This window comes from Helianthus annuus, chromosome 12, assembly GCF_002127325.2.
Source record: "Helianthus annuus cultivar XRQ/B chromosome 12, HanXRQr2.0-SUNRISE, whole genome shotgun sequence".
In the NCBI taxonomy this organism is placed as follows: domain Eukaryota; kingdom Viridiplantae; phylum Streptophyta; class Magnoliopsida; order Asterales; family Asteraceae; genus Helianthus; species Helianthus annuus.
This window is the reverse complement of record NC_035444.2, coordinates 88,321,070-88,393,158: the sequence shown is the minus strand read 5'-3', so window position 1 is coordinate 88,393,158 and position 72,089 is coordinate 88,321,070.

The window sequence follows — 72,089 nt, the reverse complement described above, 5'->3', positions numbered from 1 at the left end:
AGAGCACTAAGTTTATGAGTCTACAGCTGGACTTCATACCAGAACATGGTTATTCCTCGTCATGGACCAGAGTGCTTAACATAAAGCTCTCCGACTGTTTACCTGGTCCATTAATGTCCATTCACCACATGCCTTAGATGGTCATCAAAGTCTTCAATCTCAATGTCTCCATAATTACCAACCCGCGTAATGAGATACGGGCCCATCCATATGCTTTTTAGTTTCCCAGGAAACAACTTCAATCTAGAATTGAACAACCACACTTTCTGACCCACCTCAAACTTCTGCAACCGCAACTTAGCATCGTGCACCTTTTTCGTCTTGTCCTTATAAGCAGACGCGCATTCGTATGCTTCATCCCTTAACTCTTCTAATTCCCCTAACACCAACTTCCTCGTTTTACCTGCATTTTCATAATCCATGTTAACTTGTTTAATAGCCAATAAAGCACGATGAGTAAGTTCAGCAGGTAAATGACATCCCTTTCCATAGACCAACCGATAAGGTGTGGTACAAATAGGCGTTTTATAAGCCGTACGATACGCCCACAAGGCATCATCCAGTTTAGTGGACCAATCCTTACGGTCGGCTCGTATGGTTTTCTGTAAAATTTCTTTAATTTGGCTATTCGATACCTCAACTTGCCCACTCGTTTGTGGGTGATACGGTGTTGCAATTCGGTGATCTACGCCATATTGTTTAAGAAGTTTGCCAAAATAAAAGTTTTTAAAATGTGATCCCCCATCGCTTATGATCACACGGGGGGATTCCAAATCGTGAAAATATGTTGCTTTGGACAAACTTGCATACAACTTTATGGTCATTCGTCTTGGTGGCGATTGCTTCAATCCATTTAGATACATAATCTACCGCCACCAAGATGTATAAATTGCCAAATGAATTCGGGAATGGGCCCATGAAGTCGATTCCCCATACATCAAAGATATCAACTACTAAAATCGGTTGCATGGGCATCTCACTCCGTTTCGAAATACTACCCATGCTTTGGCATTTTACACAATTCTTAGCAAATTCAAAAGCATCTTTAAATATGCTGGGCCAATAAAGTCCACATGATAAAACTTTGTGACTCGTCTTTTGACCACTAAAATGGCCACCACACGCGGAGGCATGTAACATCTCCAAAACACAAGGGATTTCTTCATCCGGGATGCATCTTCTGATGATCTAGTCTGCTCCAACTTTGAAAAGATCTGGCTCTTCCCAAATATAATGCCTCGCTTTAGCTAAAAATTGTTGTTTTTTCTTCCGTGTCCAATGTTCTGGAACATTACCTGTAGTTGCATAATTTGCAAAGTTAGCAAACCAAGGTTCAGTTTAAATAGCTAATAAATGCTCATCTGGAAACGTTTCTTTAATGTCGGCATCTGGTTCATCAATTTCATGAATCACTCGAGATAAGTGGTCCGCTACCACATTCTCGCTTCCCTTCTTATCATGGATTTCAAGGTCGAACTCCTGTAATAATAAAATCCATCTAATCAACCTTGGTTTAGCATCCTTCTTTTCCATGAGATACCTGACAACACTAAGATCAAAATAAATAATAACTTTGCTACCCCAAAGATAGGATCTAAACTTATCCAACGCATAAAAAACCACAAGCAACTCTTTCTCAGTAGTGGTGTAATTTAACTGAGCATCTAAAAGAGTCTTGCTTGCATAATAAATAGCTACGGACTTCTTGTCAACCCGTTGTCCCAAAACCGCCCCAACCACATAGTCACTCGCATCACACATGATTTCGAATGGGAGAGACCAGTCCGGTGATTGTAAAATTGGGGCTTCAATTAATTTTTGTTTTAAAGTATTAAACGCTTTTAAACATTTTTCATCAAAAACAAATGGAACATCTTTTAAAAGAAGGTTACATAGCGGTTTGGTGATAACTGAAAAGCCTTTAATGAACCGTCTATAAAACCCGGCGTGTCCTAGAAAGGAACGAACGCCTTTAACAGTAGTAGGTGGAGGTAAAGATGAAATCACTTTAATTTTAGCATGATCTACCTCAATCCCCTTACTTGAAATCACGTGTCCCAACACAATTTCCTCTTGAACCATAAAATGGCTCTTCTCCCAACTTAGTACCAAATTCGTTTCGACACATCTTTTTAACACTCTTGTTAATTGATCTAAACATGACTCAAATGATATACCGAATATGGAAAAATCATCCATAAAAATCTCCAAAGACTCCCCGACCATATCTGAGAAGATACTCATCATGCACCTTTGGAAGGTGGCGGGCCTTTACACAATCCAAATGGCATTCGCCTAAATGCGAAAGTGCTATATGGACATGTAAAAGTGGTCTTTTGTTGATCATCTGGATGTATAGCTATTTGATTGTAACCTGAGTACCCGTCTAGAAAACAATAAAACTTCTGAATTGCGAGTTTCTCTACAATCTGATCAACAAAAGGCAATGAAAAGTGATCTTTGTAAGTTGCAAGATTCAACTTCCTATAATCTATGCAAATACGCCACCCGGTTACCGGCCGAGTGGCAATTTCTTCACCTGATTCACCTTTGATAATCTGAATTCCTGCCTTCTTTGGTACCGTCTGAGTCGGGCTTACCCAAGTGCTGTCAGAGATGGGGTAAACGATTCTCGCATCCAGCCACTTCAGAACTTCCTTCTTCACCACTTCCCGCATGTTCGGGTTCAATCTTCTTTGAGAGTCCCTAGCTGGCTTGGCTCCTTCTTTGTAACAACCCTCGGTAAAACCAACACCCTCATAATAGTTCTGACACCCTAGTATATTTTAAAAATGTCCCAACATGTCTTATATTACACCCCGTATGTGAAAACCGAGCCCAAATTAGATTATAACATATAAAATAAGTTAAAAACAATAAATTTTAAGCTGAGGCGGGCCGCGTAGACCCACCCCAACCATTCACGCAGGCCGTATGAAGGTGTAACCGGATTCCTTTGATTTCTTTAGTTTAGGCGGGCCGCGTAAAAGTTCCCGTTAGTTGACGCGGGCTGCGAGTGACCTAAATTATGGCGCAGCCCTGAGCTGACACGTGTCGATATCGTGGCGGACCTACACGCTGACCCAGCCAAGCTATGCGTTGACTGGATGTTGACGCGGGCCACGTAAGGCCTTGCCTTATCTTACGCGGGCCGCGAGAAAGTCCAGTAGCAGCCCTATAAACAGAACGCATCGGATTTCATTTTCGTTCGCTCACATTTCAATTCTCAATCTCAAAATTCTGTGGGAAGTTATTATACTCGGGTATTATACACCCTTAAATAGCGAGGTTCTGCTACGATGTAAGTATTATAACCCCTGGAGACATATTAGATACGCTGCCCGATTGATCTAGGGTTCCGTAACGGCTATCGTGGTTCTGCCCGACGTAGTCGTTGGAATGCCGTCTCGGGGAGGGTATTACTAATGTTAAAATGGGTTACTATACTAACACATGTGCATTTATGTAATTTATAGATTATTCCCTGGAAATCACTACTGAAAACCCTAAGACATCAATGTGAGTTGATCCACTTTTTGTAAACCTTTTTGTTACTGTTTTTACAAAACCTCACTTAATTAATATATACAAAGCAGTTATTGAGTATTTGTAAAGAATACAATTATAGTGGGTATGTTGGGGTTTTGTATACAAAATTGGTTACTGGCGTGGTAACATCCCATAAGTTGAGTATGACCGTACCACTGATGTTAATTGTGATGTCTTGGAAACAAATGTAATTACGGATGTGCCCTTAATACTGCGAATCGGTTTTTACTTAAACTTGATCAAATTAGGATTCACTCACCTGTATTTCCCACTGACAAAATGTTTTTAAAACGCGTTTCAGGTAACAAAATGTGAAAGCCAAATAGAAGCCAGCTGGACAGCACTGAAGGCTTGGAAAAGTGGCAATAAAGTTACCTAAAAAGAAATAGATGTTTTTCTTAAATAAAATACGGTATATCCCTATGAAATTATATGTACTGAAAACTTGGGTTTTACCCATGTATTTAATGTTATAAAATGTGGTGGTTTACTCTGATTCAATATTTCCTAACTACGGTCCTGATGAAAATTTCCGCTGCCAAATTGGATAAATAAACGTGATACCACCAAAACTGGCTCGCGGCCGCCCGTTCCTGGAAACTAGGGATCGGGGGTTGTGATAGAAGGTGGTATCAGAGCTATGCCACTGATTCAGCCTCAGAAGTGTTCTGCTGACATCAAAACTCAAAGTGTTAGGAAATAAATTACGGGAATACGTGCATAATTGTATTTACTTGTTATGTGTTATCTGACTATTTGTTAGTTTACAGTATGAGCGACCAAGGACCATCTGACGCGTATCGTCAATTGTCTGGTTCGCCTAGAAGCGAAGGCACCTCCTCTTCTCAGCCTGCCCTCTCGGGGTATTCTGCTGATACGGAAGAAGGAATCTTTGTGTTTAAGGCTCAATCTGAAGAGCCATTTCCTCAGAAAAAGAGGGGATGGTTCAGTAGGGGAGCACACGAGCGTAGGAAACGTATGAAAAAGTTGTAGGAACAGCGAGTGTTAGCCGCAGCTAAAAGAGAAACTGATGCCTATGCCCAGGATATTGTCACACCCCCAAAAACCACCATGCAGAGTACCACCGCTTGGAGGCGTGACGTGACCAGGATCGAGCCACCAATCATATTGAACAACGTATTTTAAGTAAATAAAACCAACCACAATACAATTGGTGACCAAAAGCCTGTTAACCAAGTTTTAAATTAAACAGCGGAAGCATAATACGTGATATCAAAATATAAATTCATAGTTCATAAGTTTAAAGTCCAAAACGCAAGTTTAATAAGTTCATAAGGATTTAAATATTAAGCACGGAACATAACAGTCCGTACACCACAACGACTCCTTCCTCGTGCAAGCTCCAAGCATTTAGCGACCTGTAAGGCATGTAACAACGAGTCAACAACAAAGTTGAGTGAATTCACAGCTGGTTGTTTAGTTATAGCATTCGTTTCGTAAATCATTTGTTCGTTTTGTAAATCATGTATCGTATGAATTCATATCGCGGTCTTTCTTACATGTTTGCGAAGGTTGGTGGGGGCTTCCCATATGTTACTAGACCACGCGTATCGACTGCTACGAAAATGTAAGAGGTGCCCTAAGTCAATGTCTATCAGCATTGACCCTTTGCCCATAGTCCATTAGTACACGCCCGTCCGACTGGCACGGTGTGAGGTTTGTTAAACCTAATAGCGCTATTAACTAATGACCCGCTCGCCATAGGCCTCGGCGATTAAGTCGATAAATGAGGGACTTCAATTGATAGAGTTGATGGTCTTATGGTCGTGTACGTAGGCTTTACGTACGTGCCCTTCAATCCGAGGACAGTAGTAAGTAGTTTAATAGAAATGATAGTTCGAGTAGCCATTCAATCCCATTCCCAACCCACCGGGAATCCCATGCCTTGGAAAGAGTGTGAACTCACCTTGGTTGCTCGGTTTGATTCTCAAATATAGCTAATAGTCAAGGTCGGTCAATTACGCCTTAGTATAATTATCACTTAGTTTATTAGTGATTTCAAATAGAACACAAAGTCCATACACGTATCTATCACATAACATGCATCACTTTAACGGTTCATGCCCTTATAAGTTTCCCATCTATTCCCCACTCGTAGACAAACATATAACATTGCACATAACACTTTTATTGACATATAACATGTTATATCATTCTCGGATAACCTACTCGACATTTAGACACGCAAATCACTACTTATGTCGTTTCAGCTTTATTAATCAAAACTGGACTGTTTTCGAGCATTTTAATAAAATAGTTAACCTTTTCCAAAAATTCTCAAATTTTTACAGAAGGTTCTATATGTTCCAAAACTTATTATGTAAAATTTCAGAGTCCAGTTCGTTACCCATATTTTATAGAAAATCATTTTCTCGACTGCAATCTGATTTGTTACTTTCTGATTGCAGTTTACGGAAATATTCACTAAAAATTAACCGTAAGTCCGTTTGACGAAATTCCAGTTGGAGGGTCGTCCTGACAACGGTGACCAACTACTGTAAAAGTTCCATGAGTCGATTTTACCCAGGTTTCAAGTTATGACTCCAAATATGACACACTTTTTCTGCAGTAAAAATGCAGCTTGAGCTGTTGTCCAAAAATAGTCTTTTAAAAAAAGTAAACGGTTTCGAAAAATTACGATTCCAGTGCCATTTGTTTAGTTATTCCAAAATACACATTTTAGGCTTCAGAAAATCCGTTTTTTGATTTAAAATGATCCCGTTACAGCCTGTTGAAGTTGGCTGAAAATTCAACTCAGCAAGCTGTTTATATTGTGGAAGTGACTAAAAGTGCATAGACAAAGACCCTAACCATGGTTTATTGATGAACAAGTGTTAAAACTTCAATCATGCTTTAACCAACCCTAAACCATCCAGATTTAAACTTCACACACCCTTTTTATATATGGTTTTTACGCAGAACTTTAAGTTCAACATTTTAGTGTTTTAGCTCTTGTGTGTCATAAACATTCAAACAAAACATAACAAGAACAAGATGGAACAAGGGTGTGAAGAGACTTACTACTAGCACAAGGCTAGGGTAGGAATCTAGAACAAAAAAATGAAGAGAAGAAGATGGTGAGAAGGACTTGAACAAAGCTTCCTTGTAAGCTCTTCCACTTGCAACTTCTAGGAATCAATTTTGGAGCTTGGAATGGCACTTGAATGTGTTGAAGGAGAAGATATGAGGGAGATGGTGGTGGTTTCGGTTATGGGGGGCCGAAAATAAGGAAAGGGAGTGAGTGAGAGAGTGTGGTTTAGTAATGATGGGTGATCTCAAGGACCAATGCATGTAAAGATGCTCTTACACCATGAGCCACCCTATCCCTATGGTCATGATTACTTATCTCTTGGCCAACCATAATCAAGATTACAAGAATATTATCTCAACAAAATATTTGGTGAAGATTTGGCTGAAAAATCAGTTGGGGGGGGGGTAAAGTGAAAGTTTTTGTTAACTAATATGTATTAAGTTAGAAGGTTAATGGTATTTTCAAGAATAGTGGGTGTATGTCATGTTTACATGGTGTATGGGGATTTTTGTGACCAAAATTTATTTAAAATGATAAAATAATATTTCTGACAATATTTTTGTATCTCGGGTAATGTCCGGTTGTTCAGTCGGATACTGTTTCGTTAATTTGTTTAATTGTTCCGTAAGGCGTCTTATACCTATATTTTTGTAACGAAATTAATTCCTAACACATAGGAAAATATACCGGACTATTTAGTAACTTTTCTGTATACTACTAGTATGCTAACACGCACATGTAATTATAACACAGTAATCGGAGAGCAGTTAAATAATTCAGCACAGTCATCAAGTACTTTTATTATCATTAATAAACTGTACGGTTACATGTAAATTTGAGGGTTGTCACATTCTCCCCCTGTTAAGAAAATTTCGTTCCGAAATTTAGCACGTGGTTACTGAGAAGCTAGTTAAGTTGCGTTGGTTTCTTGGTTTTCCTGGGGTGTCACATCATCCCCCTGTTGATTTGGAATTTCGTCCTGAAATTCTGCAGTAGCTTCAGTCTCAGTAGTGGTTGCACTTTTCTTAAACAACTGGGGATACTTGAGTTTCATTTGGTCTTCTCGTTCCCAGGTATACTCTGGGCCACGACGGGAATTCCAACGAACTCGGACGAGAGGTATTCTGGTGTGCTTGAGAATCTTAACGTCTTGATCCTAATCTCTACTGGTTCCTCGACGAATCGCAGCTTGTCGTCGATTGTGAGCTCTTTGAGAGGAACTATGAGGGTCTCATCTGACAGACACTTCTTCAGATTCGACACATGGAATACGTTGTGAACTCCACTGAGTTCTTCAGGTAGGTTCAGCCTGTAAGCGACTTTGCCAATTTTCTCAATGATCTCGAATGGTCCGACGTAACGCAGATTGAGCTTGCCTCGTTTGCCAAAACGAACTACACCTTTCCAAGGTGAGACTTTGAGTAGCACTCGATCCCCAACCTGGAACTCGAGTGGTTTTCTTCGTTTATCGGCATAGTTTTTCTGACGGTCACGAGCTGCCGCCATTCGTTGTTGTACCTGAGCAATCTTTTCTGTTGTATCTACGACGAGTTCTGGGCCAGTGATTTGACTGTCACCAACTTCTGCCCAACAGAGAGGTGATCGGCATTTACGTCCGTACAATGCCTCAAACGGAGCGGCCTGGATGCTGGTGTGGTAGTTGTTGTTATACGAAAACTCCACTAACGGAAGAAGCTTTTCCCAGCCATTGCCGAAGTCGATTACGCATGATCTAAGCATGTCCTCAAGGGTTTGGATGGTGCGTTCAGATTGCCCATCTGTCTGTGGGTGATAAGCGGTGCTCATATCTAAACGTGAGCCAAAAGACTTATGCATAGCTTGCCACAGTTCAAAAGTAAAACGCGCATCACGATCTGAAATGATGGAGGTTGGCACTCCGTGCCTTGATACTACTTCCTTTAGGTAGATGTCTGCTAGAGTAGAAAACTTATCCGTTTCCTTGATAGCCAGAAAATGTGCAGACTTGGTCAGTCGATCCACGATCACCCAAATGGTATCGTTTCTGCGCTGAGATCTGGGCAGGCCAGTAACGAAATCCATGGAAATTTGCTCCCATTTCCATTTAGGTATCTCTGGTTGTTGAAGTGGGCCTGATGGTTTCTGATATTCGACCTTGACCCTAGCACAAGTCAAGCATTTACCGACGTAGGTTGCTATGCTGGCTTTCATACCAGGCCACCAGTATGTAGTCTTTAGGTCGTGGTACATCTTATCCGAACCAGGATGTACTGAATAACGACACTTATGTGCTTCATCCATCACCAGCTCGCGTAGGTCTCCATACAGTGGAACCCAGATGCGTCCGTTAACATGGTAGGCACCGTTTTCTTTTTGTTCTAGCCGTTGCCTCGATCCTCGCAAGGACTCAGCCCTGATGTTTTCTGCTTTCAATGCTTCAACCTGAGCATCACGAATTTGGGCAGGAAGACTAGATTGGATGGTAAGCTGTAACGCACGTACACGCTTAGGTATAGTATCCTTTCGGCTGAGGGCGTCGGCCACAACATTGGCTTTGCCTGGATGGTATTTGATAGCTCATTCATAATCGTTCAAGAGCTCTACCCATCGGCGTTGTCGCATATTCAATTCCTTTTGCTTGAAGATATGCTCGAGACTCCTGTGATCGGTGTAAATGGTGCACTTGGTACCGTACAGGTAATGTCTCCATATCTTAAGCGCGAAAACAACTGCTCTCAATTCCAAGTCGTGCGTAGTGTAGTTCCTTTCGTGAACCTTAAGTTGGCGTGATGCGTAGGCAATGACCTTGTCACGTTGCATCAGCACACAACCAAGTCCTTGGATGTAAGCGTCGCAATAAACCACGAAATCGTCTATGCCTTTAGGCAATGAGAGGATAGGTGCGCTACAGAGTCTATCCTTCAAGTGCTGAAATGCGGACTCCTGTGCATCACCCCAACGGTAGGTGACACCCTTCTGAGTCAGTGAAGTGAGAGGTTGCGCAATCTTGGAGAAATCTTTGATGAATCTTCTGTAGTATCCTGCCAAACCCAAGAATTGGCGGATTTCGGTTGGTGTACGGGGTGCAGGTCAGTTCTTGATCGAGTCAACCTTGGATGGATCAACATGAATCCCATCCTTGTTTACCACATGGCCTAGAAAGTGGACTTCGCGAAGCCAGAAGTCACATTTCGAAAATTTGGCGTACAACTGCTCTTTTCGAAGAAGTTCCAGAATAAGCCTCAGGTGTTGCTCATGTTCTTCCTGGCTTTTCGAATAGATCAGGATGTTATCAATGAACACTATGATAAACTTATCCAGGTAAGGCTTACACACTTGGTTCATGAGGTCCATGAAAACTGCAGGTGCATTCGTTAATCCGAAAGGCATAACTAGAAACTCATAATGGCCGTAACGAGTTCTGAATGCTGTTTTGGAGACGTCCTCCTCTCGGACTCTCAGCTGATGGTATCCCGATCTCAAATCAATCTTAGAGTAATATCTCGACCCTTGCAACTGGTCGAACAAATCGTCAATGCGTGGAAGAGGATACCGATTCTTCACAGTCACCTTGTTGAGCACACGGTAGTAAATACACATCCTGAAAGTACCGTCTTTCTTCTTCACAAACAAGACTGGAGCTCCCCAGGGTGAATAGCTAGGACGTATAAAGCCCTTTTCCAAGAGTTCTTTTAGTTGCGAGGACAGTTCTTCAAGTTCCGATGGAGCTAGACGATACGGTGCTCGAGCTATGGGCGCTGCTCCAGGAGCTAGCTCGATTTGAAATTCAACTTGGCGATGAGGCGGAAGAACAGGTAATTCCTCAGGAAATACCCCGGGAAAGTCGCGCACAATAGGAATGTCTTCTATCTTCTTTTCCTCTGAGGATGCATCAGAAACGAGGGCTAGAATAGCGGTGTGGCCCTTTCGCAAACACTTCTGGGCCTTAAGGAAAGAGATGATGCTCACAACAGCACCACTCTTGTCGCCACGAATTATGAGGGGTTCTTTACGAGAACGAGGAATGCGGACAATTTTCTCCTTGCAAATAATCTCCGCTTGATGATGAGATAGCCAATCCATCCCGATCACGACGTCGAAACTACCCAGAACGATAGGAATAAGATCGATGGAGAAGGTCTGACCAGCTAGGACGAGGTTACAGCCCTTAACTATGTGTGTGGCTTCAAGACTTTTACCGTTTGCTATTTCTACCGTGTGTTTGGTGTTCAAAAGTGTTGGAGTGCGCTTAAGCATTTGGCTTACTTTCAAGGACACATAACTAGTATCGGCACCCGAATCAAATAACACAGTAACAAAGAAATCATCCAGAAGAAACTTACCCGTCACAACGTTGGGATCGTTCCTTGTCTCCCCTTGGCCAATCACGAACACACGACCTTGGGCGCCATTGCCATTATTGTTACCTCCATTGTTGCCTCCGTTGTTATTTCCATTGTGGTTCCCGTTCCTTTGGTTGTTGTTCTAATTCTGGTTCAGCTGGGGACAGTTCTTCTTAAAGTGGCCTTCAGCGCCACACTGAAAGCATCCCCTGTTGCCCTGTTGCTGTTGCTGATTCTGTGGTGCTTGCTGTTGCTGCTGAAGATTCTGATTTGCAGGCCGTGAGCTCCTGCAATCCTTGGTTTCATGACCCATCTTGAGACACCTCTGACAGCGTCCCTTGTTGCACTGACCACTATGGTGTCTGTTGCATTTGTTGCACTTTGGGTGGTTTCCCCGATATCCACCCTGTCCTTGATTACCGGAGGATTGCTGACCAGGACTCTGGTAGTCTTCAGTCTTTCGCTGCTGAGACTGACCCGAAGCAGAACCCTTACTGGAATTTCCATCCCATTTTCGCTTGTTGTCAGTAAGAGTATCAGAAGTAGTGGCGCTAATACGTTTGGGCAGTTTGTTCTGCTCAACTGCCTGATCAGTGAGACGATGAGCCAACTTGACGATTTGCTGTATAGTGCCAAGGTTAGCTGAGGTTACATGGCTTTGAATTTCTGGCACCAAACCCTTAAGGTACAGCTCAATGCGTTTGTAGGGAGGGTCCACCATAGTAGGGCACAAGATGGCTAGCTCATTTGACCTCTTCGTGTATGCCTCAATTTCAGATCCCGTCATCTTCAGATTGAAAAATTCCACTTCCAGCTTGTGGATGTCGTCACGACTGCAGTACTCTTCTCTAATCAGTTCCTTGAAACCGTTCCATGGGGTGGCATTGGCAACCGGCAACCCAATCAATTGAACCTGTGCTTTCCACCAGGTTAATGCAGCTCCTTCGAGTGTTCCAGTAGCATATTTCACCCTTCGGTCTTCGGGGCATTCACACATCTCAAATACAGACTCAAGCTTCTCGAACCAGTGAAGTAGACCTACAGCTCCTTCTGTGCCGCTGAAGGTGCTAGGTCGGCAATCCATGAATGTTTTGAACGTACATGATGCGTGTCAGTGTATATATGTTTTTAGATATATATTTAAGCCCTTTTTACACTTTTAGCCAAGTTTTAAATTTATAAAACACGATATTCACTAACACTAAACACACATATGGGCAAGTGCACCCATCGTGGACGTAGTATAGTGTTGGTAAGATACCGAGGTCGTCCAAGGACACAAGAGCTTTTAATACCGGTTTATCCTCAACGTCTAATCAAATCAAAAAGGTTAGAAAAATGTTTTAAACTAAGAAAAATAAAAACTAACTAAATGCTGAAAAATAAAAATAAAATAAAATAAACAGATAGACAAGATGAATCACTTGGATCCGACACGTGTATTAGTATAACCTTTGATTATTTTCGCACTTTTGCACTTGTTTAAGAGATTATCTTAGTTATTGTAGTAGGCCCCTCTTTTGAAGGTGACGTTACCCTCAACCCAGTAGTTTGAGTCAGCAAGGATACAATCCTAAAGGGTCGGATTATTGAAAGATAATGAATTAAGTTATTAATGCAAATTGTGGTAGGCCCCGCTTTTGGCGGTGACGTTACCCTCGGCTAAGTAGTCTGAGTCAGCAGGGATACAGTTCTAAATAGCCGGGTTATAGTATTAATAGTAGTTAACTTATGAGGGGGTCAAAGAGTTTGGATCCCCGCCATCCAATACCTATGGGCATTGAAGGAGATCCTACTAAATTTGACCCAGGTCCCAAGCAGGACCTCTAAACGCTGAACAAGGGCAAGACCCTTACCAAACCGTTCCCTTAACCCCCGACTAGGTAGCCAACATACCTCCATATAGACCGTGGAGATATGAATGGTGAAAATCTTTTATTTTATATAGACAGTAAAATAATGCCAAGACACCACGGACAAACGATAAGGAAATATCACCTTCAACATAAGTAACTAGTTATTAAAGTCATTAATACAAAACCAAATAAAAAGTGCAAAAGATTAAAAATAAAAAGTATTATACTAAACACTTGTCTTCACCAAGTGATGTAAGAGACTTAGGCAAACATGGCTTTGATTGTCAAGAACTCTTACGATCAATCTTGGATCCCGAGACGACTCACACACTCTACGATGGACAATGGATGATGGTGGTGGATGATGGTGTTATGGTGGTGGTGGGTGGTGGATGAGGTGTGAGAGAGGTGGTGTGCCAAGGGATGAGAGAGAATGAAGCCAAGCTCCTCTATTTATAGGCTGAACAGAAGGCTGGACACGGCCCCGTGTCCGCTGGACACGGCCCCGTGCCCGCCTGACACTCTCTCTCCTCATTAATTGTAATTGCGAATTACAATTAATGCGCCTGCTGTACTTTCACCACGCCCCCGTGCTCGCTGGACACGGCCCCGTGGTGGGCAATGGAAGCTTCTACTGGTTTGTCTTTTCTGCTGCTTCCTGGGCACGCCCCCGTGTTCGCTGGACACGGGGCGTGTTCAGACTCTGTTTCTTCTCCTTTGCCTTGGGAGGTGCCGTTGAGGGTCCGGGCAATCCACTTTTGTTCCTTTTCTTGTATTTATGGTAGAATTAGTAGTCTTTTTGCTTCTTTTGTGATTTTGAGCTCATTTCATCCTGAAAATACAAAAGGAAGACAAAAAAACTATTTTTCCAACATTAGTACTTAAAAAGGGTTAGTTTTATGCCTTAATTGATGTGTTTTATATGTTGCATTTTACACACATCAAATACCCCCACACTTGAACTTTTGCTTGTCCTCAAGAAAAACTCTTTAAACGTGGCTTACACTCCCAAATGGAATAGGTAGAAGAGAAGTTTTTTAGCTTGTCCTAGAGTGTCGGGAATCCAAGGTTTTTATCGGTTTTATTTTTATTTATTTACAATCCTATTCGTTATGATTTATTTTGAACTTTTCATAAGATAAATTACTTATTTGGGCATAGCATGCCTTATTAAAATTCCATTTATATACAAGTTCACATACCTCACGGGAGATCACTCAACACTCGGCCGAAGGTGTATATTTTAGTGAATCACTCGAGAGCGGCACGGAACCTACGTCTTCCATAGGCTTGCCAAGCAATCAATCCTCCTCCTTTTTAACTTTTTACCTTTGTAAATATCAAGAGGACTTTTTGGGTGAAGGCTTGGGTTTAAAGGTGGGTGGTTGGTTAGTGGTTAGTAAAAAGGGCGAAAATCGTAACAAGCGTCGGTTTTCGTGAAGTACCTTGTTTTTAGTGACTTTTTATTTTGAAGTATTTCTCCAAACAAGCTTTTATAGCTTTTGTTTGTTTTTGACTTCATCATTTTTTTTTTTGATCGTCACATAAAAAGGTGAGTTTACGAGAAAGCGAACTTGTTACTAAAAAAAATAAATAAAAAGGTTTTTGGTGGGTAAAAAGGGTTTTGGGGTAATGAAATGAAAGGTTTAGGCTCAAAGGGGCTATCTAGGGGGATTTTGGGTAGGTAAAAAAATGAAAAATAATGGTTTTGAAAGAAAAAGTGGTTAGTCCTAATGCCTCCATCATTTACTTACTTGGGTTTAAGTTGGTAAGGACCGGGAATGTATCGTCGTGGCAAGTTCTAGATTTGTAAGGACCGAGCGGCTATTCACACAAGAAACGAAAAATGAGCATTTAATCTAAATATGTGTATTTTTATGCTCAATAAAGGCTCAAAACTCACTTTTGTGGGAATGGGTTTTTAATGTGACCAAGCATATATAATCGAATTTTAAACTAGACTTGTTATGCCGTTTCATAATTTTCTTATGTTGGTTCCTTTTTTTTTTTATCACGACGCTATCGGTTGTAAACTTGTAAAAATATAACCTTTTTAGAACTTGTTATTCCCAACTTAAACTAAGACAAGTAAATAAAAAAAATGAAAAAGTTTTTGAAAAAAAAAAATTTGGGGTGTTTAGCGGTTCCAATAGAGTTTTGTGTAAGGCTTGTGTTTAGGATTTTGCAAAATTTCAAGGTTTTAGCATCCCCCCCACACTTAAATTACACATTGTCCTCAATGTGTCCAAAAATAATGTTTTTGGTTGATTAGAATGTATAAAAGTGGGTTAAAAAGCAAAGATTTATGTTACTGGCATCCTGGACACGGCCCCGTGTTCACCGGGCACGGCCCCGTGGTCAAGTGCCAGTAACAAAAATTACAGAATTGAAACAGAAGCCTGGGCACGGGGGCGTGTCCGCTGAACACGGCCCGTGTCCAGTTACCTGAACTGGGTGATTTTCTGCAGGGGCTCAGCACGGGGCCGTGTTGGTTGGGCACGGCCCGTGTTGAGCCTTCTGTGATGGAGATTTTTGTCGGGTTTCTCTGTTCTTCATGCATGGTTCCATTTTCCTCGTTCCCTTTTTCATCCATTACCACCATGAGTGTGTTTTATACTCACGACAACCATCAATCATAAAAACCATCATAGCATTGTAAATCATAGAGAGACATTACATTAAGTTAGCTAAATAACTAGGGGATACATAAGGTCATCATAAGGTTCTACTTATTTAAGAAAATTTCGGGAATAGCTTCCCGATGTAGTAACTCTCTCTAGCCGATGGCTCCTCGGTTGTCATTCAAAGCCATTCTTCTATCTCCCTTGGGAGGTAAAAGGTAGCCTCATTCTCTTCGGTGTCTCGAGGAGGAACGCTCACCGGGACTCCTTGCACCACCCTTGGTTGAGGTACTTGGTGCATGGCGTGCCATTCTGCTGGAATGATGACCTCGGGTACTACATTCCACGCCCTTTGGGTTATCACCGGGACCAAAGGCGGGGAAGCGAGAAGGTTTAATCTCTGGTGCAAGAGATTTACTTCTCGTAGGCAGCCCTCCAAACCTACCGTCAGATGATTAATACGATCCACCAAAGCTTCTTCTACTCCCGTCATCTCGTCTATGGCTTCCCTCAAAGCGTAAACGTAGTTTACTAGGGAATCCTCTGCCGTAGACTTCTCGTAGGCAGCCCTCCAACCGGCAACCCAATCAATTGAACCTGTGCTTTCCACCAGGTTAATGCAGCTCCTTCGAGTGTTCCAGTAGCATATTTCACCCTTCGGTCTTCGGGGCATTCACACATCTCAAATACAGACTCAAGCTTCTCGAACCAGTGAAGTAGACCTACAGCTCCTTCTGTGCCGCTGAAGGTGCTAGGTCGGCAATCCATGAATGTTTTGAACGTACATGATGCGTGTCAGTGTATATATGTTTTTAGATATATATTTAAGCCCTTTTTACACTTTTAGCCAAGTTTTAAATTTATAAAACACGATATTCACTAACACTAAACACACATATGGGCAAGTGCACCCATCGTGGACGTAGTATAGTGTTGGTAAGATACCGAGGTCGTCCAAGGACACAAGAGCTTTTAATACCGGTTTATCCTCAACGTCTAATCAAATCAAAAAGGTTAGAAAAATGTTTTAAACTAAGAAAAATAAAAACTAACTAAATGCTGAAAAATAAAAATAAAATAAAATAAACAGATAGACAAGATGAATCACTTGGATCCGACACGTGTATTAGTATAACCTTTGATTATTTTCGCACTTTTGCACTTGTTTAAGAGATTATCTTAGTTATTGTAGTAGGCCCCTCTTTTGAAGGTGACGTTACCCTCAACCCAGTAGTTTGAGTCAGCAAGGATACAATCCTAAAGGGTCGGATTATTGAAAGATAATGAATTAAGTTATTAATGCAAATTGTGGTAGGCCCCGCTTTTGGCGGTGACGTTACCCTCGGCTAAGTAGTCTGAGTCAGCAGGGATACAGTTCTAAATAGCCGGGTTATAGTATTAATAGTAGTTAACTTATGAGGGGGTCAAAGAGTTTGGATCCCCGCCATCCAATACCTATGGGCATTGAAGGAGATCCTACTAAATTTGACCCAGGTCCCAAGCAGGACCTCTAAACGCTGAACAAGGGCAAGACCCTTACCAAACCGTTCCCTTAACCCCCGACTAGGTAGCCAACATACCTCCATATAGACCGTGGAGATATGAATGGTGAAAATCTTTTATTTTATATAGACAGTAAAATAATGCCAAGACACCACGGACAAACGATAAGGAAATATCACCTTCAACATAAGTAACTAGTTATTAAAGTCATTAATACAAAACCAAATAAAAAGTGCAAAAGATTAAAAATAAAAAGTATTATACTAAACACTTGTCTTCACCAAGTGATGTAAGAGACTTAGGCAAACATGGCTTTGATTGTCAAGAACTCTTACGATCAATCTTGGATCCCGAGACGACTCACACACTCTACGATGGACAATGGATGATGGTGGTGGATGATGGTGTTATGGTGGTGGTGGGTGGTGGATGAGGTGTGAGAGAGGTGGTGTGCCAAGGGATGAGAGAGAATGAAGCCAAGCTCCTCTATTTATAGGCTGAACAGAAGGCTGGACACGGCCCCGTGTCCGCTGGACACGGCCCCGTGCCCGCCTGACACTCTCTCTCCTCATTAATTGTAATTGCGAATTACAATTAATGCGCCTGCTGTACTTTCACCACGCCCCCGTGCTCGCTGGACACGGCCCCGTGGTGGGCAATGGAAGCTTCTACTGGTTTGTCTTTTCTGCTGCTTCCTGGGCACGCCCCCGTGTTCGCTGGACACGGGGCGTGTTCAGACTCTGTTTCTTCTCCTTTGCCTTGGGAGGTGCCGTTGAGGGTCCGGGCAATCCACTTTTGTTCCTTTTCTTGTATTTATGGTAGAATTAGTAGTCTTTTTGCTTCTTTTGTGATTTTGAGCTCATTTCATCCTGAAAATACAAAAGGAAGACAAAAAAACTATTTTTCCAACATTAGTACTTAAAAAGGGTTAGTTTTATGCCTTAATTGATGTGTTTTATATGTTGCATTTTACACACATCAAATACCCCCACACTTGAACTTTTGCTTGTCCTCAAGAAAAACTCTTTAAACGTGGCTTACACTCCCAAATGGAATAGGTAGAAGAGAAGTTTTTTAGCTTGTCCTAGAGTGTCGGGAATCCAAGGTTTTTATCGGTTTTATTTTTATTTATTTACAATCCTATTCGTTATGATTTATTTTGAACTTTTCATAAGATAAATTACTTATTTGGGCATAGCATGCCTTATTAAAATTCCATTTATATACAAGTTCACATACCTCACGGGAGATCACTCAACACTCGGCCGAAGGTGTATATTTTAGTGAATCACTCGAGAGCGGCACGGAACCTACGTCTTCCATAGGCTTGCCAAGCAATCAATCCTCCTCCTTTTTAACTTTTTACCTTTGTAAATATCAAGAGGACTTTTTGCGTGAAGGCTTGGGTTTAAAGGTGGGTGGTTGGTTAGTGGTTAGTAAAAAGGGCGAAAATCGTAACAAGCGTCGGTTTTCGTGAAGTACCTTGTTTTTAGTGACTTTTTATTTTGAAGTATTTCTCCAAACAAGCTTTTATAGCTTTTGTTTGTTTTTGACTTCATCATTTTTTTTTTTTTGATCGTCACATAAAAAGGTGAGTTTACGAGAAAGCGAACTTGTTACTAAAAAAAAAATAAATAAAAAGGTTTTTGGTGGGTAAAAAGGGTTTTGGGGTAATGAAATGAAAGGTTTAGGCTCAAAGGGGCTATCTAGGGGGATTTTGGGTAGGTAAAAAAATGAAAAATAATGGTTTTGAAAGAAAAAATGGTTAGTCCTAATGCCTCCATCATTTACTTACTTGGGTTTAAGTTGGTAAGGACCGGGAATGTATCGTCGTGGCAAGTTCTAGATTTGTAAGGACCGAGCGGCTATTCACACAAGAAACGAAAAATGAGCATTTAATCTAAATATGTGTATTTTTATGCTCAATAAAGGCTCAAAACTCACTTTTGTGGGAATGGGTTTTTAATGTGACCAAGCATATATAATCGAATTTTAAACTAGACTTGTTATGCCGTTTCATAATTTTCTTATGTTGGTTCCTTTTTTTTTTTATCACGACGCTATCGGTTGTAAACTTGTAAAAATATAACCTTTTTAGAACTTGTTATTCCCAACTTAAACTAAGACAAGTAAATAAAAAAAATGAAAAAGTTTTTGAAAAAAAAAAAATTTGGGGTGTTTAGCGGTTCCAATAGAGTTTTGTGTAAGGCTTGTGTTTAGGATTTTGCAAAATTTCAAGGTTTTAGCATCCCCCCCACACTTAAATTACACATTGTCCTCAATGTGTCCAAAAATAATGTTTTTGGTTGATTAGAATGTATAAAAGTGGGTTAAAAAGCAAAGATTTATGTTACTGGCATCCTGGACACGGCCCCGTGTTCACCGGGCACGGCCCCGTGGTCAAGTGCCAGTAACAAAAATTACAGAATTGAAACAGAAGCCTGGGCACGGGGGCGTGTCCGCTGAACACGGCCCGTGTCCAGTTACCTGAACTGGGTGATTTTCTGCAGGGGCTCAGCACGGGGCCGTGTTGGTTGGGCACGGCCCGTGTTGAGCCTTCTGTGATGGAGATTTTTGTCGGGTTTCTCTGTTCTTCATGCATGGTTCCATTTTCCTCGTTCCCTTTTTCATCCATTACCACCATGAGTGTGTTTTATACTCACGACAACCATCAATCATAAAAACCATCATAGCATTGTAAATCATAGAGAGACATTACATTAAGTTAGCTAAATAACTAGGGGATACATAAGGTCATCATAAGGTTCTACTTATTTAAGAAAATTTCGGGAATAGCTTCCCGATGTAGTAACTCTCTCTAGCCGATGGCTCCTCGGTTGTCATTCAAAGCCATTCTTCTATCTCCCTTGGGAGGTAAAAGGTAGCCTCATTCTCTTCGGTGTCTCGAGGAGGAACGCTCACCGGGACTCCTTGCACCACCCTTGGTTGAGGTACTTGGTGCATGGCGTGCCATTCTGCTGGAATGATGACCTCGGGTACTACATTCCACGCCCTTTGGGTTATCACCGGGACCAAAGGCGGGGAAGCGAGAAGGTTTAATCTCTGGTGCAAGAGATTTACTTCTCGTAGGCAGCCCTCCAAACCTACCGTCAGATGATTAATACGATCCACCAAAGCTTCTTCTACTCCCGTCATCTCGTCTATGGCTTCCCTCAAAGCGTAAACGTAGTTTACTAGGGAATCCTCTGCCGTAGACGACCTCCTTCCATTTCGGTTATTTCTCGAAGATGTTCCGCTGTTTCTGCTGGCCATTTTCTGCGAAATAATCCGAAGATAACTAAACTTTTGCAAAACAGTACCTCGAACACGGCCCCGTGCTCAGTGAGCACGGCCCCGTGTTCAGCTATCTGCAGGATTTTTGTCTAACGACTCCAGGTTTTTAAATTATTTTAATACACTTTTATTGTGTTTTAAGCTTAGATAATTTAAAACAAAGTTATAGAACTAACTTTAGACAAGAATCTGTAGCAAAAACTCCTACAAACCTTTCATAGAAGGTTGGAATCATGGGTTTCCAAGCTTCCATGGAGGTAAGGTTTGAAAAATTTTTGGAAGAAGGAGAAATGAACAAAAGTGGAAAAGACAAGATGGTCCTTAGGAACCTTCTTTTAGCACTTACCTAGGATGGTATATGTGAAGATCCCAGGAATCTCTGCTTGGTGAAGTGGTCAAAAATGAGCAGGATTCAGGCTGCATTTAAAGAAAACGACAGCACACTGGACACGGCCCCGTGTCCGCTGGACACGGCCCCGTGTGCAGAGAAAATCCTGACACATTTTGTCCGTATTCTGACAGAATCAGCAGAGAATCTTCTGAGTGAACACGGGGGCGTGTTGACCGGGCACGGCCCCGTGTCGGTAGGGTGTTTTATGGAGTTTTGTTTCTTACTAAGGAGCTAATCTATATCGGGTGGCTCTTGACTTGTTGGAACAACCCCAAAGTGCCTAAGATACCTTAATTGTCCTATACTAAGGCGAGAACGCAAGAGGTTGTCGGTGAGGGTAATTCCTATTTTCATTCTAGGTGGACAAGTCCAACCCTTTCCCGGGCTCTCGTTAAAGAAGGTGTATGCCGAATCGCTCAGGTCTATGTATGCATCGAACGAAGTCGATGGGGAGTCCTTCACGGCACAATCGACACAGGGACGACTATCGTCCGCGTCTTTTCTAGGTAAGAAGGTATTTTCGGGAGCAACGAGGTTGTCGGAATGCGGTTCCAACATTTCCTCGTGGTCATCATCTTGGGACGGATCTAAAAAATCCTTCCTAAGTTCTTTTGACCAATTGAGAAGTAGTTCTTCTAGTTGAAATAGCTCGTCAAGGAGCATTTCTCCTAGAATATCCGCCTGGGCGCATTCGAGGGAGAAATAGTGCTTATTTTTACTTTCGCCCCTCTTAAGGTTACAAGGAATCGGTGGGTCTATATAGTGGGGCCTATAAGTGAGGAAAAAACATTTTAATTCCTCATGTTCGCCTCCACATATTCGACACCACAAACCATAAGAGTGCCGAAAGTAAAAAGAATTACTATTACTCATGTTTGTGTCAGAAATTACCAACCGCCGGGATCTAACGGTTCTGTTTTCAGCAACTGAATCTTGGGCACGGGGGCGTGTTGAGTGGACACGGCCCCGTGTTCAGCCTACTGTCTGACTTAAAACAGGATTGCCAGTTCCAATGATTGAGCACGGGCCGTGTTCAGCGGGCACGGCCCCGTGTTGAGCTCTGCAGAAGCTAAAAATCTAAGAAAAATCCTAAAAAAAAAATTAAAGAAAATTAAAAATATGATTAGGCCGTTGATTCCTAACTTTCTTAAAATCCTTGTGTCCCCGGCAACGGCGCCAAAAACTTGATGCGTGTCAGTGTATATATGTTTTTAGATATATATTTAAGCCCTTTTTACACTTTTAGCCAAGTTTTAAATTTATAAAACACGATATTCACTAACACTAAACACACATATGGGCAAGTGCACCCATCGTGGACGTAGTATAGTGTTGGTAAGATACCGAGGTCGTCCAAGGACACAAGAGCTTTTAATACCGGTTTATCCTTAACGTCTAATCAAATCAAAAAGGTTAGAAAAATGTTTTAAACTAAGAAAAATAAAAACTAACTAAATGCTGAAAAATAAAAATAAAATAAAAAAACAGATAGACAAGATGAATCACTTGGATCTGACACGTGTATTAGTATAACCTTTGATTATTTTCGCACTTTTGCACTTGTTTAAGAGATTATCTTAGTTATTGTAGTAGGCCCCTCTTTTGAAGGTGACGTTACCCTCAACCCAGTAGTTTGAGTCAGCAAGGATACAATCCTAAAGGGTCGGATTATTGAAAGATAATGAATTAAGTTATTAATGCAAATTGTGGTAGGCCCCGCTTTTGGCGGTGACGTTACCGTCGGCTAAGTAGTCTGAGTCAGCAGGGATACAGTCCTAAATAGCCGGGTTATAGTATTAATAGTAGTTAACTTAAGAGGGGGTCAAAGAGTTTGGATCCCCGCCATCCAATACCTATGGGCATTGAAGGAGATCCTACTAAATTTGACCCAGGTCCCAAGCAGGACCTCTAAACGCTGAACAAGGGCAAGACCCTTACCAAACCGTTCCCTTAACCCCCGACCAGGTAGCCAACATACCTCCATATAGACCGTGGAGATATGAATGGTGAAAATCTTTTATTTTATATAGACAGTAAAATAATGCCAAGACACCACGGACAAACGATAAGGAAAGATCACCTTCAACATAAGTAACTAGTTATTAAAGTCATTAATACAAAACCAAATAAAAAGTGCAAAAGATTAAAAATAAAAAGTATTATACTAAACACTTGTCTTCACCAAGTGATGTAAGAGACTTAGGCAAACATGGCCTTGATTGTCAAGAACTCTTACGATCAATCTTGGATCCCGAGACGACTCACACACTCTACGATGGACAATGGATGATGGTGGTGGATGATGGTGTTATGGTGGTGGTGGGTGGTGGATGAGGTGTGAGAGAGGTGGTGTGCCAAGGGATGAGAGAGAATGAAGCCAAGCTCCTCTATTTATAGGCTGAACAGAAGGCTGGACACGGCCCCGTGTCCGCTGGACACGGCCCCGTGCCCGCCTGACACTCTCTCTCCTCATTAATTGTAATTGCGAATTACAATTAATGCGCCTGCTGTACTTTCACCACGCCCCCGTGCTCGCTGGACACGGCCCTGTGGTGGGCAATGGAAGCTTCTACTGGTTTGTCTTTTCTGCTGCTTCCTGGGCACGCCCCCGTGTTCGCTGGACACGGGGCGTGTTCAGACTCTGTTTCTTCTCCTTTGCCTTGGGAGGTGCCGTTGAGGGTCCGGGCAATCCACTTTTGTTCCTTTTCTTGTATTTGTGGTAGAATTAGTAGTCTTTTTGCTTCTTTTGTGATTTTGAGCTCATTTCATCCTGAAAATACAAAAGGAAGACAAAAACACTATTTTTCCAACATTAGTACTTAAAAAGGGTTAGTTTTATGCCTTAATTGATGTGTTTTATATGTTGCATTTTACACACATCAGTACACACAGGAGGCTGAGCATGTGGACCTCCTGCAGGAACAGCTGCGAGTGCCTCAGCAACTCGTTCGTTGATCAAAGCCGTCAACTGGGCTTGAGTGAGGTTGATACGTCCTCCGCGTCCGCTCATGATCTTCATAACAAGGCAGCGTAAGTGAGGAAAGTGTCGCGGGAGTGCGTAAGTGTGGGACGACAGTAGAGAGTAAGCACACAAGGTTCATATAGCAATTATCACGTTATCTAATGCACAGTGTAGACTATCTAACCGATAATATAACATAGATCATACCACCTATTGTGTCGAGTCTTGCACGTGGAGCGAAGCGTCGTTGTGGATCGTTGAGCACTCTACAGGTTATAGTCTGGTTTTATCAAAAAGCTTTTCCCTTTTTAAAACCAAGTTCACTATAACCAATGGCTCTGATACTAATCTGTCACACCCCCAAAATCCACCATGCGGAGTACCACCGCTTGGAGGCGTGACGTGACCAGGATCGAGCCACCAATCATATTGAACAACGTATTTTAAGTAAATAAAACCAACCACAATACAATTGGTGACCAAAAGCATGTTAACCAAGTTTTAAATTAAACAACGGAAGCATAATACGTGATATCAAAATATAAATTCATAGTCCATAAGTTTAATGTCCAAAATGCAAGTTTAATAAGTTCATAAGGATTTAAATATTAAGCACGGAACATAACAGTCCGTACACCACAAAGACTCCTTCCTCGTGCAAGCTCCAAGCATCTAGCGACCTGTAAGGCATGTAACAACGAGTCAACAACAAAGTTGAGTGAATTCACAGCTGGTTGTTTAGTTATAGCATTCGTTTCGTAAATCATTTGTTCGTTTTGTAAATCATGTATCGTATGAATTCGTATCGAGGTCTTTCTGACATGTTTGCGAAGGTTGGTGGGGGCTTCCCATGTGTTACTAAGTCAATGTCTATCAGCATTGACCCTTTGCCCATAGTCCATTAGTACACGCCCGTCCGACTGGCACGGTGTGAGGTTTGTTAAACCTAATAGCGCTATTAACTAATGACCCGCTCGCCATAGGCCTCGGCGATTAAGTCGATAAATGAGGGACTTCAATTGATAGAGTTGATGGTCTTATGGTCGTGTACATAGGCTTTACGTACGTGCCCTTCAATCCGAGGACAGTAGTAAGTAGTTTAATAGAAATGATAGTTCGAGTAGCCATTCAATCCCATTCCCAACCCACCGGGAATCCCATGCCTTGGAAAGAGTGTGAACTCACCTTGGTTGCTCGGTTTGATTCTCAAATATAGCTAATAGTCAAGGTCAGTCAACTACGCCCTAGTATAATTATCACTTAGTTTATTAGTGATTTCAAATAGAACACAAAGTCCCTACACGTATCTATCACATAACATGCATCACTTTAACGGTTCATGCCCTTATAAGTTTCCCATCTATTCCCCACTCGTAGACAAACATACAACATTGCACATAACACTTTTATTGACATATAACATGTTATATCATTCTCGGATAACCTACTCGACATTTAGACACGCAAATCACTACTTATGTCGTTTCAGCTTTATTAATCAAAACTGGACTGTTTTCGAGCATTTTAATAAAATAGTTAACCTTTTTCAAAAATTCTCAAATTTTTACAGAAGGTTCTATATGTTCCAAAATTTATTATGTAAAATTTCAGAGTCCAGTTCGTTAACCATATTTTATAGAAAATCATTTTCTCGACTGCAATCTGATTTGTTACTTTCTGATTGCAGTTTACGGAAATATTCACTAAAAATTAACCGTAAGTCCGTTTGACGAAATTCCAGTTGGAGGGTCGTCCTGACAACGGTGACCAACTACTGTAAAAATTCCATGAGTCGATTTTACTCAGGTTTCAAGTTATGACTCCAAATATGACACACTTTTTCTGCAGTAAAAATGCAGCTTGAGCTGCTGTCCAAAAATAGTCTTTTAAAAATAGTAAACGGTTTCGAAAAATTACGATTCCAGTGCCATTTGTTTAGTTATTCCAAAATACAGATTTTAGGCTTCAGAAAATCCGTTTTTCGATTTAAAATGATCCTGTTACAGCCTGTTGAAGTTGGCTGAAAATTCAACTCAGCAAGCTGTTTATATTGTGGAAGTGACTAAAAGTGCATAGACAAAGACCCTAACCATGGTTTATTGATGAACAAGTGTTAAAACTTCAATCATGCTTTAACCAACCCTAAACCATCCAGATTTAAACTTCACACACCCTTTTTATATATGGTTTTCATGCAGAACTTTAAGTTCAACATTTTAGTGTTTTAGCTCTTGTGTGTCATGAACATTCAAACAAAACATAACAAGAACAAGATGGAACAAGGGTGTGAAGAGACTTACTACTAGCACACGGCTAGGGTAGGAATCTAGAACAAAAAAAAATGAAGAGAAGAAGATGGTGAGAAGGACTTGAACAAAGCTTCCTTGTAAGCTCTTCCACTTGCAACTTCTAGGAATCAATTTTGGAGCTTGGAATGGCACTTGAATGTGTTGAAGGAGAAGATATGAGGGAGATGGTGGTGGTTTCGGTTATGGGGGGCCGAAAATAAGGAAAGGGAGTGAGTGAGAGAGTGTGGTTTAGTAATGATGGGTGATCTCAAGGACCAATGCATGTAAAGATGCTCTTACACCATGAGCGACCCTATCCCTATGGTCATGATTACTTATCTCTTGGCCAACCATAATCAAGATTACAAGAATATTATCTCAACAAAATATTTGGTGAAGATTTGGCTGAAAAATCGGTTGTGGGGGGGGGGGGGGTAAAGTGAAAGTTTTTGTTAACTAATAGGTATTAAGTTAGAAGGTTAATGGTATTTTCAAGAATAGTGGGTGTATGTCATGTTTACATGGTGTATGGGGATTTTTGTGACCAAAATTAATTTAAAATGATAAAATAATATTTCTGACAATATTTTCGTATCTCGGGTAATGTCCGGTTGTTCAGTCGGATACTGTTTCGTTAATTTGTTTAATAGTTCCGTAAGGCGTCTTATACCTATATTTTTGTAACGAAATTAATTCCTAACACATAAGAAAATATACCGGATTATTTAGTAACTTTTCTGTATACTACTAGTATGCTAACACGCACATGTAATTATAACACAGTAATCGGAGAGCAGTTAAATAATTCAGCACAGTCATCAAGTACTTTTATTATCATTAATAAATTGTACGGTTACATGTAAATTTGAGGGTTGTCACAGATATGCTCAATAGGGGTATAGCTAATATCCATATTTTAGCTACCACTGCAACTGACCCAAACCTGGAGCAAATGCTAGCACCTCAACCACAACCACAAATTCCTGACCAACCCATGGAGCTAGAAAACCCTGAAAACCAAATAGAAATGCCTGATTACAACCCGGAGGAGATACCTAGGGTACCTGCACCAAATCCCCTAGACCCAAACAATTACGACCCTTGGTGGGACGATGTTAGGGACTATGTGCAACAAAACCCGATACAGGAAAATGTGCCGATGCCCAACATAGGAGCCTACCCAGGGTTAGATCCTCAAGATCCCTATTACATTAACGATGCATACATTAGGGAAATCTTAGAGAATCCCTACCCATACCAGGCCCCTATGCCTCCATATCAGGAACCCGTACCTCAGATTCCAAACCCAGTCCTAGAACCTGCACCCCCAATGAGTGCAGAAAACGTACAAGAACTTAGGACTTTCGGTGAGGAAATTTTAGAAAGCAGTGAGAGAATGCGACAGGTGGGAGAGCATCTCGTATGGAAATACGACGAGCGCAATATGGATTTCTGGATGAATCCATATCAGTGAATGTGATGGGAAAAATGATAGTAATAATAATAATAATATAAGGTAATAATATATGTGTGTACGTGTTAAAAAAAAACTACGGATGCATACTATTAGTATTGTAGCTTTATATTTCAGTCGGTATTGTAACTTTAATTTCAGTACTAGTGTGTAATGATGCATACTATATGAATAGAGTAAAAGTCGCAATGCTCGATGCTTTTGACCAAAAGTGCTTGTCATGTGATTGACTATATTCCAATATTATTTGTAATATTAATATTTGGTAAATGTTTAAAATTCAGATGGCCGACGGAGGAAATCAAGATAATCTGAATAACGATAACCAGAGTAACAATAACGTGGTTAATGAGAATCCAAACAACAATGGAAACCAAATGGATAATAGTGCCGTCCAACACATAGTGGCTCAAGGAATTATAGATGCAATGCCATTTATTATTCAAACGGTTCAAGAAGCGAATAATAAAAGTATGCATAGCAGTAAGCGACCAAGTGAACCGGAACACAGCGTGAACAATGGACTCGTACTTCAAGCGCCCATTCCCAAAAGAAGAAGAACCATGCCATATGGTTGTTCTTACAAAGAATTCTGGTCCTGTAAAACAATAGAATTCTCAGGCAATGAAGGACCCATTGCAACTCTACGCTGGATAGAGAAAACTGAAGCTGTTCTGAAAATAAGCAAATGTGCTGAAGAGGATAAGATAATGTTTGCTTCTAATCTATTTAAGAATGCAGCTCTAGAATGGTGGAATACTATCCTCCAATCAAGAGGAAGTGATAGAGTTTATAACACGGAATGAGAAGAGTTCAAAAATATGGTAGAAAGGAAATTATGCCCTCCCAATGAAAAGGAACAGATAGCAAATAAGTTTCTGAATCTTAGAATGACCGGGGTAGACAGTAAGGGTTACACTACCACATTCTTTGAATATGCTAGGATAGTACCAACCCTTGCATCACCTGAGCCGGTATTAATCTCCCGTTACATTTGGGGATTAATTGGAGAAATTAGACATGTAGTCAAGGCAGCTAGACCCCAAACCATAGAAGAAGCTGTAGAACTAGCCAATACCTTGACTGATGAACTGGTACGAACTAGAGAAGAAGACCAGAGAAGAAACCTATCCCAAAGGCTTACTCAAGAATTCCGTTCGGGGAATTTTAACCGTAGGAATGTAGGTTCTACCTCTGCACCATACTGCAAAGCCTGCAGAAAGAAGCATTCCGGAAGATGCTCTACTTACTGTAATTTTTGCAAGGCCCCGGGACACAAGGAAGAGAATTACAAGAAGAAATCCAGTAATGGAATGTGTTTCAATTGTGGAGAAAAAGGTCACATCAGGACAAATTGTCTGAAATTGGCTCCAGCTGCAAACAACAAGAATCCTAAAAATGCTAGAGCATTCGTTCTAACTGCAGATGAAGCTAGGATGATTCCGGACGTCATTGCTGGTACGTTTTTAGTTAATGATATTCTTGCTAAAGTATTATTTGACTCTGGTGCAAACCAAAGTTTTATTAATACTTCGTTTTGCAAACTCCTAAATCAATCATTAACTAAACTACCACAAGAATGTCTAGTAGAGACAGCAAATGGAGAAACTGTTAGGATTTCTGAAATTCTGCAGGGAGCAAGAATAGAAAATTTTAATCAAAAATTTATTGCAAACCTTTACCCAATGAATCTGGCTGGATTCGATGTTGTGTTAGGAATGGATTGGTTAATAGCCAATAAAGCCAATATTTTTGTGATCAAAAGTCAATTGAAGTAAAGTCACCAAAGGGTGAAAAGATCACAATTAAAAGAGATAAACCATCTAGATCCACTAAATTCATCTCTGTGATGAAAACTGCAAGTTATATGAGAAAAGGATCTATAGTGTACTTGATTTCTATAATCACTAACACTAAAGGAAAAGAATTAAACGACATTCCAGTAGTGTCCCAGTTTTCAGATGTCTTTCCAGATGAATTGCCAGGACTACCTCCAGACAGGGAAGTTGAATTCAGAATTCACCTGCTACCAGGGACAGCACCAATTGCCAAAGCACCTTACCGTTTGGCACCCGCTGAAATGCAGGAACTGAAGAAACAATTAGACGAATTGTTGGAGAAAGGATTTATACAACCAAGTTCATCGCCATGGGGAGCACCGATATTATTTGTTAAAAAGAAGGACGGATCAATGCGTATGTGCATTGACTACCCTGAATTGAACAAAGTCACGATTAAGAATCGGTATCCATTACCGAGGATCGATGATTTGTTTGATCAACTTCAAGGAGCTCGATTTTTCTCTAAAATTTATTTAAATCAGGATATCATCAATTAAAGGTACAGGAAGAGGATATTCCTAAAACCGCATTCAGAACAAGGTATGGTCATTATCAATTTACTGTCATGCCATTTGGTTTAACCAATGCCCCAGCTGCATTTATGGACATGATGAACCGAATATGTAAGCCATATTTGGATAAATTCATAATTGTCTTCACAGATGATATTCTAATTTACTCTAAAAGTAAAGAGGAGCATGCAAAGCACTTGCACTTACTTCTAAGTTTATTAAGAAAGGAAAATCTTTATGCTAAGTTTTCAAAGTGCGAGTTTTGGTTAGAACAGGTACAATTTCTTGGACATTTAGTTAATCATGAAGGAATTCATGTGGATCCAACAAAGATAGAGGCAATTACCAAATGGAAAACTCCTGAGTCACCAACCGAGGTTAGAAGTGTCTTAGGATTGGCCGGTTATTATAGAAGATTTATCCGAGATTTTTCTAGAATAGCCATTCCTTTAACTAAGTTAACCTGTAAATCTATTAAGTTTGAATGGGGACCAAAACAAGAAGAAGCTTTTAGAATCCTTAAGCAAAGATTAACCCATGCACCCAAACTAGCGTTACCAGAAGGAAATGAAGACTTCGTAGTCTTTTGTGATGCTTCTAAATTAGGTTATGGATGTGTGTTAATGCAACGTCAGAAGGTTATAGCTTATGCCTCTAGACAGCTTAAGAGTCATGAAGAGAATTATTCAACCCATGATCTGGAATTAGGAGCTATAATTTTTGCCCTTAAGATTTGGAGACATTATCTTTATGGTAGTAAGTTTACCATATTCACAGATCATAAGAGCTTAAGGTATGTTTTTGGGCAAAAAGAGTTGAATATGAGACAGAGACGCTGGATGGAATTACTTAGTGATTATCATTGTGATATCTAGTATCATGCCGGAAAAGCAAATGTAGTGGCAGATGCTTTAAGTCGAAAATATCATGAAAAGCCAAAAAGGGTACGTTCTCTTAAATTAAATCTACAAGTAGATTTAAATGATCAGATTAGAAAAGCACAAGAATCAGTAATCAAGGAAGATACTGAAAAATTAAAAGGAATGATTAAGGAATTAGAACAAGGAACAGATGGAATTTGGAGATTCCATAAAAGGAGAATGTGGATACCTAAAATAGAAAGTTTACATCACCGTATATTAGAAGAAGCCCATAAATCTAAATATACGATGCATCCAGGAAGTGATAAAATGTACCAGGATTTAAAGAAAAATTTCTGGTGGATAGGAATGAAAAAGGATATAGCAACCTATGTTTCTAAATGTTTAACTTGCTCACAATTTAAAGCTGAACATCAGAAACCCTCAGGTTTGTTACAGCAATTAGAAATGCCAGTTTGGAAATGGGAATTGATAACAATGGATTTTGTTACCAAATTACCCAAAACAAGAAAAGGTAATGATACAATCTGGGTGATTGTAGATAGGCTAACCAAATCAGCTCATTTCTTACCAATGAAGGAAACCTCTAGTATGGAACAATTAGCCAAATTGTATGTAAATGAAATTGTTTCATTACATGGAATACCTTTATCAATTGTTTCTGATAGGGATAGTCGTTTTACTTCTCATTTTGGTCAAGTTTCCAAAAAGCAATGGGAACCAAGTTGAACCTAAGCACAGCTTATCATCCTCAAACAGACGGGCAAAGTGAAAGGACAATCCAGACGATGGAAGACATGCTTAGAGCTTGTGTAATTGATTTCGAAGGTAATTGGGATGATCACTTACCTTTGATAGAATTTTCTTATAATAACAGTTATCACACAAGTATCAATGCTGCACCATTCGAAGTACTTTATGGAAGAAAGTGTAGAACCCCAGTCTGTTGGGCAGAAATTGGGGAAAAACAACTATCTGGACCCGAGATAGTACGAGAAACAACTAACAAAATCATTCAAGTCAAGGAACGACTGAAGGTAGCACGTGATCGACAGAGGAGCTACGCTGATAACAGATGTAAACCGTTAGAATTCCAAGTAGGCGATAAAGTGTTACTAAAAGTCTCTCCTTGGAAAGGAGTGGTAAGATTCATCAAAAGAGGAAAGCTTAGTCCCAGGTATATTGGACCTTTTAAGATTATTAAAAGAATAGGACCTGTAGCCTACCAGCTACAACTGCCAGAGGAAATGGCAGGAATACATGATGTATTTCATGTATCTAATCTCAAAAAGTGTCTAGCCGATGAATCATTCATAGTACCTCTTAAAGATATAGAGGTAAATGAACAACTTAAATTTGTAGAGAGACCTCTACAGATTAAAGATAGGAAAATTAAGAATCTCAAACATAAGAGATTAGTTCTGGTCAAAGTAAAGTGGGACTCCAAAAGAGGATCTGAGTACACATGGGAGCTTGAATCAGAAATGCAAAAGAAATATCCACACTTGTTCTAGTAGATCTCGAGGACGAGCTCTAAAACAAGGTGGGGAGGATGTAACAACCCTCGGTAAAACCAACACCCTCATAATAGTTCTGACACCCTAGTATATTTTAAAAATGTCCCAACATGTCTTATATTACACCCCGTATGTGAAAACCGAGTCCAAATTAGATTATAACAAATAAGTTAAAAACAATAAATTTTAAGCTGAGGCGGGCCGCGTAGACCCACCCCAACCATTCACGCGGGCCGTATGAAGGTGTAACCGGATTCCTTTGATTACTTTAGTTTAGGCGGGCCGCGTAAAAGTTCCCGTTAGTTGACGCGGGCCGCGAGTGACCTAAATTGTGGCGCAGCCCTGAGCTGACACGTGTCGATATCGTGGCGGACCTACACGCTGACCCAGCCAAGCTATGCGTTGACTGGATGTTGACGCGGGCCGCGTAAGGCCTTGCCTTATCTTATGCGGGCCGCGAGAAAGTCCAGTAACAGCCCTATAAATAGAACGCATCGGATTTCATTTTCGTTCGCTCACATTTCAATTCTCAATCTCAAAATTCTGTGGGAAGTTATTATGCTCGGGTATTATACCCCCTTAAATAGCGAGGTTCTGCTACGATGTAAGTATTATAACCCCTGGAGACGTATTAGATACGCTGCCCGATTGATCTAGGGTTCTGTAACAGCTGTCGTGGTTCTGCCCGACGTAGTCATTGGAATGTCGTCTCGGGGAGGGTATTACTAATGTTAAAATGGGTTATTATACTAACACACGTGCATTTGTGTAATTTATAGATTATTCCCAGGAAATCACTACTGAAAACCCTAAGACAGCAATGTGAGTTGATCCACTTTTTGTAAACCTTTTTGTTACTGTTTTTACAAAACCTCACTTAATTAATATATACAAAGTAGTTATTGAGTATTTGTAAAGAATACAATTATAGTGGGTATGTTGGGGTTTTGTATACAAAATTGGTTACTGGCGTGGTAACATCCCATAAGTTGAGTATGACCGTACCACTGATGTTAATTGTGATGTCTTGGAAACAAATGCAATTGCGGATGTGCCCTCAATACTGCGAATCGGTTTTTACTTAAACTTGATTAAATTGGGATTCACTCACTAGTATTTCCCACTGACAAAATGTTTTTAAAACGCGTTTCAGGTAACAAAATGTGAAAGCCAAATAGAAGCCAGCTGGACAACACTGAAGGCTTGGAAAAGTGGCAATAAAGTTACCTAAAAAGAAATAGATGTTTTTCTTAAATAAAATAGGGTATATCCCTATGAAATTATATGTACTGAAAACTTGGGTTTTACCCATGTATTTAATGTTATAAAATGTGGTGGTTTACTCTGATTCAATATTTCCTAACTACGGTCCTGATGAAAATTTCCGCTGCCAAATTGGATAAATAAACGTGATACCACCAAAACTGGCTCGCGACCGCCTGTTCCCGGAAACTAGGGATCGGGGGTTGTGATATTCTTCAGTGATGATCTTGTGCGTTACAATGGATGGGCTAATTCCCTTCAAATCTGTGATTGTCCATCCAATAGCCGCCTTATGTTCCATGAGAACTTCCATCAACACCTTTTCTTGAGCTTCCGTCAAATTAGATGCAATGATCACCGGAAGGGTGTCATTGTCTCCCACAAATGCATACTTCAAATGCTTCGGTAACTCCTTCAGTTCTAATTGAGGAGGTGATTCCAATGATGGCTTAAGGTGAGTGTCAATATATTCGGGTAAACTTTCTACTTAGTGGGTCCAAATGGGTTTTCCTTCCTTTGTAGCCATTACCTCCAACTCGTTTTTCAGCTTTTCCAACTCTTCATGCATCTCAAAATCAACCCTGTCACAAATAGCACACGTCTTTGTGGTGCTTTCCTCATTAACATGAGGTTGGCACCCGTCAATAATGGCCGCCAAAAGGCATTCATCATTGACCAGAGAATGAGATGTATTGGAAAAGACATTTAAACGCACCTTCCTATGATCGAACGTCAGGTCAACTGTCCCGTTTCTACAGTCTATTAAAGCATTTGCAGTTGCTAAAAACGGTCTACCAAGTATGACATTAGGTTGTTTAGTTTTGTCAATTGACACATAGTCTGAAACCAAGAAATCAACTGGATAGTAAAAATCTTCAACCTTGACAATGACGTCATACACAATCCCCCGAGGTAGTTTTAAGGTCAAATCGGCCAACACCACGGTGGTGTCGACTTGTTGTAATGGTCTAAAATCATATTGGTCGTATAAACTACCCGGTAAGATACTAACACTTGCTCCCAAATCCAGTAATGCTCGACTCATCTTAAATTCACCCACTTGAATGGGAATCAAAGGAGCACCTGGATCTCGGAGTTTTGGAGGTAGGGCACCCGACAAAACGGCACTAACATTTTCTGTTAAATCAATTTTCTTTGCAAATTTGTTGTGTCGTTTTTGGGTGCAGAGATCCTTCAAATATTTAGCATAAGCTGGAACCTGTTTAATGGCTTCTAATAAGGGGATATTGATTTTTACTTGTCTAAAAATTTCCCAAACTTCTTCCTGTTGTAAACACCTTTTTCCTGTTTTGCCAGTTTTTGTTTCAGGATTTTCCAATGCCTTAGGAAACGGGATGGTATTACCCTCCACACCCTTTTCCTTTGGTTTGGACAAGTCATTCTCTATTACCCTATTGTTAGATTCTTGAAAAGTTATTTTTTTAGATTCCTTATGGCTTACAGGTTCAAACTCAAGCTCATTATCCTCATTTTCATCCCAATCCTCCACCACACCCTCAACAAATTGTGGTGGAGTACCAACCTTATTATCATACACTTTACCAGAACGAAGTACACTTACCTGGTTTACACGTGCATTCTTGGTAGCTGAACTGCTGCTCTGATGTTGTGGGTTGACCGTGGTGGTACTAGGCAGCTTTCCGGGGTCTCTTCTCAACTGGGCTATATCCTCTGCTAATTTCCCCAATTGCTTCTGCATTGCTACTGATGTCTTATCTTTAACCTTATTATCCTTCTGAATATCCTTCATAAATGACATGATTGCATCTAGCTTCGAATCACTCGAGTCGCCTCCACCACCTGAAGAATTACCTTGCTGGTTGCCTTGATTCCTCCAATTCCCTTGATAATTGCTTTGATTTTGCTGTTGGTTGTTGGTTGTTGGCTTGAGGCCTTTGATTGTATTGGCCTTGATTCTGGTAACCTCCTTGTTGGTAATTTCCTTGCCGATTCTGATATTGTTGACCTCCTTGGTTAGGTACCTGAAAATTGGGGTTCAACTGATTAGCAGAATTACCATAACTAAAATTGGGGTGGTTTCGCAAACCCGGATGATATGTATTCGATTTCATATCATATTGCTTTCGTTCACTGTAGATTTGATTCAATTCATTGGTCTGACCACCCAACACAGCACACTCTCCGACTTGATGCCCTAACTCTCCACATTCAGTGCACACCAAAAACATATTGGCGGTTTTAACTTCACCCACTTTTCCAAGGTTCATTTGAGCTACCTGACGCTCAAGCAACAAGTTTTGATGTCTCAGCTTCTCGACCCATTCCTCAGCTTCATAATCAACCGATTTCGCTGAACTCGATCTTGCCCTCCAGCTAGATTGTGCCTGTCTCTTCGAAGTGGCACTTTGTCTCTCCAAGTATGCCCAATCTGCAGCCTCGGTGTTTGTGAGAAACGTACCATTACTGATGGCGATAATCACTCTTACATAATTAGGAAGTAGCCCATCATAAAACGCCTTAATTAATTCCCATGTCTGAATTTCATGATGTGGGCATTTCCTAAGCAACTCTTTAAAACTTGTGAACGCCTCATGGAACGCTTCCCCTGAATGTTGCTGGAATGCTCTGATTGCATCCCGAGCTTCACTGGTTCTATTCATGGTGTAGTACTCCTCCAAAAACACTTGCTGCATCTCTTGCCAAGTGTAAATACTCCCAGGAGGTAATGTTGCGAACCATTGGCGTGCCTTGCATTCACGGTAAATTGAAACAACATCAACTTAACCTCATCCTTTGTAAAACCCGAACCTCCTATAGTTTGGCAAATTGAATCGAAGCTTGTAATATGGTTCTTCAGTTCTTTTTCCATAGAATTCCGGCAAATGGCCTAAGTATTGAGGCCTCACCTCGAAGGGTCGATTATTATTCCCCACCGGTGTAACTATAGTTGATGAGTTGGGTACTATAATGGGTCGACAGTGACCTTCAACGCCTTGAATTGGTGCCCCTTGAACGACTTGTGGGACACCATCCAAAAACTGTATCTGCTCACCCCTAAACCGATTATTAGCTCTTTGATTTCCCGCATTAAACTGTGGGACTCCATTATGAACTTGATTTTGTGGAATCAGTTACGGAATGTGATGTCTTTGATTGACCTGTTGTTGTATCGGATAGCCTTGATTAACATTATACCCCTCATCGTATCTATAATCCGCGTACCTTCCGTCATACTGATTTTGATAATCATCTTCCTCCCAACCAGATTCCCAAGTGTGAACACTGCCTTCTCTATGTCAGGAACCATCATCATACCCGTGTTGATGTTGTGGTTGATTAAGGCGAATAATTTCCCCATGTCGGAGATTAAGATTTCCAGGTTGGTTTTGTGGGCCTGGGTTGAACTATTGAAATGGTTGTGGTGGTGGTTGATTTTGGTTTTGATTATTGGGCTGGTTTTGATTTTGGTTTTGGTTTTGAGGGATTGGTGGATCCGGAATGGGTGGGATTGGTTCGTTTTGGGCTTGGTTTTGTGGCTCTTGATCAGCCATTTCGTGAGCTGCTTGTTCAAGATCTTGAGCAACTGTTGATGACTGAGCTTTAGTTTTCACTGCTGAACGGAGAAGAACGAGATTCTGTCGAGCAATCTTCTCAATTTATGGATCAAATAAGAGCGGTGATGATTTCTTTGAAAACTCGGTATGCATGCAACACGAGAATCACCTGCACACAGACAAACAAGAAACCAAGCGTAATACGGAACAAAATAAATAAAAGACAAACAAAAAGAAATATTTTTGGTTTTTTTGGTTTTTCTAATTTTTAGGTTTTTTGAATTTTCTAATAAAAACAACTAACTAACACTAAGCGCACCGATTCCCCGGCAACGGCGCCATTTTGATCGATGTCGAAAGGTAGGTCAAAAACATGTTTAAAATTTGGTCCTAAGTACCTTTACTAGCAAGGGTAAGTAGGGTCGTCTCCACAGGGAATATGTGGTTAGTGTTGATTGTAGAAACCTAGATTAACTAAAACTAAGAAAAACTATGCTTTGATTGCGTTTTGAGATTTTTGATCGAGAATAATTAAGAAAGTTATCAATTTTAAAGAAAAGCAACCCCCTCCGGATTTCCGGTTCAATGATTCACCCAACCCTGTTTAATTAGATAGATACCAAAAGGTCTTGTTAACGGTTTAGTTTGATTGATAATCAAAGACAAGTTTTTAATAATAACCTATGCAATTTAATTACCAAATCATAAGTGCCAAGAACCCACCTAATAACCAAACTACTCACAATGCAAGAAAACCGAATGCGAATGGTAAAAGATGAATAATTGCAACACTCACAATTCTTTTAAACAAAACTAAACCACAAGTATTCTTCAAGTTGTGAAAAACGATCCAAAAAAACTAAATAAACAAGGTTTGAGTTCCACATACATGAACCATCCACCCGGAGGTGGTCACAAAAGAATCTAGCCACTCCTAGTCATGATTTGATCTTCTTGGTTGTCTTGGATGTTTGATTGCATGAAAGATTGATGAAAATTGATGTTGGGAACTCCAAAATTCGTCCTTGGGAAGTGGAAAACGGCTAGGGTTAGTGAATCACTCGTTTGGGGTTGAATATATCTTAAAATAAATTGAAATCCTGAATTTTCGCGTGATATCTGATGTCAGCACAAGGTTGCGCCCCCCCTGGCACAAGGTTGCGCCCCTGACTTACTAGCATCTGCATTGCGTCAAAACTGACACAGGTTGCGCCAAACTGGTTTCTTCTTGCGCCAAGTACTGGTTTCTCACCATTTTTTGCATTTTTCAACTCCCAATTTGTGTGTAAGCTTCTAACCTTCATAAGTCTTCACGAAAACCTCCCGTTTGGCTTCAAAATCCATCCGTTAAGCTCTAGGTACCTACAAATAGAAACACACTCAAAGTAAACATGTTTTATGATAATAAACACTTAAAACCTTATATTTACACATGTTAAGACACGGTTATTTACCCTTTTATCAGATGGCGAAGCTTGAGATTTCTAACCGCGTAGGGGGGGGGAGGGTTGAAAACGTATATACCCAAGACTACACACACTCTAAGGATAGATGATGGATGAAAGTGGTGGATGATGATAGTATTGTGGTGGTGGAGTGGTGGCAGGTGTGAGAGAAGTGGTTTGCCAAGGGATGGTTTGCTAATGAGCTAAGCACCTCCTTTTATATTTGAAAACAGTAGCTTTACACGGTTGGCACGGCCCCGTGTCCTTCCCTTCTCTGTCTTCATTTAATGCTGGTGCCAGCTCTTCTGCACACACGGCCCCGTGTGTCAACGACACAGCCCTGTGTCTTCTGTAATTGTTGTATGAACCCAGATTTGCGAATATAAGAGTTAACCATGGCCCATGCTTAGGGGACACGGCCCCGTGTCCCTTGTTGTTTTCTGTTTGTCTTTATTCTCTGGGAATCTTGAGTAGGGGCACGGCCCATCCCTGGCTGGCACGACCCCGTGCTTGGGTTCTGGTCTTGTTATTTTATCTTTGGGGAGAAGCTTGGAAGGTCGGTATAGTGTGCCAACTTCTTTTTTTCGTATTTATGTTGGTTTTTGCCGTTAATTTGTTTCTTTTGTCTGTTTAAGCTCTTTTAATCCTAAAAATCAAAAGTAAAAATGGAAACACACTTTTTCCAACATTAGTACTAAAAAAAAGTTGTTTTTATACCTTATCTGATATGATTTATATATTGTATTTTGTGCTTATCAGTATACGTGAGGATATGCAAAGTTCAAATGTCAGGATATTTGATATGTTAATGAATATAGATATATAATATGTGTACAAAAACCTCATCTTAGGAATTTTATTAGCAAATTCATGTGAACTAATACTTAATTAGTTTATATTTGGATTTCGTAGGTGACCAATGCATTTTATATTTACGTAATTTCTTATTAATTAGTTAGTAAATGCATTGATATCGTTAAAAAACTTATTTTAGTTATTTTTATATTTTATAAGTTTTCATATGTAATGATATAATAAACAATACGAACTAAATGAGAATATAGTTAAACAATAACTAGCTTGAAGTTAATTAGATTCAAGTGACTGAAATTTTATATTGAGGCAAATAACTATCCAATCTCGTCGTAGATCACATTGGAGATTTAGCATTTAGTGCAATTGGATGGGTTGCCATACAAAGATCCAAATGCACACCTCTCTTTTCTTTTTCTAAACGTAAACATTTACAATGCTTTCAAAACTAATGGAGTTTCAAATAATGCAATTAAGTTGCGACTCTTTACTTTCTTTCCCCGCCGGTCGAGCTAGTTTTGGTTGGAGTCTCTTCCTGTGAGATCAATTACTACTTGGTAAGCAATGGTGGAAAAGTTTCTTTTCATGTACCTTCCGCCATGGACGAGTGCTCGATTAAGGAGCCTTATTAACATGTTCGAGCAATTAGAGGGATAGTCAATTTACATGGCGTGGGAGAGATTTACTAAGAAATTACTAGGAGATATGGATGAGTTTTATTCATAGTTTGCACCTTTAGTAGCAGATGGAGAATTTCTATAATGGATTGAAACATGAGACGGCTAATTAATGTCACACCTCGATCCGTGGCGGATTATCGGTAGAGATGGTTGTCCAAAGCTTATTGCACTATTAAATGTTCCAATATTTATTCACGTCGCAATTTAAAATGTCACATTAAGCATAACAAATTTCAAATAATTCAAATAAAATTCGTAACATAAAACAGATTAAAACGGGTTATCTCAATGATTTAACCACTAATCGATTAAATATTCAATACCCGACCAAGCGATAATAATTTACCGTATCTCAAGCCGTATAAGGGAAAATAAGTTAAAATTATTTACCTGAGCTAAAATGTAATTTTATTCTCAGCCGTATATTCTAATCAGCAAGTGCAAGTAGCTTTTACTGGGCTCCTAATCTGGAACGAAGGTTTTTAATAACTTATTAGATTCCTAACGGGTCTTATTTAAGTTATAACTTAGACCGGTTAGTTTTTAAGAAAGGTTTACGGTTCAAAACGCAAGATTAAGCGAAGACCGGATTAGAATGTGATTTAGACCCAACAAGTATGAAGACTTGTATAAAGTGGGTAAACTAAATACATTCTGGATTTTGAAGTAAAAGTGATAAGGTTTGACCCGTTTTGGCTAATTTATGTAACTAGTTACATAAACCATACCGATCGCGTATATGCATAACGGGTAACCAAATGAATCATATACAAGTTCCACAAGATAATATGCTTTAAATATGATATGATATCAGTAGGAGGTCTTCCATTATGCCCAAAACGAATTTAAAACCAATTTAAGCCCTGTAAGGGTATTTTGGTCATTTTAAAGTTTATAAAGGATGTTAAATAGCAAAATGAGATTCTGGTCTAAAATATACAGTAAAAATAAAAATTTTATCAAGTTACATCAGTAAGATACCATACATATGTGAGGTTTATCATTTATGGCCAAACTATGCACCGTAGGGACATTTTGGTCATTTCACATATGCTTTTAAGGTTAAATTTGGAAATCTGAGTTCAAGACTTATACTTACTGTTAAAGTATAAAAATTTATTTCTAAAATCAATAGGTAACAAGTCTTAGGCATTAAATATGGTTTTAAACCATACTATGCGCCTGATTAGCGTAAAAGTCGGTAATTGACGGTATTCAAGGTGTTTATCAAATTCTGAAGTTTTGACCATTCTCTAAAGCTTAAAATATTTTATTTAACATATGATATCAGTAGGAAAAGGTTTGGTATGCAAATTATATGTTAAACTCGTTTTATTAACAAAAAGGGCATTACCGTCATTTACCGAATTTATGCTAGAACTCTATGTTATGATCAGTATAAAATTTGACAAAAATTTCCAAAAATCCCTAAATAGTGTATCATAACAGTGGGTAGCAAGTTTGGTGCCAAAAATTGGGTTTAAATATGATTTATGCTGGAAATGCCATTTAATTAACAAAAAGCTTTTGTTTTACGATATCTTGCATAACTTTCATTAGAGACCAGAAACGGATGTCAAATTTTTATGACACACTTATAAAACAGTAATAAAGATTTTTGTCCTCTCACATTTTCAAAAATCTTGTTTTTATAACATAAGGGCAAAATGGTCAACTTTTAAGCATTTAACGGAAACATGTAAATGATTCAGATTTCTATGGGACCATGTTGTATAACCTTAGAAGGTTATACTTACATATAATATGGTCACAAAGGAACCCTAAGGCATAACTAAACTAAGCTAATTCGGGTCAGAACTGAAAGTCAAAGCAAAAGTCTACTTTTGCGACTTTCGGTTGCGAACCGAGCCTAATTCTCAGAATTGCCGGGTTGAACATGCCTAAACATGTTCTTATATTATTTACCAAGTTATTTAAGTGATAAAGCTTCTACATTATCAGTTGTGATTTATTTTGCAAAAACTGACTCGTTTGACTTTTCTGTTAAGTAGTTTGACCCGACAATTGAGTAAGATAACGTGATAATTAGAAGGTGCCCTTTTAAGGGTTTAACACCTACATAATTACCCACACATAGCAACTTTCAATTCGAATAATGGTTGGACCGTTAGTGATTAATCACAAAGTCAAAGCGTAATTACGATATCTTTGACTTTCGGTCATTAAGCTAATAAAACCTTAACTATAGAAGCTAAGAACGCTTACAAGAGTTGTGGCACCTGAGGAAAATCTGCAGCAATCTTGATTTATCACTTCACTTCTCTGTGTTTACTTATCAAATTTCGGGACAAAATTTCTTTCAAGTTGGGGATGATGTGACAACCCGAGCTTCCAAGGTTAGTAATGTTTTATCTTGTGATCTTAACTCCTCGTTATTCCTCTTCAATGTGTTACACGTTCCGTGCTAGTATATTTGGGCCGCACTCGTATTGGGCCACATCTTAGTGTTTCAAATAAACGGTTGATCAAGTAGGCCGCACTCCAAACCCTTGTAGCCCAATAAAAACCAAATGGATTAAAAAGCCCAAACCGCCACTCTGGCCCATTGTGTTGGCAGCTTTGCCTTGTGTTGCGGCAGCCTAATTGTATGGGCTTAAGCCCAGTTCGGCTAAGGCATTAACCGCCCCAAAACCTTTATCATTTAGTGTATGTATTATATTATGGCTTAACACAAAACTCAAAGCAAAGAAACCCTACCTCTCTTTTTGAACTGTGATGGCAGTAGACCCCCCCTCTCTCGAAGTCCTCTGCGGATCAGAAAGATTCTCATTCTCTGGTTAGTATATTGATTTCTAGTTTAGAGATGGTTAACCTTGTTAATGTTGGTTGTGTAATGATTGCTAGTATTGTCACAAGATTCTGATTGTATGTTAATAAGCACACTAGTAAACTGATTTGTTATAAGGATTAGTGGTCTGTGATGCATCAAGGGTGCTACTGATTGATGTATGATGATGAATATTTGAGGTATTGAAACTGTTAATTGATGAATGGTGGTATCACGTATTCGAGAATGATTGTGATTATGAGAATAACAATGGAGCCAGATTGTTATGTGAAACTTAGATTTGAATGATAAGTCTTGTGCAATCGAGTAATTGGGATGATTGATCTGCTTTGGTAATTTCGAAACTGTTGGTAAAATGTGTAACCGACCTTGACGAAACTTAGTAGTGTTTCGTCACACACTTCAACCCGACGAAAGATTGATATTTCGTCAAAGCCTGTGACAACGAAAGACCTGGTATTTCGTCGCTGTTAACCCCGACGAAAGACTGAAGTTTCGTCACAAGGTGGTCTTAACAAAAATAGTTATTCGTCGCTTTGGTATTTCACCGTAGGAGTAAACATTGGGCCGGTACTCGACTGGAAGGTAACACAGCAGGTGTATCGGGCCTTGTATAGTCAATGGGTCGCACACCCTGTTGTTGGACTGTAACTGGATGAAGCCCATAACTGACCTGATTGCATATTTGGGCCTTGTTAGCATAGTATTGGTAATACATGAATGTCTATATTTATGTCTTGGTCTATGGTTCCATATGATGTTAATTGATAAGTTGGCACAAGATGGCAGCACATATGTTGTTGGAATGGGTTAAAAACAGGGTTCGGAGTTAGGGAATAATATTTCCACATTTGAGAATTGTAATGTTCATAACTTAACTTGTTCTAAATAAACATAGGATAGGTGTGCATAATTTATATGTGAACATAAGTTGTAAATTGAATGTGGGCCGATGAGTAACAGTAGTTAATCATTATATTCTTGTGTTGCTAGATTGACTGTATGACCTGAACTACGTGCCACGTGTACAGTAATTACGTGATATGTGAACTATGAGTATGTGAACTATTTGTACATGAGATATGTGGTTTAGTTGCACATAAAAACTGATTGTTACTGGTAACATGTTAGGACGTGTGTGATCAGCTGTTAAACAAGTAACTAATCATACTGAGCAAACCAAGGTGAGTTCACTGCTCTTTTTCCAAGCATGCGTTCCGGGGAGGAATGTCGGGTAATGGGTTTGACTGGAATGTTAAACCTGGGTTGTGGGTTAATACACGTATCTCTATCACTCAAGTCCCTCCTACCGGTTGTTGCTTTTAGGGCAACCGGGTATTAGTTAATAGCGCTATTTAGGTTTGGCACCCTCACACCGTAGCGAGGAGGTCGGAAGTGAACTAATGACCCCCATCTTGACCATTGCTTTGATAGAGGCAATGGGGTTTAGGGCAAATAATCTGGAGCCATCGGCGGTAAGTGTGTGATTAACAACATCGAATCTGTGAAACGCTTTAATCTGGTAACTGGTAACTAAACACGTTAACAAAACTTTGAACTCACCAGCGTTGTCTGATACACGTTTTTCTGCATGCTTGCAGGCCTTTAGGTATATGTTGTTGGAACTTGCTGTCTGGGATGCTGGAGTGGTCATGGGTCAAGTTGCAAGGAAACACAAGACAAGTTTGATGGTTTTTATACACCTACTTTATGAAACTCATAACAAAATGTAATATGCTTCCGCTGGATAATAGATCTTGTATTGTAACACTTGTTTTAATAAATGAAAGTTTTACTTGAAATACCTTTATAAGTTCAATGTGATTGGTGGCTAGATCTTGGTACGTCACACGTCCTGCGGTGTCTCCACATGTGGTAATTTGGGGGTGTGACAAGAGTCCTTAGCACGAAGTTTATACTTGAGAAAGCTTCCTTGAACACCAGGATGCTTCATAGAGTGAGTGTGAATGAAATTTTGAAGAGTGCAAGTTCAAGGATTAAAACATGGGCCTTTATATAGGAATTTGGGTGTTCTAAGGGCATGTTTGGGTAAGCTTTTTGAAACAACTTATTGACTTATTGGCTTTTTGAAAAGTCATAAGCTCTAAAATGATGTTTGGCAAAGAGGGTGTATGTGAGGGGGGAAAGCCAATAAGTCAATAAGTCACAAAATCCTGACTTTTCCAAGAAGCCAATAAGTCAATAAGTTGTTTCAATAAGCTTACCCAAACATGCCCTAAGATCATTGCAGCTGTCATAGGAGGTCACCAGATGTTCACAAGTGTCCCTAGGGCAGTAAAAACTAGTTGCACAGTCCCTGGTATCAAAAACAAGCATGCAATGGCGATGGAACAGGCTGCAACATGCAGCTGTGCATTTTCTGTCGCTGGTGACTCAGTCGCGGCCCGCGTAGACCTTGGAGGGAGTCTACGCGGCCCGCGAGGACTTGTAAATCCGGTAAAAAGTTTCCCAGCTTTGCAATTTCAGTCCCTGGTCCATTTTAATTTAAATAACTTTCTTTTATTGCACTATTGACCCCCATAGTTAACTTTTAAGAGTCTTGGGTCATAAACAAACATCGTTAAGCTTCCGGTTAGTTACGAGAACACCCGAAAAGTCTTATATGCATCGAAACTCCATGAAATCAATATCCGACATCCGTGAGACCATAATAAAATATTACAATGCTTCGGGATCATTAAAAGGTCAATCAGAGGTAACATTTAACATGTCGACACATTTAACCCCTATGCTTTTGTAAATTCTAAATTTTAAGCGCAAACGACTTCTTGCGTTAGATATAATACTCAGCAAAGGATACGAACATCGTGTAAGGTCAATCAGAGGCACAAGTTTGGCATGTTGACACTTTTAGTCCTTCCACACATATACTTTCTTTTTTGTCAACTTCAGTCCCTCGAAATCAATTCATTACACGTTTAAAGTTCACGACACGTGTCTTTATTATATTGGACATGATTTTGCGAGGTGTTACATCCTCACCCCGTTAAAAGAAATCTCGACCTCGAGATTTACTGAAATAAATGAGGGTATTTCTGTTTCATCGTGGATTCAACCTCCCATGTGTATTCTGGGCCTCTACGGGCATCCCATTTTACCTTCACAATCGGCACACTCTTTCTTTGAAGCTTTTTAACCTGTCGATCCTCAATCGACAAAGGTTTTTCGATAAACTTCAAGTTCTCATCAATCTGCACATCCTTATGCGACATTGCTAGCGATTCATCGGCTAGACATTTCTTTAAATTGCAGATGTGGAATACATTATGTATCCCACTAAGCTCTTCAGGTAGATTTAGCTTGTAGGTTACAGTTCTAACACATTCGATGTTCTCGAATGGTCCTATGTATCTTGGGCATAGCTTGACCTTCTTACCAAAATGCATCACCCCTTTCCAGGGTGACACTTTTGAGTAGCACTTTATCACCTACCTCGAATTTCAGAGGTTTACGCCTTTTATCCGCATAGCTTTTCTGCCTATCCCTGGCAGCTTTCAAACGGTCACGGATTTGAACGATCTTATCCGTTGTCTCGAGGACTATATCAGGTCCTGACAGTTGGACTTCTCCAACTTCTGCCCAACAAACTGGCGTTCTGCACTTCCTTCCATACAAGGCCTCAAAAGGCGCAGCTTGGATACTTGAATGATAACTATTATTGTATGAAAATTCAATCAAAGGAAGATGGTCATCCCAACTTCCACCCAAATCAACAACACAAGCCCTGAGCATATCCTCAAGCGTTTGAATTGTACGCTCGCTTTAGCCATCTGTCTGAGGATGATAAACAGTGCTGAAGTTTAGACGAGTGCCTAGGGATTGCTGAAAGCTTTTCCAAAAATGAGATATATATCTAGTATCCCTATCAAAGATAATAGATACTGGCATTCCATGGAGAGATACTATCTCATCCACGTACAACTGGGCTAGCTTATCGGAGCTGTGTGTTTCTTTAATAGGCAAGAAGTGAGCTGACTTGGTTAGTCTGTCGACTATAACCCAAATTGTACCATTCTCGTGCTTCGTCCTTGGTAACTTGGTGATAAAATCCATAGTTACCATTTCCCACTTCCAGGTGGGAAGTTCAGGCTGTTGCAGCAAACCTGACGACTTTTGATGCTCGGCTTTAACCTGTACGCACGTCAGACATTTAGCCACATAAGTGGCTATAGATTTCTTCAAACCTATCCACCAATATTTTGCATTTAAATCCTGGTACATCTTATCACTGCTTGGATGGACTGAATATTTTGAAGCATGAGCTTCCTGATGGATCACGTCTCTAAGTCCTCCATGGATTGGAACCAAGATTCGACCATTTAATCTAAGGATTCCATCCTTTCCATAAGACAATTGATCAGCAGTTACGCCTAACTTTTCATTCGGAAAGTTAGTTTCCAACACGGCTTCCTTCTGAGCAACTAACAGCTTTCCATTCAAGTTGTTCTTTAGTTCGATGCTCTTGGCGTTGATTCTTATTGGTTTAATGCTTTCTTTCCTGCTCAAAGCATCAGCGACTACATTTGCCTTGCCTGGATGGTAGCGTATTTTGCAATCATAATCGTTTAAAGTCTCCATCCATCGACGCTGCCTCATGTTAAGATCTTTTTGATTGAACAAGTGTTGAAGGCTTTTGTGATCAGAATAATTACACACTTGGTTCCATATAGATAATGCCTCCAAAGTTTTAGTGCAAATACAACGGCACCGAATTCCAAATCATGGGTGGTGTGGTTCTTTTCGTGCACCTTTAATTGACGTGAGGCATAGGCGATAACCTTGCCTCTCTGCATGAGCATACAACCCATACCTGTGTGTGATGCGTTGCAGTACACAACAAATTCTTCAATCCCTTCTGGCAATGTCAACACAGGAGCATTGCTTAATTTCTACTTGAGGATCTCAAAAGATTCTTGTTGCTTGGAACCCCAGTCAAACTTGACATTCTTGCGAGTTAACGAAGTTAGAGGTGCAGCAATCCTAGAAAAGTTTTCAATGAAACGTCTGTAGTATCCTACTAGACCTAAAAAGTTGTGAATCTCTGTAGGTGTTTTTGGTGCTTGCCAATTCATAATTGCTTCAATCTTAGCGGGATCCACCTGGATACCACGCTCACTCACTACGTGTCCAAGAAATTGAACTTCTCGGAGCCCGAACTCACATTTAGAGAATTTTGCATAAAGCTTCTCTTGTTGCAGAAGTTCAAGGATACACCGGAGATGTTTTTCATGATCGGCTTGATTCTTCGAATAAATAAGTATGTCATCAATAAAAACAATGACAAACTTGTCTAGATATGGCTTGCAAAGGTGGTTCATGAGATCCCTGAACACTGCAGGTGTATTAGTGAGCCGGAAAGGCATCACTAAGAACTCGTAGTGGCCATATCGAGTCCTGAATGCAGTCTTGTGCACACTTTCTGTTCTGACCTTCAGCTGATGGTAACCCAACCTCAAATCGATCTTTGAAAAGTAACTTGCTCCTTGAAGTTGATCGAACGGATCGTCGATCCTGGGTAATGGATATCGGTTCTTGATTGTAATTTTGTTTAGCTCTCGATAATCAATGCATAGACGCATTGATCCATCCTTCTTCTTCACAAATAGAATTGGCGCTCCCAAAGGGGACGAGCTAGGTCGTATAAAACCCTTTTCTAATAAATCATCCAACTGCGTTCTCAATTCTTTCATCTCTGTCGGTGCCAACCGATACGGTGCTCTTGCAACTGGTGCTGCTCCAGGAATAATATCTATCCTGAATTCCACTTGCCTGTTTGGAGGTAACCCAGGTAATTCTTCAAGAAAAACATTTGAATATTCAGAAATAACAGGAATGTCTTCAATCTTAGGCTTTGGCTCGTCTATAGTCACATGTGCCATGTAAATGACACAACCTTTCTTCAAACACTTTGATGCTTTAAGCATAGATACTTGTTTAGGCAATCCGTACTGAGTATCTCCGGCTTACCATAAGGAGTCTTGATAACCACTTGCTTTTTATCACATACAATTTGGGCTTGGTTATAAGACAACCAATCCATGCCTATCACTATATCGAATCCTGCCAATTTCAAAGGAAGCAAAGATAGCGGAAAAGGGTGATTCCTAATGGATATAAAACACCCATCTAAAATTTTTGAAGCAGTCTCTATGGTACCATCGGCCAATTCTACTTCATACTTTATGTTTAGAGTTTTAACAGGCAGATTTAACAATTTACAAAATTGATTGTCTACAAAAGACTTATCTGCACCCGAATCAAACAAAACTCTAGCATATACATAATTGATAAGGAATGTACCTGTTATAACATTATCATTCTGTACCGCTTCTTGCGTATTCATCTGAAAGACTCGAGCATTAGTCTTCTTAGCCTCTTTAGGCTTCTTTGGGTTCTTAGGGCAGTTAGTCCTTTTGTGCCCCTTCTCGTTGCAACCATAACAGGTTGGATCCTTCAATTTTTGCAATCCAAGGTTCTATGCTCTTTCGATTTGCAGATCCCACAAACTTTAGGATTTGTCTGTGATTGCGATTGCGATTCAAGCCTGCACTTTCCAAAATGGTGTTTCTGGCAGGTTTTGCACTTAGGTTTTTCACCTGACTGCTGGTTGTCCTTTTTAAACCCAGAACCCTTCTTATGCTTAGAGTTCCCCTTTCGTTTCTTATCGGAGCGATGAGAACTCTCATCCTACCGTTTCCGCTTTCCTTCATCAGAAGCTTTGGCAGACCTGTTTCTGACTACATCAAGTATGAGAGACAGAGATAGATCCACCACTGACCTGTATGTGGTAGGTCTGGATGCTTTTACATTTCCCTTGATTTCTGGAGCTAGACCTCCAATAAAACGTGCTATGCGCTTTGGTTCTGGTGTGACCAAATAAGGAACCAATTGGGACATGGTGTTGAAGCTGGTACCATACACCTGACAATCCAAGTTCTTCATGACCAGAGTCAAGAAGTCGGTTTCAATTTTCTCTACCTCATGCTGAGGACAGAAGTTTTCCTTGATCAGTGCAACGAATTGATCCCAAGACAAGTTATACAATGGGATCTTCCCTGTGGCTTGGATTAGCGACCTCCACCAAGCCAAAGCTTCACCTTTAAATGATTGTGAAACAAACTTCACAATATCCTGTTCTGCACAACCACTAATGTCAACTACAGTATCCATCTCATCGAGCCATGTCATGCAATCGATGGCTCTTTTTTCTCCAGTAAAGTCCCTTGGCTTGCAAGAGACGAAATATTTATAAGAGCAGGTTTTAACACGTGACTCCTGGTTGAGCACAATTCGTTTGGATGGAATACTTCTCTGATTCGACGAATGATGAGAATCGTCCTTATGAGATGTATGTGTCTTGGAAGGTGGTTTTGTATGAGGTACAGATTGGGACCTGCTACGAGTACCACTTGATTCCTTGAACTGTCTGTCAAGGGCTCTAGTAACAGCATTGTCAATCAATGCTTGTAGGTCTGCACCAGCTACATTTATTCTGGTGGTATCATTTCTCTCCCTTGGATGACTGTTAACCTCTTCTGATTTAGACATGCTGAAGCTTGATTGCTATAAAACAGTTGACAATAATTTGTTCAGAGTTTTATTATGGAATCATCATTTTTGATGATTCATTAACCATGGTAAATATAAACCATATTTGCTTAATTTGTTAGTCATGTTTATTTTAAATTTTTCATAATAATTTATCCCAGTTATATATCATTAAGGATATTAAAATGGCATAAAAGGCCTAGTCACAAGGACAGTTTTAATTTATAAGCCATGATCAAGGCATTAAGGCTTGAACATAGTTCATCACCTTTTCTTGACAGGGAGTCATAGACTACCACTGTCATTTGTCTTACTGGACAATGATTATGGCCCGTAGGCACTTCATCAATGATGGATGTTTAAATCATTAGGTAATAATAAGGAATTGGAAAAATCCAATATAAGGATGACTAATGTGATTTTATCGAATCACATCTGCCAGGAGTGCTAACATGTTTTCAGATGTTAACAAGGATTTGAATCTTAAAAAGGTTTTACCATCATGGCCATGTCCAGAATAACATATAGGCTAGGTTATACCTTTAAGATTTTCTTTTTATATTTAATGGCAGATCAATTAAAATTGAATTGATATTTTGATTTGTGATATATATATATATATATATATATATATATATTTATGTTTAATGCCAACTTGTAATTTTAAAAAGGAAATTTCATAAATAAAATCCTACGAATTATAATAATGCCCTAAACGGGTCTTTTTAAAGAAAAACATTGTCCACACAGGGATTAAAATAAGAAAAGACAAGTCCACACAGGGACAAATACATAAATAAAATGTCCTCGTAGGGACTTAATTGAAAATGAAATAACAATACAAATAATAAGGATTTCTAATAATCCCTTTTCTTCTTCCCCTTAATAAGGTTTGCCAAACCCTTTAGTAGACCGCGGCGGCTCCTACGCTCTTCGTCTACCCTTTGTTCCACCTCGTGCAACCTTTGCAGGATCTCTTGCTGCTGCGGTGGTTGAATCTGTGGCGGTTGCGGCGGCTGCTGCTGCTGAGGTTGAGGAGGTGGTGGGTATTGATACCCATATGTTGGGGACGCAGTTGGGTACGTAGCTGGAAAGGGTCCAGGATAGAGAGCATTGTAGTTTGCTGCCTCGAGGTACGGGTCAACGGCAGGGGCATTGTTTTAATTATAACCCGAATAAGCTTGCTGCTCGAATGGGTTGTACCCAGCTGCACCTGGGTAAGAAGGAATTGGGTTATCATAACCCATTTGTGGTGCTGGTTCGATAGGTGCAGAGTCGACTTCAGAAACTGGGTTTGAAGGCCCACCCATTTGCGGGTCTTCATACAGCGGCGGGTAGTTGCTGTTCTGGCGGTGGTGGAGGCGTGACCGCCTGAAAATGCGGGTCCTCAGAAGGGGGACATGTTGGTGTGGTGGTGAGTTGTGGTGAGGGGGAGTATACTCCCACTTGTACGAAGCCCATCTTTCGGCCCAAATATCAGGGCCCCTGTAAGGCGAACCATGGAAGGATGATCCGCTAGATATATCAATGGGATGTGTCGGCGTCCCAGATGGCGGCATTTCAGGATCTGGATCATCGTCCACATCCATGTCATGCATCTCAGGATAATGATCAGCTGGTCCCAAAGGGTTTGGACCCTCTGGTTCTTGTATCTGGTTCATTGGATTTAACCGGCTTTGGAAATAGGGAGTTGGGTTTTGGAAAGAACTGTGAGAACCCGAACGCTGCAACGGGATAAAAGAATGATGCGAATCATTAGGCTCCTCGTCTTGATGTGGCCCAAATGAATGGTGGTAGGACGGTGAGGAACTGAGTGAGACTGAGCGTATCGCGGGCTCCAAGTAGGTTCTCCAGTCTTCGTGAGGACTAGAGCTTAGTGTTGCTGATGGTGTACGCCGGTGAGACGGTCCGGCTTCATGGTCGTTTCTAGTCAAAATTGGAGCTTTTCCTCTTCCTCCTCAGCCCCTCACTCTTGGCGGCATTTTGCTTTTGATCCTGTCAAAACAAACAAAATAAACAGATAAAAGAAAATAATTTAAGATTAGGATTAATCCTAAGTCAATTGCCTGGACTCAGAAGTCAAAGAATTTGCAAATTGTCTCATTGAGATTAAACACAAAAGGCTAGTGTTTAATTCACTCAATGTTGGCTCTGATACCAACCTGTCGCACCCCGATATTTCCAAGTATTACCGGTGGGCCCGATGGGGAGTATCGTGACGTAGTTGATATCATCATAGTCAAATAATCACAGTTTAATGCACAGCTGAAGTCTAAAGTAATAATACAAACCGAATTGAAAGCATAATAAAATATTACACAACGGTTGTAAGTGGATCCACAGGCGGATCTAAAATGGAAAGTAAATGTTGTTCAACAGACTTTAAGTATTAAAAGCTTGCAAGACTCTTTTATTAATACTCAGGAGTTTCCAGCCCATTTCGTGTAGTACCTGCACTTATTCTTTTAGAAAAATACGTCAGTTTACACTGGTAAATAAATTAACTGACTCTTTTTGAAAAGTGTTTAAAAATTGGTTTTAATGCACAAGGCATAAATCTTTTGTAACTTGGAACAATTATATAAAATAATCTTGTATACAGATTTATATGTCTGTCGTCCGTTCAAGGCCCGGTTAGAAGAGTCGGGACGAGATTAATAGACACACCACTAGTATAGGCCCACAAGAAGTTTCCTCACGAGTGAGATACCGTTTTACATACGCAACTGTCAGGTGTATGCCTACACCCCGTGCTTAAGTCGTGGCCATTTCTAATGAATGGGCCGAGGATATCCAGGACACGGTCATTAACCCCCCAAAGGCTTTGTATCAAACAAAATAGATTAAAACGGGTTATCTCAATGATTTAACCACTAATCGATTAAATATTCAATACCCGACCAAGCGGTAATAATTTACCGTATCCCAAGCCCGTATAAGGGAAAATAAGCTAAAAGTATTTACATGAGCTAAAATGTAATTTTATTCTCAGCCGTATATTCTAATCAGCAAGTGCAAGTAGCTTTTACTGGACTCCTAATCTAGAACAAAGGTTTTTAATAACCTATTAGATTCCTAACGGGTCTTATTTAAGTTGTAACTTAGACCGGTTAGTTTTTAAGAAATGTTTACGGTTCAAAACGCAAGATTAAGCGAAGACCGGATTAGAATGTGATTTAGACCTAACAAGTATGAAGACTTGTATAAAGTGGGTAAAATAAATACATTCTGGATTTTGAAGTAAAAGTGATAAGGTTTGACCCGTTTCGACTAATTTATGCAAACTAGTTACATAAACCATACCGATCGCGTATATGCATAACGGGTAACCAAATGAGTCATGTACAATTTCCACAAGTTAATATGCTTTAAATATGATATGATATCAGTAGGATATCTTCCATTATGCCCAAAACGAATTTAAAACCAATTTAAGCCTTGTAAGGGTATTTTGGTCATTTTAAAGTTTATAAAAGAGGTTAAATAGCAAACTGAGGTTCTGGTATGTAGGTCCCCTTCACGGAGGATGACGAACCTAAACCTTGTTATACTAACCCACTAGCAAGTGCGGAATCCAAGCTAGTGAGCAAACCGGAATGAAACAAGCACAAATACAAACACACAAAGATTCACCGATTAACACCACTGTATTAATACGTATGAAAGGTTTCGGTTACAAGCACTATGTTCACAAATCTGTTCTGCGAACTCTCAAGTGTGTGTGTGTGTGTGTTCGGACAGAATGCTCTCAAAACTCTCTATCTTTCTATCTGTGTGCATCAATCTAACACAACACACTGCATGGGTATATATATACCCATACACAGCAGGTCTGACCGAAGGATCCGATAGATGGTCCGAAGGATCATCTTTCGAATACAATGCTTTCGAAGGATCAGCAAGGACCTCGAAGGATGATCCTTCGAGGTCTATCAATCGAAGCATATCTTTCGAGTTGATCGAAGGATCTACATTATCCTTCGATCACTCATCCTTCGAGTCAGACAACTTACATCAAATTTACTAACTGTTGACTGAGTCATACCAGGAGGACGGTTGACTTGGTCAACTTACAAGACTGACAAGGACATCGTTTACATCGTGACCGAATACAGACAAAGTACAGACACAAGTGCACCAACAAACTCCCCCTTGGCTGTAGCTTTGTCTTTATCTTCTATAGTTGTAGACTCGTCTCGAACTTCGATGGTCTTTGGTCTTCGAGTTCACAAAAACTCTGATGTCCTTTCAAGTCTTCATTGTCGGAGGATCTTCAAAGTCTTCACGTCTTGAAAACAGAAAGTGTATCAACAAACTACCCGTATCATGTAGGAAGTGTGTTGACAAACTCCCCCTTAACATAAGCTCCCCCTTGAGCTATGCTCGTGAAAAACTTGATCTTTATGAAGTGAGATCCTTGTGGTGTTGATGATGGCCAGCGGCAACTCGATCATCTTCATCCTTTGAGTGCCTTCACGTCGTGTCTTCATTCCGAAGCTTTGTCATCGACCATGTTCTCCTAGCCTTTAGAATCTGCACACGCAAGAAATCTAAACGCATAATGAGAACAACTGCTTGGAATGGTTAGTGTAAACAAATGACACACGAATGACCATGTCATAATCAAACACCGTCCGACAGTTTGAAAGTTTAATAAATTTGTCAATTTTAGTTTAACTTTCAAAACTTGCAAATTTCGACCGTTTATGAAGATTTAGTCAGTTCGGTTTTCAGTCAGGTTTCAGGTAACGAAGACTCGAGTTCCAACATCGTACGATCGAAAATAAAGTAGAAATAAAATCTTTTTGGCTTTTATAAAGTTTATATTAAAACTCACCTAAAATCTTTTTGGTATTTTTGAAATTAAAAGACAACAATTTAAAATCCTTTGAGTGTTATCAAACGACATCACCGCTAATGTCGTGCTGATATACACCAAACGACGAAACTGTTTAAAAATAAGGCAATAAAAGTTAAGCAGTAAATAAATATATACAGACAATCTTTTTGCGAGTTTCGAGGGTAAGAGAATCATATCAGTGTACGGTCATGCCAAAACACTCTTGTTGTTCAGTTAGTTAACATTAAGATAAGCATCCTATAACAATTATCGGTATTGTTGTCCACTTAAGCTTAACTTATCAGATGTAATCATGGCGAGGGGATACGTTAAGGTATGATTTATACTTACCGACCGGTGTTCATCCACATCACGACACATTCCCGTATCAAGGTATGCACGAGAGTTCATCTTACCGGTGAGTATACCGATTATCATCTGTTTGACCGTATAAAATGTGAGATACTCACTTATTTTGATTTGAAAACAAGCCCTATGTGATATAATCACTTATTGATGAGGAACTTGATTTTCATATGCATGAGGGCACAGGTGCAAGTCCGTGAACAGGTCAGTACTTCCGTACAGCAGAGAGACGAACTTGACACCCGGATAAATGTGATATTTTATCACTTATTTGATTTGGACATGTGATTGTTTATCACTTATTGAGGTCGAATGCAGTATGTAATATGTACACGTATGTATAGTATCATGGAAGATCTAGACTTGCGTCCCCGTTATTTTTCGGTAAAAGATACAACCATGATACCCAGATGATAAGCAGCATAAAGACCGAATATCTCAGAACCTCGGCAATCTCTCAAACGAAATTTCGGTACTAAGACCATATGCCAATGAATGGTTCCCACCTGGTCTTCAGTCGATTTAAGATTTATATCACCCTGCACACTTTAAAATGATTGTGAGCCTACCGATACATCTTATATAGAGCTGCTTATCGTTTTTCATTTAAGGTTTAAAGAAGTTTGGATAGACCACTGATTACTATCATTTTCTCTTTTGCTCGCCAGGAAACTCATTTTTGCTTTTCTATTGTTTTTGTGTTTTTGAAATTTTTCGATGTTTTTGGATTTTCATATTTTTGGATTTACTCCCCCTAAAATCAATAAACTAAGACAAATTTAAAACACAAAGATATTTACAAAAATGATTTTCCGATGTTGATTTACTCTTGCTTGACCTTAATGCCGTTTACCAATAATAAGAAGTCAAATCGTGATTTGTCAAACGCTTTGGTAAATAAGTCGGCACGTTGGTCATCGGTGTGGACCTTAACAACATCGATTAGCCTTTTCTCAAAGCAATCACGTATGAAGTGATATTTGATTTCGATGTGTTTGGTCTTTGAGTGCTGCACAGGATTTCTGGTGATATCTAAAGCAGCAAAATTATCAACGTAAATAGGAGTAGTTAGGAATTCAAAACCGTAGTCCCGCATTTGTTGTTGGATCCAAAGGACTTGGGAGCAACAACTTGAGGCAGCAATGTATTTAGCTTCGCATGTTGATGTAGCAACGCACGTCTGCTTCTTGCACTGCCATGTGACTAGGCGATTTCCTAAAAACTGACATCCAGCCGTTGTGGATTTACCGTCGATTTTGCATCCGCCAAAATCAGAATCACTAAATGCTACCAATTCAAAGTTATTATCCCTAGGGTACCACAGACCGGTGTCAGGGTACGCCTTCAAATAACGAAAAATCCTTTTGACAGCAGCAAGATGTGAGGCCTTCGGGTTAACTTGATATCTGGCAAGCAGGCACGTTGGGTACATTATATCTGGCCTTGATGCTGTGAGGTACATAAGAGATCCGATCATTGCGCGGTAGTTTGAGGGACTAACAGCTTCACCCTTCAAGTCAGGAGTAATTCCGTGATTAGTTGGCAATGGGGTACCAATGGGCGTTGCATCAGACATCTGGAACCGGCTCAAGATGTCACCAACATATTTAGTCTGATGGATGAATATCCCAGACTCAGTTTGTTGTACTTGTAGGCCCAAGAAGAAGGTCATTTCCCCCATAGCACTCATCTCGAATTTATCCTGCATTATGCGCTCGAAATTCCTACACAAGACATCATTAGTAGAACCAAAAATAATATCATCAACGTATACCTGTACCAGAAGAAGATCTCCATCTTGTTCTTTGATGAAAAGAGTACAGTCGATAAGACCTCTACGAAAACCGTTCTCCAGCAGATAGTGAGATAAGGTTGCATACCAAGCTCGCGGTGCTTGATGAAGACCATAGAGAGCTTTGTTGAGCAACCAAACCCGATCGGGATGGATAGGATCTTCAAAACCTGGAGGCTGTTCGACGTATACCTCTTCTTTAACCACACCATGTAAGAATGCACTTTTCACGTCCATCTGATAAACCTTGAATCCTTTGAAGGACGCATAGGCTAGAAAGATTCGAATTGCTTCGAGACGTGCAACAGGTGCATACACTTCGTTGTAGTCGATCCCTTCAATCTGACGAAAACCTTGAACGACTAAACGTGCTTTGTTTCGGATAACAACTCCACGGTCATCCTTTTTGCATTTGAAAACCCAACGGGTACCAATCTTCTTGTATCCAGCAGGTTTCTCTACGAGTTTCCAGACACCCAGCTTCTGGAATTGTTGCAGCTCTTCCTGCATTGCTTCAACCCAAGCGTTATCTTTCAAGGCTTCTTTCCACGTTCTTGGTTCTTCCTGTGAGACATAACACGCGAAGGACCAATCGTTCTGTTGCCCGGATTCTCGAATAGCTGCATACAAGCCTGCATTGTTATTGTTTCGCAACATGTTTCTTGTTTGAACGCCACTTTGCACATTTCCAATGATGTTTTGTTGAGGATGGGTATTATGAATCCTTGTTTCTGGATTATCTGGAACTGGAACATTTATACCCAGGTTGTTCAGATTAAGATCAACAACCAAATCAAGGCCCGGAATTGACGAAGAGGATGATGCAGTAGCCTCAGCTGTTCTATGGGCATCCACTGGAGGAGTACCCTCTGAAGTACCATGAACTGCTGTTGTAGGGGCTTCTTGATCTGCATCTAAAAATTCATCATCCTCTGAAGATTCGTTCAATTCGTTTGCATCATGAAAATCCTCATTGTTGAGAGTATCATTGTTCACCGAAGAAGATGGTTCTTGATTAACAAGAATTGGACGAACCACCGGTGAAACTGTTGCATTGTCACTCTCGAAAAACATCCTAGCCGCAGCATTTTCTTCAACGGCTTCAACATTGATCGAATTGAAGAAGTCATCGTACTCAAACATCCAAGGTTGACCCAGATTTTTGACTGGCAAGGTGCGCCTTTGTACTCTGACCTCAGACCATTCCTCGATCCTTTTAGTCTCTAGATTCCAGACTCGTAAGTTAGGGGTGGCATACCCAAGAAAGTATCCATCAATTGCTTTTGCCCCAAACTTTCCATTAGGATCGATGATTGTGCATGGAGCTCCAAACGGTTCTAGATAAGACAAATCTGGTTTCCGTTTTTGAAGAAGCTCAAAGCAGGTCTTGTTGTGCCTTTTGACTGTAAGGACTCTGTTCAATGTATAACATGCAGAGGCCACAGCTTCAGTCCAGAATGGAATGGGCAACTGTGACTCTACCAACATTGTCCTAGCAGTCTCGATCAATGTGCGGTTCTTACGTTCAGCGACACCATTCTGTTGAGGAGTATAGGCTGCACTAAACTCATGAAGAATACCCTTTGACGTGCAGAACTCCGCCATGGAATGATTTTTAAATTCAGTACCATTGTCGCTACGTATCCGTCTAACCTTCAACCTATACAAATTCTCAATCTGAATGATCAAGTTTTTGATAATGCCAAAGGTTTCACTCTTGTGTGCCATGAACGCCACCCAAGAAAATCTTGAATAATCATCAGTAATCACGAGACAGTATTGATCACCCCGAATACTCTTGTGCTTGACAGGACCGAACAAATCCATGTGCAAGCGTTCAAGAGGAACTGCCACCGTGTTGATTTTCTTTGTAGGATGCTTCTTCTTCGTTTGCTTTCCCTTCTGGCACGAAACACAGACGTCTTGAAGATGGAAATTTTTGAGGGGAACACCATTCACCAATTCATTTGAACCCAAATGATTCATTTTGCGTAAGTGAATGTGACCCATTCGTCTGTGCCAAGAGATAGTGTCTTTTTCTGTGGCTTTGGAAACGAAACAAGTTGCTTGTGCAGACGTAGTAATAGCTTGGCTCATGTCAAGGACGTACAAATCATTTATCCTTGGAGCCGACAAGAGAATCCATTCTTTTGGAATTTTGAAGCCGGGTTTCAGCACATAACATCCATTAGCATCAAAGTGTACTGAGAACTGCTTGTCACAGATTTGAGAAACACTAAGAAGATTGTGATCAAGTTGTTGCACAAAGTTGATCTTGTCAAAGCTGACAATCCCGTTGGATATCATTCCTTCACCCGTTATATATCCACCTTTATCTCCAGCAAAAGCAACATAACCTCCTCTAATAGATTTAACGTCGTAGAGAAGCTTCATGTCGCCTGTCATGTGCCTGGATGCCCCACTATCAACAATCCAATGACTACTGATAGTTCCTCCTGAAGCACCCTGCACATGAACTCAAATGAATTAGTTGGAGATGGGGACCCAATCCATTGTGGTCTTGGGTCTTCCATTTTCATCAATGACAATAACTTCTTGTCTTTGATGGTTGGTGAATTGTGATGGTCCCCCTGATTCAGTAACCGATTTAGGTTTCCAGGTCTGTTTTGTTTTACCAGTGTCTTTCTTTAAAATTTTAACTTCTGAATTGTTTGAAGTTGTAGAATTGTCTGGTTTTACAGCAACAGATTGTTTTTGAACCACATCGGTTTTAATTGCTTTTTCAATCTTCTTGACCTGTTGGCGTTTCTGTTTCTTTTCCCTTTCTTTTGCAAGGCGGGGATCTTGTTTAACAGAAACAGATCGCTTACGGTCATTCTTGCCACGGGGATCATCAACCTTTTCTTTTTGCTTATGAAGATATGGACAATTACGAATAATATGTCCAATTGTTCCACATTCAAAACATGATCTTCGTTCAACAAACCCCGAAGTATCATGTGATCGCTTAGCCGATGATGTTGAACTTTGTGAACCCGAGGTACTAGGCTGTGAACTGTTTTGTTCATTTCTTTTCAAAACAGTAGCTTTCTTGACAAAATCTAAGTTAGATTTATTTTCAAAAGTCTCAATTTTCTCCGTTCCCGTCGATTTCACAAAGTTAACGTTTTTCTTCTTCTTTTGATTCGGCTTCTTTTGGACTTGAGCCGATGATTTTCCTTTGGGCTTGGTGTGATGTTGCTGTTTTGGCACTGTTGGTAATTTCTTGTTGCCAAATTGTTTTCGAATTTCAGCCTTTGGAATAGGAGGACACTGTGTAACTGTAACACGTGGTCCTGTCTTTCCCAAAAACTTACTTGTCGAATTTTCAAAGACTTTACAGATTAAGGATTGATTAACATTCTTAATGGGAAAATCTTTGTCTGAGTAAATTTTATCATCACCAACAAGAGTGTACAGCAAATTCACACTCTCCGGCTCTTCTGCAGATGAGGACTCAGTTGCAACAGTCGTAGCGGGTTTTACAGGGGGATCACATAGAATGTGATTCTCGAGAGGTATGTCCTCATTTTTGGCTACCGCATCAGACTTTGCTGGGACAGTATCATCAGATTCATCATCAGAAGAATCAGCATCCTCAATCACAACTGAAGGATCTTGATTCTGTTCAGCACTTACAAATGTATCTGCTGACACATCTGAATCTGAGGATACTTCCTTTTGGTATCCGAGTCCTGCAGCAAACTCTTTCACATCTAGAGGCACAGATGGTTCAAAGAACACCCTGTCCTCTTCATCAGGCATGGCATCATAATTGTGTCTAACTGGTGGTGGACATTTCTTGTAGCCAATGCATGTGACATCCCTCTTTTCCTTCTGAACATCAATGATGTGATCCAACACATAGCTAGAGCTCAAATAACTGTCTAGCTTAAGCTGGATCGCATCGCTTTCTGTTTTCACACAAGCCATCTCTTTTTGCATAATCTCCAGGCGAGATATATACAAATTAATATCAGTTTGTTTTCTTGAAACCATTTTTGTCAGTTCAGTTTTATCTTTCTTTAAGGTCTCAATTACAGACTTAAATTCTTTTTCATGGTTTTCATAAAACATGTTGGCTTCTGTGCATTTTGAGAGATCCACAGTCAACTTCTGATTGTGGATGAATGTCACATCATATTTCTCTTGCAAAGCCTCATGCTTGCTTTGCAAGTCACACCACTCAGCACTCAAGGAACTATGTTTGTCTTGCAAGTCAAACAAACTAGCTTGTAAAGCATCATGTTTGGCTTGCAACTCAGACATGTTTCCTTCTAAGTCAGCACACCTAGCATGCAACCTAGTACATTCATCACAATTAACAGCAGTGGGTTCATCGACACATACCTGACTTGATGAACCGTCGACATTAGCCATAAAGGCTGAATGGAGAGAAGACGAGGTATAAGCAGCTTGATCCACCAAAATAGATCTTCTTTGAATTTCTGCTGCAGCTTCCTCCAAAAGCTCATCAAAGTCAGCATTAACCAAAACATTAGACGTCTCACCCACATGATCATCACCAGAATTGGATGATTCTTCATCAACACTCCTGCTGTACCCAGACGAATCTTCATCTTCAGACGATTCACCACCACTTGCAGAAGATTCTCCACCACTGGTGTGAACTAACTCCTTCACAATCTGAGCAAAACATGCTGTTCCATCGGGAGCATCACCACCCAACTGGATTGACCAGTCACAACCTTCATCCACCTGAACTGCAAGTGCCCGGTTGGTTTGGTTGTTGACAGGCACCAATGTACGCTCATTGTTTCTGTTCTGCTGGTTACCTTGGTTTCTGAAGGGGTTTTGATTCCCGTGTTGAGCTGGCTTTGTGCACTCCCTTTTAAAGTGACCCCGTTCACCACAGTTGAAGCACTTAACAGCTTGTTTATCGAACCCATACTTGGTGTCTCTCTTACTTTCCAAGCTGGTTCTTCCAGTACTCTCCATCCAATCCTTTGCCCTTCTCACAGCACCCGCAAAGGCCCACTTGATATCCATCAAGTCCATCTCTTCTTTGTCAATCTGCCGGTAGTCTTCTTGTGTCAGATTAATATTGCCAATCTAACCTTCTATCAACCCACAGTACGCGCTCACTACAGTGTTAAGTAGCTCCATGTGTTCCTTAGCTACTTCTACACTGACTTTAGAAAAGCTTGAAGTGTCGAGTTGTACAGTACTTGGCTTTGATTGTTGACCTGCAGATGATGTTCCTCCATAACATGCACGTTGTGTTTGAGCAGGAGGAGGAGGAGGTGGCTGTATTGGATTTCCATACATGTCTGTGGTGGGAGGTGGCTTAACGGGAACTTGCACCGGATTGCCATACATATCTGTACTTGTGACAAAAGCCGTTTGCAGAGGAGCATGTGGACCTGTTCTTGTAGACGAAGTATTGGAAGTTCCACAATACATTTCTGGATTTTGTGGCAATGGAACTCTCTTCGCCTTTAATGTTTCCTCCTGATCCTTGTTTTCCAAAAGCTGCACGAAGTCGTTGATATTTGTAGTTTTCAACACTCCGTTATACTTCAGGATTTCCAAGAAACTACTCCATTGGGGAGGCAAAGCATCAGCAAACTTTTTCACCACTTCCGCTTGAGTCGTTGTCACACCAAAATTATTCAACTCAGTAAGCAAATGGTAAAACCGACTTGTCATGTCTCCCAAAGACTCCTTATCTAAGCACGTGAAACAGTCGAATTCTTTCTTGAGCAGATCATGACGCAATTGACGTGTTGCTTCATTCCCTACTCCCCTGGTTTTCAAACCGTCCCACAACTTCTTTGTCGTCTTGAAGCTGACAAACTGATGATAGATGTCTTTGCTTAACGCCTGAGTGAGAATGGCGTAGGCTTTCTTTTCCAGATCATATATTTTCTTTTGATCTTCTGGAAGATCGGCAAAACTAGCAGTTGTTGAAGCGGCGACTTCGATAGCTTGATCAAAATCTGTGGTGAAACGTATCCACAGCTCTGTATTTTGACCCAGAACATATGTACGGAATCTATCAGCCCAACCCGGATACTCGTTTAAATGCATCAGCTTTGGAGGTCGATTCAAACTTCCTGTTTCGCTTTCGCTCAGTAAGATACTTTGGATACTCGGAGTTTGATTCGATACCAATGCCCATTGATTTCCCTGAGATGATGTCGATACCGGAGACTCGGCCCATGAAGGCGATAGACTTGTAGACGTGTATTTTCCACTGTCTGGCGCCGGTGTACCCCACCATGAGGGAGTGACACCTGAACTTGTATATTTACCACTATCTGGAGCCGGATTCCACCAATTCGGATTCATGATTGATAAGCAAAATAAATGCTAAGTGAATATTCCGAAAGATCACACAGCCGAAGGATCCTGTTCGAAAGATCTAAAATCACAGAAACTTGTTAACAACAAACAGACCACAATCGAAAGATCAAATCTTGTTCGAAGGATCAACAGTGCTCGAAAGATCACTGTTGTATCTCGAACAAAGATTTCGAAAGATTCACAAGCTCGAAGGATTCACTATTTGAAAGATCCTTATCTTTCGAGTATATATCCTTATCTTTCGATGAACTGTCTTTCGAATAGATTCCCTGGTCGACAGATATGTTTCGGACTCCGAAGGATGGGTCGAAAGATGATGATCTGTCGATCCTTCCTTGATCGAAAGATGGTCTTTCGATGTCGAAAGATATCTTTCGAGCGACACTGACACACTGACACTGATGTGAAAGGTTGGTGAAAAGGTGATGTGATAGGTAGGGTCAACTTTCGGCAAAAGGGTATGGCAGACTGTACTTTCTTACCAACCCAAGATTTTCAAACAAAACTTACCCAAAATGGACAACAACCAGTCACCAGAATAATGACCGGAGAAATGGCCGGAAATTACCAAGTCACTTAAAAACAAGTTTTCAAGTTACCCAACCCAACCTAGAACACTCCCGAAGGTTTAGAACTCGTTTTTCAGTTTAAAAGTGCAATAAAACCAGCAAAAACGGGTGCTAAACCAAGTGTCCAAACACACCAAGAACTTGAACAAAACCCGGTTTTAAACAAGGTAAAGAGCCTTAGCTCTGATACCACTTGTAGGTCCCCTTCACGGAGGATGACGAACCTAAACCTTGTTATACTAACCCACTAGCAAGTGCGGAATCCAAGCTAGTGAGCAAACCGGAATGAAACAAGCACAAATACAAACACACAAAGATTCACCGATTAACACCACTGTATTAATACGTATGAAAGGTTTCGGTTACAAGCACTATGTTCACAAATCTGTTCTGCGAACTCTCAAGTGTGTGTGTGTGTGTTCGGACAGAATGCTCTCAAAACTCTCTATCTTTCTATCTGTGTGCATCAATCTAACACAACACACTGCATGGGTATATATATACCCATACACAGCAGGTCTGACCGAAGGATCCGATAGATGGTCCGAAGGATCATCTTTCGAATACAATGCTTTCGAAGGATCAGCAAGGACCTCGAAGGATGATCCTTCGAGGTCTATCAATCGAAGCATATCTTTCGAGTTGATCGAAGGATCTACATTATCCTTCGATCACTCATCCTTCGAGTCAGACAACTTACATCAAATTTACTAACTGTTGACTGAGTCATACCAGGAGGACGGTTGACTTGGTCAACTTACAAGACTGACAAGGACATCGTTTACATCGTGACCGAATACAGACAAAGTACAGACACAAGTGCACCAACATGGTAAAATATAAATTTTATCAAGTTACATCAGTAAGATATCATACATATGTGAGGTTTATCATTTATGGCCAAACTATGCACCGTAGGGGCATTTTGGTCATTTCACATTTGCTTTTAAGGTTAAATTTGGAAATCTGAGTTCAAGACTTATACTTACTGTTAAAGTATAAAAATTTATTTATAAAATCAGTAGGTAACAAGTCTTAGGCGTTAAATATGGTTTTAAACCATACTATGCGCCTAATTAGCGTAAAAGTCGGTAATTGACGGTATTCAAGGTGTTTATCAAATTCTGAAGTTTTGACCATTCTCTAAAGCTTAAAATATTTTATTTAACATATGATATCAGTAGGAAAAGGTTTTCTATGCAAATTATATGTTAAACTCATTTTATTAACAAAAAGGGCATTACCGTCATTTACCGAATTTATGCTAGAACTCTATGTTATGATCAGTATAAAATTTGACAAAAATTTCCAAAATCCCTAAATATTATATCATAAAAGTGGGTAGCAAGTTTGGTGCCAAAAATTGGGTTTAAATATGATTTATGCTGGAAATGCCATTTAATTAACAAAAAGCTTTTGTTTTACGATATCTTGCATAACTTTCATTTGAGACCAGAAACGGATGTCAAATTTTTATGACACACTTATAAAACAGTAATAAAGATTTTTGTCCTCTCACATTTTCAAAAATCTCGTTTTTATAACATAAGGGCAAATTGGTCAACTTTTAAGCATTTAACGGAAACATGTAAATGATTCAGATTTCTATGGGACCATGTTGTATAACCTTAGAGGGTTATACTTACATATAATATGGTCACAAAGGAACCCTAAGGCATAACTAAATGAAGCTAATTCGGGTCAGAACTGAAAGTCAAAGCAAAACTCTACTTTTGCGACTATCGGTTGCGAACCGAGCCTAATTCTCAGAATTGTCGGGTTGAACATGCCTAAACATGTTCTTATATTATTTACCAATTATTTAAGTGATAAAATGTAATTTATAGCTTCTACATTATTAGTTGTGAATTATTTTGCAAAAACTGACTCGTTTGACTTTTCTGTTAAGTAGTTTGACCCGACAATTAACTGAGATAACGTGATAATTAGAAGGTGCCCTTTTAAGGGTTTAACACCTACATAATTACCCACACATAGCCACTTTCAATTCAAATAATGGCTGGAGCGTTAGTGATTAATCACAAAGTCAAAGCGTAATTACGATATCTTTGACTTTCGGTCATTAAGCAAATAAAACCTTAACTATAGATGCTAAGAACGCTTACAAGAGTCCTTAGCAATAAGTTTATACTTGAGAAAGCTTCCTTGAACACCAGGATGCTTCAGAGAGTGAGTGTGAATGAAATTTTGAAGAGTGCAAGTTCAAGGATTAAAACATGGGCCTTTATATAGGAATTTTGGGTGTTCTAAGATCATTGCAGCTGTCATAGGAGGTCACTAGATGTTCACAAGTGTCCCTAGGGTAGTAAAAACCAGTTGCACAGTACCTGGTATCAAAAACAAGCATGCAATGACGGTGGAACAGGCTGCAACATGCAGCTGTGCATTTTCTGTTGCTGGTGACTCAGTCGCGGCCCGCGTAGACCTTAGAGGGAGTCTACGCGACCCGCAAGGACTTGTAAATCCGGTAAAAAGTTTCCCAGCATTGCAATTTCAGTCCCTGGTCCATTTTAAGTTTAAATAACTTTCTTTTATTGCACTATTGACCCCCATAGTTAACTTTTAAGAGTCTTGGGTCATAAACAAACATCGTTAAGCTTCCGGTTAGTTACGAGATCACCCGAAAAGTCTTATATGCCTCGAAACTCCGCGAAATCAATATCCGACATCCGTGAGACCATAATAAAATGTTACAATGCTTCGGGATCGTTAAAAGGTCACTCAGAGGTAACATTTAACATGTCGACACGTTTAACCCCTGTGCTTTTGTAAATTCTAAATTTTAAGCGCAAACGGCTTCTTGCGTTAGATATAATACTCAGCAAAGAATACGAACATCGTGTAAGGTCAATCAGAGGCACAAGTTTGGCATGTTGACACTTTTAGTCCTTCCACACATATACTTTCTTTATTTGTCAACTTCAGTCCCTCGAAATCAATTCATTACACGTTTGAAGTTCACGACACGTGTCTTTATTATATTGGACTTGATTTTGTGAGGTGTTACAGTGTTGTAAATAATTTCCAAGAAACCAATGGTATCGAAATCATTAGCTATAGTTACGAGTTTATAAAAAACCGAATTGAGTTGTTGGTGTGCTAATGTTGCTTTCAATTGTGATTTAAAAGAATTGATTAGGTGAGTTATGGTGTATAATGAGGTGATTATCCACTTGGGAATAGCCCAGTGGTGTTGGTGAGTTTAGATAGAGCTTAGGATAGAAGAGGTCAGGGGTTCAATTCCCATGGTGTGCAACGTTAGCCATTCAAAAAAAAAAAAAAATGGAAACTTAATTGTCACGAAGCCGAATCGAATGGCCAAACAAAAACACATACAAGCGCTAAACAACAATGAGTCGGTCAGGTCGGACCTTGCAGTTCGCTGAAGAAGAAAATGGAACAGGTGTCATTTGAGCATCACATATCGTTTGGGGGTCCATCACGTTGTCGTTTGAATTATTGTTTAAACGACATGTGGCGGGTCGGGTCCTAACGACTTGTGCTTCTCGTTTGCAGGTGGGGAGGTGAAGGAGACAAGGATAGGTATGTGACGACCACTCTCTGGCGAGTGAGTCAACAGCAGGGCAAGTGGGCGCTGAACTCAAAGTGAGTGGGAGCGTGGACCTACCTAATAAGTTTAGGATAATGACACTTTTGATTCCTACACTATACAAGTATAATATAACCCTTAAACTAACTTGGTTATTGTTTCCTTTTTTTATATATATTTTCATATTATAAATTAGCAACAAGTTGTTGCTTAAGGGTGAAGGGGGTGCTCACCTAATAGGTGAGTCCCCTCTCTTACGCCAAACCAATCCCCGTGTGCCACGTCAACTCCCCTCTTAAACTCCTCTAACACCCCAATTTGATGGCGCCACTACCCTCTTAGGTGAATTGGTTTTTTTTTTTTTTTAAAAAAAAAAGAAAAAAAGAAAATCATTGATTGGATGGCAGCTCCCTCTCTCCTCTCTCTCTCCTCCCCCTCTCTTCGGTGAACCCCCACCCATTTCACTCCTCTCACCCACTCACCTAAGGGATGGCGGCGGTGTTCCCTTTAGGTGAATGGGGTCACCGATTGCATTCCCCGCTTACACCCCGTATACCCTAATGGAATTGTATCCCATGTATTGGGAGTTTCTCAAAAAAAAAAGTAATTTTTCACTTCTAACCCAAAGAAGTTTACTTTTTGCATTTTAACCCCTTTAATTTTTTTAACTTTAACCTAATGTTTTTCATCTTTTGCACCTTAACCCCAGCACTTTTTTTTTTTTATTTTCAACTTTGGTCACCCATACTTTTCATCCTTCGAAAGTTTTTTCGTTTTACGTTTTACGTTTCATTTTAAATTTTGTTAGTTAACACTGGGGTTCAACGTTTTTTCGTTTATTTTTTCCCTTTTGACAGGCTCCGTCGCAAAACGTCTATCTTTCCCTGTTTGACAGATTCGTCGCAACGCGCGCGTCCTAGATCGACTGATTTATTATTTTCTACGTTTTACGTTTCGCTCTAATTTCATCGCATTAACACGCTATAACGGGTGTGCGTGGTTCAACGATTTTACGCCTGCTTTTCGTCCGGTGGTATTTTGTCCTTTTTGTTTATTTTAGTTTTACGAGTTTTTTCGATGTTGGTGGGTCACTGGCAGTGATGTGACATTAGTGCTACTTGGCACGGTTTTACGAATGTTTTAAATCTATTAAGTTTTTTACTAATAATATTTTCGAGTTTAATTCTATACATCCTTAATTAGAAAACTAAAGTTTGCGTGCATGTTTTTATGTACGTGTCGGTAAAAATTCGATTTGCTCTACATTTCGACGTAAATTTTTTCTGGAAACGAGCCAAGATAGATATAATACGTTTTCGTTTAAAAAACAATTTTTAAGTGCATGTTATATGTACGTTTTGGTATAAATTCGAGTTGGTATACGTTTCAACGTAAACTTTTTTGGAAAATGAGTCAGGTCAAATATAATATGTTTTCGTCTTTTTATGTATGTTTCGTAAATTTTGTTTCCAACCGAGCAGAGTCAAATTATACTTTTCCCCCTTTTTCAAAAGTTGCAATTAATCGCTTTTGGTTACACGTGTCGGGTTTTCCTTTATACCCGTTGATGTTTTCTATATATGAGTTGGGTCACATATAATACGTTATGGTTGTACGATATAAACTCGATTTACTTTACGTTTTTGATCCAATCACAATGTTTATACAGGTCACATTGAGTTTAGTCAGATACTTCCAAACGTATGTTTTCCTATGGTTAACGAATCACGTAACATTTGGACTAATCTATTCAATATTTGCGATGTACTCGCGCCGCAACGCGCGCGGCTCGTATTGCTAGTTTAACAAAACTAACATACTTTCATTTATTTAATTACTATTTTAAATCCGAAAATAATTACTTTAGTTAATTTAGTACACCACAGTATTATATAATAAAAAATGAAACGATTATAAAAATTCCATTTTTATTTATTACCGTAGGACTTGGTTTACAAACGAGTCGAGTTTTCTAAGATCCGTTTTTCGCAAATGTTACAATTGATACGACTGTCCTTAGTTCGCTCAGTAGTGCTTAAGAAAAAGTTGCCAAAGATGATGATCGATCTACACCCTCGTGGCAACCTTGTATGTATTTTCCCTAATACAAGTTTTACCAAGAGATATGTTTTTAAAAAATGGAAGTTGCCTAAAAAGCATGACATAAAAATACCAAGTGGAAAATGGAACATTTAATTGCTTTCGGTGTAGGAAATGTTTACATACTGATTATTGTTATGATCTACTATCATGGAACTAATGTTTGCTTATTCCTTGTAGGCTGAAAGTAACTACGGTGCTACAGTGGCAAACATTGCTATGCAAAAATTTTGGGACTCGTCTCTTAATCTATAGTCGCCAGTTGATTATGGAAACAGTCACAGGTTACCTCCTATTCTTTCAATCTGTTTTCTTGCCATTATAGGTTTAAAATGGGTTGGTCGGGCAGACATGTTGCATAACTAGGCAAAACAAATATATTTTAGGGTGGGTAAGAAGGGTGTGGGTGGTGTTGTGTTGCCATGCTAACACCTTTTGAGTTAACATCTCTCTGACCTGACCTGTTAGCAATGTGTGACATACATACAATCTTTTTGACTTGCTTCCTTTTCAGGTAATTGTGTTATTTGTTTCTTCTTTTATTTTTTAGAGAAATATGCTCAGATAGTCCCTGTGGTTTGTCGTTTTTTCACCTTTAGTCCCTAACTTTCTAAAATTACAGCTATAGTCCCCAACTTTTCCAATTTCGTTCCCGGATAGTCCCTGAGACGGATAGAGGTTAGTTTTTTGTGTTAAGTGAGTGTGAAATGACAAGATTGCCCTTACTAATAAAATATTGATAAAAATAATATTAATAATCTAATAATAAGGGACCCACTTTTACCCACCCCACCCCACTCCATCCCTCTTCTCTCTTTCTTGTTTATGTCTGCATCTTCACCCACATTCAGACCAAAGCCAAAGCACCACCACCACACCTAAATCTCAACCGCCACCACCCTCAAATCTCCACTACCGCCACCACCTCACCCCGTAATCAGGCCGCCGCCACCACCGCACCTTGTCATAACCGGCAGACCACCACTTCCAGACAAACCCACCCACACCATCGCCGGAAAAACGACCACCAAATCCACCTTCACCGAAACTACCTCCAATGAGAGACCGATTGGGTAGGTTGCGTCGATTGGATTTTAATCATCTAGAGATGGCAAATGAAGCAGCACATCCATATATACCATTATTCATGTTGACTGTCGAAATAATTGTGTGTTTGTCTTGTTAAGTTGATTGATAGGATTATAGGAATGAATCAGTTACTTGTTTTCATGATTTGATTTGATTGATCGTATTTTTTGTTTTATTTTTTATCATGATTTAAGTGAATCAGTTAGCTGTTTCAGTGTGTGTTGATTTTGTGTTTGCTGGAATAATTGATTGGGTTAGTCTAGTTGGTATTGTTTGAAATTGTCATGGATAATTGGTTGATGGTGAGTTTTTTTTCTTAAGATTTTGATGTTACTATGCTAGTTCTGTTTTTGCACAAATATTGGATGGAGGTGGATTTTGTGCAGCTGAAAATATGTCATGAAATGTAGGGTGCAGGCCAGTTTGAAACTTAAGTTTTATTTAGGGGTTAAAGATGCATGCAATTCTGATTGAAGATTATGTAAATATGTGTTATGAAAGTAATTATTTGATTATAATCTAGTGTTAATTAGGTAACATGTTAATGGTAATGCTTATCTTACTGTAGTTTTATATGATTAATTTGATACTGGTTGCATAAGAAATAGTAGTAAAATGAAAGAGGATTTCTTTCAAACACTTAACAACATCAGTTATCAAAGGTGAGTTGGATCTTTGTACTCTCTTTGGGGTTCAAACATGGTGTTTGGGTAAGATGATAAAGCTTTGAATAATCGATTTGGTACTGGTTGCAACAAAAATGATACTCAGCTGAAAGAGGAAATATCTATTACTTCCTTAAATAATCATAATTTGTCACAGAGAAAAATGCCCGGATAGTCCCTGTGGTTTCACCTTTTTTCACCTATAGTCCCTATCTTTCTAAAACTACTTGAATAGTCCCCAAGTTTTCACGTTTTGTTCTCGGATAGTCCCTGGGTCTAACTTCAGTTTGTTTTCTCTATTAAAATGATGTGAAATGACAAAAATACCCTTTCCTTAAAAGGCCAAACCACAGGGACTATCCGGGCATCTTCTTCATCTTTATTTATAAAACCCCACCACCACACTTCATCTTCAACCTCTACCCACCACACTTCCGCCGCCGCCTTCACCTCCACTTGTACCACCGTCTCCGCCGTCTCAGCGGAAAGTTCGAATGTTGAATTTGAATGGTTATGGAAACACGACAGTGGGATGATGATAATGAGCAAAATTTGTCCCACTGAGTGGGAATTAAATGTAATCGAGTGTGAG